Source organism: Lagenorhynchus albirostris, chromosome 4, assembly GCF_949774975.1.
Source record: "Lagenorhynchus albirostris chromosome 4, mLagAlb1.1, whole genome shotgun sequence".
NCBI lineage: Eukaryota > Metazoa > Chordata > Mammalia > Artiodactyla > Delphinidae > Lagenorhynchus > Lagenorhynchus albirostris.
Window position 1 is genome coordinate 48,889,405 of NC_083098.1, and position 72,089 is coordinate 48,961,493.

Here is a 72,089-nt window from a genome sequence, read left to right on the forward strand (position 1 = left end):
TGTTTTCTTTTTAATTAATTAATTAAGTTTCGGCTGCACTGGGTATTCCTTGCTGTGAACAGGCTTTCTCTAGTTGTGGTGAACAGGGGCTACTCTTTGCTGCGGTGCGCAGGCCTCTCATTACGGTGGCATCTCTTTTTTCAGAGCACGGGCTCTAGGCACTCAGACTTCAGTAGTTGTGGCACGTGGGCTCAGTAGTTGTGGCTCACGGGCTCTAGAGCACAGGCTCAGTAGTTGTGGTGCATGGGCTTAGTTACTCCATGGCATGTGGGATCTTCCCGGACCAGGACTCGAACCCATGTCCCCTGCATTGGCGGGCGGATTCTTAGCAACCAGGGAAGTCCCAGGGCTTTTGAAATTGTTTAATCACATCTTCTGAAGCTAGCTATGATTTGCTTCAGCATAGGTCATGAGTTTGACAATATAATTACATAGCGATTTTTGCTATCTTTAATGATACATTAGCTAATTGTTTTTATAAGCACAAATAGAATGGAGCCAATCAGAAAGCCACTGCCATGATTCTTCAGCCCGTCACTGTCAATTTGCACTTTGTGCTTCTTCAGTTCAAAATATCCCCGACTTCTAGTCCCAGCTAAAATATCATATTAACTATGAGGTCAAGAAAAGTTTTATTAATAGTAATTAGTCCTTTGGGTCACAGCTACAATTTGACATTTAGTCAGTCACTCAACAAATATTAATTAAATCCCTTCCATGTTCTAGCCAAAATTCTAAGAACTGGATGTACCCAGGTAAACAAACAAACAAACAAAAAAGCCCACAACCTAAACAGTTCATGTTGTAGTTGGGGAATACAGGCAATGTAAATAAATAAGATCCTTTCAGATACTGATGTGTACCTAGATGAAAATAATGTGATAATGACTGGCTGAGACTTGCTTAGGGAAAGCCTCTGAGAGGAGAGACCCAGGGACTGAGATCCGCATGATGGGAAACAGGCAGCTACGTGAAGGTCTGAGGTAAGGTGCTCCAAGTAGGAGGAGCAGCAAGTTCAAATCCCTGAGGCAGGAATGAGCTTAGGGAGTGACTGAAAACCAGAAAGAAGGCCAATGTATTGATAGATGAAATGTAATCAATGAGGGAAATAATGAAGGGCATGAATACTGAACAGATTGACAGGATCTTGGGGGTCATCATGAGGAGGTTATATTTTATTCTAGTTCATTCTTGGAAGTCTTTGCAATGTTTTAATCATGAAATGACAAGATCTAATTTGCTCTTTGAAATTATCATCCTGGATACCATGTGGAGAATGGAATATGGGTCATGATGTGGGTGCAGGGAAACCAGTCAGGAGGCTGATGCAATAATCCAAGAGAAAGATGGTGGTGGGTTGGCCCAGAGTGGTAGCAGTGGAAACAGAAGCTTTGGAGTTACCTACTGGAGGTACCAATAGGACTTACTTTCAGATTGGAATCTAGTTATGATGAAAGAGGAGAAAATAAGACTGAGTTTCAGTTTTGGTGCCCAGTTGGGTAGACTGGAAAGAATTGTGGAGGAGGAAATTCTGGAGCATGGGAGAAAGTCAGTGATTGTGGTTTGGCCATGTTGACACTGAGATGCCTGATAGACATCCAAGTAGAGATAAAGTAGGTAGTGACATGAGTCTGGAGCTCAGCAGAGAGGCTGGGATGGAACTGGATTAGATTAACTGGAAGAAAGTATAGTTAGAGAAAAGAGGATGGCTGAGGACAGACTATTAGAACTAGCCAGCATTTTATATAAAGGAAGAAGCAGTGGAGAAGGCTAAAAAGTTGAGACCTGTGAGAGCAAGGAAATAAAGTAAGGTTGTGTGATTGCTGTTTTGTCTCAAAAGTCTCCAAAAAAAGTGTATCAGAAGGAGGGGACAACCAACTCTGTCAATTGCTGCTAAGAGGCAGAGAAAATGAGGAGAGAAAATGAACCACTTGGCAAGATATAGGGTGCTGGAATGTGGAAGGAGAGGTACAGGAGAAATAAAAGTATAGAAGTAAAGAATAGATGGGAAGTAATTTGGATCCAGGAGGGAGAAGGTTATGTTTGGGTAGCAAGGTGACCACCCTGTGGGGGGGGGGTGGACCTCACTAGGGAGCATCAGTAACTCTTTTTGAGGATGATTAGAATGACAAAGTCTAGGGGCAAAACTCAGGTTTTAGAAGCAAGAGCAAAGGCTACATAACCAAACAGCCCAGACCAAATCTTGTGACTGAGTAATTGGGATTTGTTGGGCTCTTGGAGTTTGCTGTGTCTCTGTCCCAAGGGAGCCTAAAATGCCCTTGTAGCTTCTGACCTATACAGTTAATTTGCCTGGTTGGCTAAGCTTCTGTCTCTTCTGTCATGAGTCCTCCACAAAGCCCCCTTCCAATGATGTGCTATCAAAGAGGATGGCATTCCCAACTAGAGAAGCACCACTCTTTGAGCAAGAGGATATGAGTAGAAAATTAGATAAGGTATAAATCAATCATAACAATACCAACGGACAGCAGAAAGCGGCATCACAGCAGTGTAGAACAGGTCATGGGGAGATTGATACGATCCCACTTGAGCAGATACTAGAACCTGCAATGATGAGGGAAAGGGAAATAGTGAGAAGAGACTTGATGACACGTAATTCCACTAGACTAGAAGGCCTGGTATTAAAGAAAGCTTCAATTTTGAGTTGGGAAATGTAGGTTTGGGTGAAACTGCAGAAAGCCTGAACGTCAGGTTAAGACACTTGGGCTATATTTGCTAAGAACGAGATCCCAAGGTTTGTGAACAAGATGATGTGATGATCAAAATGGTAAAAGCATAAAGGGAAACTAGTCAAGCATTCAGCTTGACTATTACAGCTTGAATATTACATTATGCCTGTTGAGATGTGCTCAGAGCTCACTATAAGGAAAAACTATGCATCAGGATTTCGTGAGGATAGCTTTTATCTTTTTTCTTTCTTTCTTTTTTTTTTTTTTTGCTGGTATTCTCCTGAAGAAAGGAAACATAGAATGTCTTTCACACAGCTTACCCCAACCAAAATCAAAATGACCTGCTTCAGAAGGAAAAGGAGGAAATTCCTCCCCTTCTTTTTTAAAATAAAAAAATTGAGTTATTTGTAGTGAGGTGGATGGACTTAGAGTCTGTCATACAGAGTGAAGTAAGTCAGAAAGAGAAAAACAAATACTGTATGCTAACACATATATATGGAATCTAAGAAAAAAAAAGGTCATGAAGAACCTAGGGGCAAGACGGGAATAAAGACACAGACCTACTAGAGAATGGACTTGAGGATATGGGGAGGGGGGAGGGTAAGCTGTGACAAAGTGAGAGGGTGGCATGGACATATATACACTACTAAACATAAGGTAGATAGCTAGTGGGAAGCAGCCGCATAGCACAGGGAGATCAGCTCGGTGCTTTGTGACCACCTAGAGGGGTGGGATAGGGAGGGTGGGAGGGAGGGAGATTCAAGAGGGAAGAGATATGGGGACATATGTATATATATAACTGATTCATTTTGTTATAAAGCAGAAACTAACACACCATTGTAAGGCAATTATACTCCAATAAAGGTGTTAAAAAAAATGGAACTTTTCTCTAGCCTACTTTTTATCCTGGCTATAGCTCCTATGATTCTATAGGCTTGAAGCAATGATAATTAAATATTCTATTTCTGCAAAATGGAATGACTAGAAAATATTATATAAAATCTCTGGTCACACCCTAATGCCATTTATATGAAGACATAAAGGAGGTTATTACTCATGTCTGACCACAGTTTCCAGAGCCTGAAGGAGACTGGAAGGATGTTACATCACACTTAATCAACCCTGCAAGTCAGAGCTTGATTTTGGCTGCCTGGTAACTTCAGGCTGTGTTTGTGAGATGGGACAGGGTTCAGTCAGTTTGAATTCAATTGCTGGAAGAGAAGGAATATGTTCCCTTTCACAGAATCATACAGGAGAGAATTTCTTCTAGAAATACTCCAAAAACAGACTTATTAAACTGCCTGATCCTTCCTTGCCTTGGGCCACAGTTTCTCTAGTTTTTCAGTTTACACAGTCCATGTTCCTTTTTTCTGCACACCACCAAACATGGCCCTAGGATTTCTTCTCTACTTTAGCTAGCTTGTATTATCATGTTGCCCCCCAAAATTTCAATGATTGCAACATGCCTCTTTTTGGATCACATAAGCCTTTGGGAATTTAATATCTTTTTAAAGAAAATAACACTGAGCTGTTACATAAACAGAAGTTTAAAACTAAATGAATTTTTTTTAACAAGTCAATTTTATTTTACAAATAAAATTTGGAAATTTTATTTACAAGTATAACAGGAAGACATGTAATTTTTTCTCAAAAATATCTAGAAATTTTACTATAAAATATAAAATCAGGAAGGCTTCAGAAACATTATTTCAACTAGACAGAATTCCTCATGGGCCTTCTCTTTTTTCCTTTTTACACTTCTCAATAAAGCATAAGTTATGCACCAGGAAGCAGCAGCTTCAAACACCCTAAGCCCATCTGTGCATTTATAGAGAGATGGAACAGGAGGATAACTTTTTTTTTTTTTTTTTTTTTTTTTGTGGTACGCGGGCCTCTCACTGTTGTGGCCTCTCCCATTGCGGAGCACAGGCTCCGGACATGCAGGCTCAGCGGCCATGGCTCATGGGCCCAGCCACTCCGCGGCATGTGGGATCCTCCCAGACTGGGGCACGAACCCGTGTCCCCTGCATCGGCAGGCGGACTTTCAACCACTGCGCCACCAGGGAAGCCAGAGGATAACTTTTAAATCACTAAAACCTGGTAGTATCGGAACTGTGGATAAATGGAAAAATGAAGAAAATTCTTAGCATGTATTCCAAATCAAATACTAAAAATTTAGAAATAGGACTCCTTATAAAGGGAGTTATGCCAAATTCAGACATACTGGATCCCTGCATCACTGGGAGCATGGCTAGTACAGCCGTGAACTGGGAAGTGATTATCAGCACATCTCTGGTCCAGGATTTCACTTATAAATTTGCAAATCAGTAGCATTTATCATGGGCCAACATTGCAGTTTGTTTTGTCCTTTGTTAGAAATCTTGCTCCATCCCTGTCTGCCTTTCTCTCTCCCCTTCTCTATCACACAGTTGTCAGTCTCTTGAATTGATTACCAAGGGGAAAACCATATGTCAAGCTATGTATTTCTGGCTCATCTAGTACTTCTTCATATGCCCTCTTTATCATCTTTCTTTAGATGGTCAAAATTAAATTATATGTTCCTCTTCCTTTACTACTATTTTCCATAAATTATATGAAGAATATAATTTTCAGTTTAAAATGGGAAACTGATATCAAAAGAGAATAAAATAGATTTTTCTCAAAAGCATGTATTGAGTAATAAGAATGGAGTAAAACACCTAAACATCTTAAAGCTATATGGAGGTGGGGGAGGAGGTGGGAGGGGATGGGAAAAACAACACAGTATTACTTGTTCCCAAAACAAATTATCCTGTGAATAAACATGAAAAGCAGGTTTAGAGGATGCCATTTAGAAACCCACTCAAAGTGAGTTGTAGTTAGAACTCTGAACTTATCCTCAAAATTAATTCCCTTTGGCATAGGAAAAAAATCTTTTAAAAGAATCTTAGAACAGACAAATTTATAGAAACTCAAACTCTTTTCAAGCTGCAAAAACAATGCTGGAAAGAAAAATAAGAGGAAACCCTAAAGACATTCAGACCTTGCTTCAAATTATTTGTTCCACTACTTACTAAGTGAAATGGAAATAACACCCCTACTTTGCTGGCATGGTCTGAGGAGTAAATGAGATAACATCCATCAAATGGCCGACATTCAGAGTGTAGGATCCAGAGCAGGCACATGGTAAAAAAAAAAACTCTCTTTCCTCCCGGCCCCTCCAACCCAACCCTCATGCCCATACAAAAAACACTACTTAAAAATTCTCCCCAAAATATTTTTATACAATAGGGACACAACAAATAATTTCAGTTTAAGGCAGAAACTGATTTATGAATGCATCACAGGAGCATATCATTAATATTATTCTAATGTTTTAGGGTAGCCTCAGATGATCTCAGAAAGGGGGAGAAAATGACTATGATGGCTCACCAGTCCTCTTCTTGGATCTTCATCAATGAGAGGACATTCATTACCAGGTAACTGTACACCTGTATTATATGTTATTCTAGTTATCAGTTGTTTGTGGATTACACCTTTTGTGTATTACACATTTTGTCATTCTAAGCTTCAATTTTTTTTTTTTTTTTTTTTGCGGTACGGGGGCCTCTCACTGTTGTGGCCTCTCCCGTTGCGGAGCACAGGCTCCGGACGCGCAGGCTCAGCAGCCATGGCTCACGGGCCCAGCCGCTCTGCGGCATGTGGGATCTTCCCGGACTGGGGCACGAACCCGTGTCCCCTGCATCGGCAGGTGGACTCTCAACCACTGCGCCACCAGGGAAGCCCCCTAAGCTTCATTTTGAAAGCTTTAACTGTATTGGAAAAACTTGGAAAATGGCATCATTACATTTTCTAATTTTTCTCATCTGCTATGAAGAGACCCCAGTGAATTAAAAGTTATAAAAAATTATGAGGGCTTTGTAAAATATTTCAGAAAATATGATATAAAGAGTGCCTAAATTTGGGTCTTCCATAGGTGTTATAATAAAGTCTAAATGTGTATCAATAAAAAAAGCATGATGTATGACCCACAAGATCAATGATATGAATCATCAGTTGAGACACTGAATTAGAAATTGAATAAATACGTTCCTGAAGACTGAAAAGCCATAGCCTATCATGGAACAATCACTCATATTTCATAAATAGTGGTCTAATCTCACCAAAAGCTAAATTTCTATTTTAATAGTTGTCACAGTTCTCAGGAACAGCATTAAGTAAAGGATCCAGGCTCCTCATAAATAATATATCCAAAGAATTAGCCTATGGGCCTAAACCAGGCTTTCCTGGCCTCCCTCCATTGCTCCTCAGGACATACTTCATTTTTACTGTTTCCCTCTTGATGTTAGATTATGCAATAGATGGTCAGCAGCTATGGCTATTTTCTTATACGCAGCAGATAGCATCTTATGCTAGTTTAGGAATAATAGAGCAGGGATTTGAAAACTGTAAGAGTAAAGATAAGAGACGAACCTGGCTGAGCTAGAGCAGAAGCTGAAAAGGGAAAAGACACAAAGGTAAGAAAAAAAACAAGTCGCCCTGGAATGTGATCCATGTCTTTCTTACAGGGAAGAGAAACAAAGCCAAATAAATGACAGAGGAAAGTCATATAAATGATGCAGGATTGCACAATAGGAAAGCAAAAGGAATAAATATGGTCAAAAATGGAATTAAAGCCACAGCTGGAGGATAAGCATGAAATATAAGAGGCGGGAAGAAGGCAGGAAGTAAAAGATAAAGGAGTTACTTATTCATTCCTCAGATACTTATAAACTGCTTCCTAAAAGCAGTTTATACTCCTGTGGACCCTGAGCGTTCAGTAATGAATGAAACAAAACCCTTACCCTCATGGGGTTGCCTCCTAAAAGAGGGATACAGTCAAAATGTAGGATAAATGTAAAACAAGATGCACTATTAGGTGCTGAAAGATATGAAGAATAAAAATAAAGCTGGAAGGGGAGTAATGATTGCGGGGGGTAGAGAGCAGTGAGTTATGATTTCATATAAGATGGCCAAGGAAGGCCTCAGGAAGGAGGTAGCAGTAGGGAAAAGCCTGAAGGAGGGAAGCGAGTGAGCTGTGTGGGTATCTGGCTGGGAGCCTCCCAGGTCCCCTTCCAGGAAAGGGGACACCAAGTTCACAGCCCTGAGGCAGGCACACACCTGTAAGGGTGCAGGAACCTGGTATGGGAAAGTGAAATAGGGAGGACAGTAGGAGAAGGTGAGGTCAGAGACAGAATGGGACCAGAGAATATGTAAGGCCTCATAGGCCACTGAGACTTCGTCTTTCCCACTTACAAGATGAGAAATCATTGAAGATTATTGAGTACACGAGTGACTGAATCTGTCTGGCTGCTGCTTTAAGAACAGACTGAAGAGGACACAAGGATAGAAGCAGAGAAACTATCAAGGAGCGGATAGTCCAGAGTAGAGATGATGGTGGCTTGGACCAAGGTGGCAGGGGTGGAGGTGGGGAAAAATGCTCAGATTCTGGGTATATTTTGAAGGAAGAAACAATAGGATTTCCTGAAAGATTAGATGTGGGTATGAGAGAAAGAGAAAGATTAAGGATGATTCCAAGGATTTGGGTCAGGAAGAATGGAGTGAATACTTTCTGACATTATAAAGACTACAGGAGGAGCAGGTTTGGGGTAGAAGATCGGGAGTTCAGTCCCAGACAAGTTACATTTGAGACTGACTAATGTCACCAAGGGAATAAGTGTGATAGAGAAGATTCAAGATCCAGGGTTAGAAAAGAGTGAAAGGAAAAGTAGGAAACAACAAGGCGAGCAGTAGTACATTGGATGGAAAGTGGGCAGAAGGAATGTGGACACTGAACAGAGAGGAGGGGCAGTGATAGAGTGGGCAAGTATAGAAAACACCGCTTGGGGATGTCAAGGTAGCTAAAGTGTTGCTGGGGATACAAGGAGAAGAGGGAAGTTGAGAAAATGGGAAATTGAAATGAAAGGCAGAAATTAATTTTTAAAATAAGTGCAGATGACTGATAATGAAAGTCAGAGAAAGTAACATCCATATGAAACCAAAGGGAAGAGAGATAGAAAGATCATAGAGAGAAGTAAGAGATGGACATGGTAACAGGATGGACATTGTTGAGAGGACCTGAAAGATGACGGTTTGGGAAGAGAAAATGATGAAAAAAGCATGTGAGTGATCTGCAGGGGAAGCAGGAGGCAAATGAGATTCAGGATAGAGGGATGATGGAGAAGATGGGAGAGACTGTGAAGAAAAGGGAAGACGCTCACGAGAGAGTGACAGAAAGGGCAGAACAGGGTAAGAGCCCAGCACAGCCCCAAGAAGGTCCCCCTACCACAGTGCCTCCCCCCAGAGAAAATTACAGAAACATTGAACAAAGGTGTCTCCAAAGACAGTAGCCCTGGGTCTACACCAGTGTTCCTTTTTGCGTAAATGCCTTCTGTGCAGTGTAAGTTTAACCAGCCAGGAATACAAATTTACCACACTGGGAGGGAAGTTTCGAGAAGAAACCGTACACGGCATAAGAGAAGAATGTACAAACCCTTGTACGTATTTTCCTGTTATTCAACTCTGCTTGACGCAGGTCAGCCCATGGAATCCTGATTCTCACCTCCCACCAGCCCCGCCCTCAGTGCATTGCTAAACTACTCCTGGGGCCACCTCTCAGTCGGAGGTTGCAATCTTTTCTTTTTCATCTACTTCAGCTACACAGCTGCTCTTCACCTCTTGGATTCCTGAGAAAGCAAGGTCCTTTCTCACCAAAACCTTTAGATTTACCCTTATGATCAGATTAAAAGGCACCCTAAGCAGGCACCGCATGATCCAAGTAGCAATTCACAGTCCCCTTCTGCACTCATGGGCATCTCCATGACCTCTCTTCCCCTATAAAACCTCAAGACAAAGGTCAGAGAGAAGTCCCAGTGCCCTCCCTAACTCATGTCTGCTCCAAGGGGTGGTCCTGTCCTTCCCCATCCTGCTATTGGTTCACATGTGTTTCTCTTTATTCTCAGGCCTTGAATCCTCTGTTTCTCTAGAACAGCTTTCTTCCACCTTCATGAAGCTCTTTGTTCTGTTCTTAATTGATTTATGTCGATCTCATTTGTAGCCATGAGCAGCTGATGGTAACTTCTCGTCCTGGACACCACATTCCTTTTATTCATCTGTGTAATCACAGTATGAAAATCAAGAATTTTCACTGAAATAAACATCTATTCCATACACCGGTGATTACCAGGTCAACTTTCGTTTCCTTTGTAATATTTTATAGTTTCCCAATCTCAGTTTCTCACTTTTCCCATGAAATCCTCCCTGAACTGCAGTAAGATTTTAATTAGCCTGTTAATTACTTGTGTATTTGTTCTTTTCAAATATTTACTTCCTAATTATGAAAGTATGATTATTTTATAAATTATTGTATTTTATATATTTATATTATAAAAGCTGAGAAAATATAGAAACATGTAGATTGAAAGAATAAAGTTATCCATAATCTTACTACTCAGAAAATGTACTATTTAATTTTGTCATATTACCCATATTCTAAGGATTTTATTTTATATAGTTGAGATCATTCTATATCTTGTTTTACACACCTGGCATTATATTACAAATATTTCCCCATACTATTAAAATAATCTTCCTAAAGATGATTTTAATGATACTATATCACTCAACAATATAGAAATGTCATAATATAATTTCTTTAATTTTGACCTTCAAGATGGCTCCAACATTTTGAATATACAAGGACTAGTTCACAGAAGTGTAATTACTGAATCAAAGTATACAAGTAAATCTAATGTTATTGTTACAAATTAGCTTTCTAAAATAGTTTGATGAGCTGTCTCTCCCACCAACAGCTTAAGGCTTCTTGCCTTGTCTTTACTGCCTCATAACAGATGCCTGGTTTCCCAAGGTAGAATGTAAGCCCCTTGAAGGTAAGACCTAAGTATCTTTTGCATCCTCTTTCCCAAGGTGAGGTACCTGGATGGCCTTGATACATGAGATGATTTTAGGTTAAACATAAATAATTGGTTTTTATTTGAACACTCTTGGAAAGCATTAGAAAAATATAACTAGCACATGAAATCTTTGATTTCACAAACATTATTTCTCAGGACAGATAAAAGCTTGCTTAGTAACCAAGTTACTAAGTAACTTGGTTGGGTTTCTGTCACTCACAGCCATGGGTCCTATAACTAATGAAAACACCCATCCTGAACTACATGCTATCAGAACACTCTCACTTTCTAACGTATTATATTTATTTATTTTATTCCCCAAATAAGACTGAAAATTTAAGGGGAGAGGGTAATGTTTCATATATAATTCCGCAAATATTAATGCAATAAGTAATACATAATTGTTGAATAAATATATAAAAAGAGGAACATCAACTAGAAAAATATTAAGTGATAACAGATTATACTTGGAGTTAGCCAAACTCATAAAAGCAGTACATGAATAATTAGTTTTGAACAGCATATCCATAGCCCTCAGCCAGACTGTATCAATCACTTTCCCACAAAATAGCCTTGAAGCCAGCATTTTGTAATTTTTTAATCGCTGAAAATATTTTTATACATACATTCTAATCATTTAGAATATAAGAAGAGAAAGAAAATGAACAAAATTTGAGAACCTATGTGCATTCCCATTTTATAACTGGCCTACAATGAAATATGTTAAAATGAAACCACATATTCTGGGGGAGGCTATTTCCAAAGTGTCTGCATTTCTAGTGACCCTTATTTTGTGTCATATTTTGAACTGACTGAATTGGGCACTTGCAGTTTATCTTCTATACCACAGATACACTTTCAGACCCTAGTATCCATGTATTATTGGTATTCCAGGTGGTAAAGTAAAATAATATAGCATTTACGCAAACACTGGACTTGAAGATAGCATTCCTCAAAATGTGGTCCAGGGGCCACCTGCCTTCCGATCAAGATGCTTATTAACAGTGCAGATGCTGCGCTCCCCCTCAGAGCTAATCAGGTGATTCTGAAGTATTACTGGAGTCTAGAAACTACTGCTCAGAGGAGGAAAGGCTTAAAGTTTGAGAATTTCTGCCCACCTGAAATAAACAAAATTTCTGGAACTCAGGGAAATCTTTACAAAATAGTCACCAAAAATTATAATGATACCATTGACTACCTATGATATCCAGTTTGTCATTAACCTCTCCATTCTTTTTTTTTTTTTTTTTTTTTTTTGCGGTACGTGGGCCTCTCACTGCTGTGGCCTCTCCTGTTGCGGAGCACAGGCTCCGGACGCACAGGCTCAGCGGCCATGGCTCACGGGCCCAGCCGCTCCGCGGCATGTGGGATCTTCCCGGACCGGGCCACGAACCCGTGTCCCCTGCATCGGCAGGCGGACTCTCAACCACTGCGCCACCAGGGAAGCCCTCTATTCTTCATTTATTCACTTAAGTAGTTTTTCAGCTCCCATTCTGTGACAAGCGTTGTTCTGGCAAGACAAAAATCACCAACTTATTTGCGATATTTATTTTCATGCACAGAAATACATGAAAATGCTGCAAATTAATAGGAAAATAGACCTTCCTTAATGAAAATTTTGCTTTCAGCAAACATATGATCCATGAAATAAGAGATATTGATTTAATATCACAGTAAGCAATATAACATTTATGTCTTACTCCTGGATAAGAATTTTCTGAGTTTAGAAACTTCCCTGACTGAAGGGTGTTGGCATAAGTTAACTCCATGCTCAAATGATTAAGATTCCAGTTGCTCTTTCCTTGCCTGGGGTTGTCACTGCTTTGTTGCTTCACGTGGTAAATATTCTAAGTGAGCTGATTATTAAAAAAAAAAAAAAAGTGGTTCCCTATGGTTGCTTTCAAAGTGCTTTCACTTCAGGTCTTAGGCTAAAATCAGGGCATTTTAGGGGTGAGTAAATGCCAATCCTGAATTTGAAAAAAGAGTTCAAATCCAGTTCTAGAATGTAGATCAGATTTCACTCTCGGAACTTGTTAGATTTTTTTATTCTCCTACTTAGGAACCTAATACAAACCCTTGCAGGCTGCAGCTCTTCCAACAGTGGCCACAAGGCCCATGTGCATTCCTGTCCTTACTAACTAACTCTAATTAGCATGATGTAATAAATTTGAGCAGAAAGTGCATCACTCCAAACAGTTCCTTTTGCCAAGCATGTTGGCCGGTACCCTTTGCTGAAACAAAGAAAGCAGCCACCTGCACCTCTGAGCACAAACTCAGCACAAAGAGCCAGTGTTCCAGGGGCTGCGTACTACCTGGCAGGCAGAACCAGAGGGCAGTGTTTGCCCAGGTCCCATGGCCTGGGTCTTCTCTGGATCAAAGGAACTGGCGCAAACACTGCAAGCCTCAGCATGCCCTGCAGGTAGGTGTATAAAGACAGGGCCACACTCTTCTGAAGACCTTTGGACTGTTGTCTTTAATAAAGGATAAGGGAGTCCTCCCTGACATATTTTGATAGGAGTCAGGATTTTAAAATAAGCCAGGGCAAAAAGTTTGAGACATGTGTAGGACCATCTCCTTTAAAAATGAGGAACCTTGGGCTTCCCTGGTGGCGCAGTGGTTGAGAGTCCGCCTGCCGATGCAGGGGACGCGGGTTCGTGCCCCGGTCCGGGAAGATCCCACATGCCGCGGAGCGGCTGGGCCCGTGAGCCATGGCCGCTGAGCCTGCGCGTCCGGAGCCTGTGCTCCGCAACGGGAGAGGCCACAAGAGTGAGAGGCCCGCGTATCGCTAAAAAAACAAACAAACAAACAAAAAAACCAATGAGGAATCTTTTTCTATGTGGGAGTTTTCCTTTTAAATTTATGTAAACATTCCCATTATTCATGTCTGGTGACCTAGTAAAAATTCATTTTTATTGTGAGAAATTGGATATCACAATTTTACATAAAGGTCAGTAATATCACCCCCAGACTAGTGAAAAGGGTCATTAAGCTTTATGTCAGATATTTTTCAATGAATATATATTGTTAACAGTCATTGAGCATACCAATATGACTGCTATTCACAATAAAATGTATCTACTCCACATTTACCTATTTTATCACTTTAGTCCATTAAAAAACAACAAGATCATCTGTCTGCCCAATACACACTGAAAATGTTTCAATAGAAAGTCTGATGAGGTCAAAATTCAAAGACTCCAGAAATAGATGACACAGAGTTTACTTGAATTTCTGGTCCTGTTAGCTATGCTGGTAAAAGATCTTTCCCCTCTAAATGTTGCTCAGCATTCAGTTTCCTATTTTACTCCCTAAACAATTGCTGAGAGCACACCATTAGTCAGACGCTGACTAGAAGCTGGGGTAGCAATTTTGAGCCAAAACAGACAAGAGCCCTACTCTCATGGAGGCTGGAGTCTGAAGCCACTAATCTCCAACTTGAGCCTTTATCAGAATCTCTGGAGGGCTTGGTAAAATAAAGATTGCTGGGCCCCTTTCCCAGAGTTTCTGATTCAGCAGTTCTGGAGTAGAGTGAGCACTTGCACATGTAAGTTCCCAGGTGGTACAGATGCTACTGCTCTGGAAATCACAGTGAGACCACAGCTCTAAAAGCCTGGTAACAAAATGAGGTCAGTGTTCAGAAGGAAAAGAACCAAGTTCTACAAGAAAATAAGGATCTAGCCTAAGCAGGGAAGTCCAGAGATCTGAAGGTGACGCAAGCTAACAAGGTTAAGAGAGTCAGCAGGAGAGCACTCCTGACACAGGGAGCCAGCCTGACATCTTCACGGCCAGAGGGAGCACAGAGTTCCAGCCAGTGAAAGTTCCCAGAATTGTTGAGGTGCAGGACACAGGAAAAAGCATCTCTGGGGCTTCTCTGGTGGTGCAGTGGTTGAGAATCTGTCTGCTAATCCAGGGGACACGGGTTTGAGCCCTGGTCTGGGAGGATCCCACATGCCGCAGAGCAACTAGGCCCGTGAGCCATGGCCGCTGAGCCTGCGTGTCTGGGGCCTGTGCTCCGCAACAAGAGAGGCCGCGATGGTGAGAGGCCCGTGCACCGCGATGAAGAGTGGCCCCCACTTGCCACAGCTAGAGAAAGCCCTCGCACAGAAACGAAGACCCAACACAGCAAAAATAAATAAATAAATTACTAAACTCCTACCCCCAACATCTTCTTAAAAAAAAAAAAAAAAAGCATCTCTGTAAAAGAGGCTAAAGAGGAAGAGAGACCAAGCAGGACTTTACCTGCTGTGATAAGGATTTGGGGTTTTTATACCAAGAGCAGTAGAGAGACATTTAAGGATGTTAACCAAAGCAGATGATATGCTTATGTATGTTCTACATACTCTGGATAGAGTGTGAAGAGTAGATGGAGGATGCCCAGAATAGAAACAAGGAGGCCGCTTAATATATTTTTTCCAATGTAAAGAGAATCGGTGGTCAAAGTCATGGCGACATTACAGAAGAGCACCATAAAAGCCCTGTAAGGAAAGCCCTGGCTGTAGTTCACGCTCACATAGATGACTCCGAGGATCACTGACCACCTGCTGTGTTTCAGACACTCTAGTAACAATCCGGATGGTCCAAGTGGCTGAAAGCCATATCAGTCTGAAAGGCTTAACAGAATAGTTTCCCCATCTCAAGGGAACAAGGGGCATCAGACTGTGATGTCAAGGTAATCATCCTCAACCAGCACAAAATTTCCCAGCTGTTCATACACAAAGCGTGTTCTTTTACCATCAGCCTGCATCTGCTCCAATCATGACGCGTGTTGTGTGACACATCTGTGTTTACTTTTTAACTGGCTTTAAAAAAAAAAAATCTATAGGGCACGTATTAGAGAGACCTAAAAGTTTAAATCATGGAAAAATGAGAAGCAAGATCCTAAGGGAAGCTAGAAACCAACGTAATTGTTTCATTTCCTCATTTCTACACCCAGCCCCACAGCAAGTCCCATCAACTCCACCTCCAATATACAACCACTTCTCACCATCTAGTCCAAGCCACCACTATCTCTTGCCTGGACAACTATTACTGCCTCCTAATTGGGCTGCCAGCTTCCATTCCCTGTCCCCGTAATCCATCCTCCCCGAGCAGCCAGAACGTCTCTTTACAATGTCGTCACGGCGTCCTGCTTAAACCCTCCAAAGCTTCCTATTGCAGACTCCTTACCATAAGAAGTCTCTCTAAGGTCCAATGCGATCTGGCCTGGAGAACTTTTAGAACCTCATCTTGAGCCATTCTTCCCTTGTTTTTCTCCTTTAAACATGTCAAGCTTAGTGCCGCACACAAGATGTGGCACCGGCATCTCTTGCTCAGGACACTTTCTTCGACTCTGCACAGGGCTATAGCTCCTTCCCATTATTCAGGTGTCGGTTTAATATTTCAGGCCTCCTGATCACATTCTCTAAAATGCCCTCTTTCATCTGCTGCATCACAGGATGATGTTTCATTGTTATTATGGCACTTACCCCTATGTAAAATCAACATATTTCTTTATTTGCTCTTTTGTTTTGTTTTTTTTTTCTATCTTCTTCCTCCAGAAAGCAACTCCCATCACTGCACGGGCCCCATTGGTTTTAAATATTGCAGTCTCCCCAGCATCTATTACATTGTCTATTACACAGTAATCCCTCAATAAACTTTTGTTGATGATGAGTGAGTATGGGAGTATTAGCATCAAGGAACTAAATCAGGACTTTAGTATTTTGGCTTGACATATGTTACCCTTAAATACTGTTTCATACCTAGTGGCAAGGTGATTATATCAGGGCTTCTCTCCATTTTAACATACATGCAAATTTCCTGGGGATCTCGGTTAAAATACAGATTCTGATTTCTAACAAGATGCCTCCCAAGTACTCAGACAATATTTGGATAGGAGTCACCCTTGAATCCCGTGATAGAACAATGACCTCCTAAAGATGTCTACTTCCTAATCCCCTGAACCTGTAAATATTTTACATTACGTCACAAAAGGGAATTAAGGTTGCAGATGGAATTAAGGATGCTAATCCATTAGCATCCCTTAAATTTGGGAGATTATCCAGATGGGCCCAATGTTATCATAAGGGTCCTTATGTGGGAGGGTAGGAGAACTATGTGAAAAGATTCCATGTCAGAGTGATGGAGTGGGAAGGATTGTATAGCCAATGATGGCTTTGAAGATGGAAAAGGGAGCCGGAGGCCAAAGAATGTGGGTAGACTGTGGAAAGTGGAGAAAGCAAGGAAATGTATTCTCCCCTAGAGCCTTCAGAAGAAGTACAGCCTTGCTGATACCTTGGTTATAGCCAGTGAGACCTGTAGAACTGTAAGATAAATGTTTATGTTGTTTAAAGCCACTAGGTTTGTAGTAATTTGTTACAGCAGCAATAGGAAACTAGAACAAACCTCCTCCCAAAGAATGTCTGCAAGGACAGTGTTCTCTGGCCTCTTACTTCAGTAACAGAGGAGGAAAGGGCAGAAGTGTTAGCAGGCTGGTTATATGTAACTATTTTAGTTTCAGTTGGAATGTCCGCCTGTTTCAACCTGCAACCTGCCAGTTGATAGACTTCCCTTCCCCTAAAAGAAGAATATCACCATGATTCTCAGCATCCTGAAATCTAAAAGATCTCAAAAGTGTGGTCTCTGGGACTTCCCTGGTGGCGCAGTGGTTGAGAGTCCGCCTGCCAGTGCGGGGGACGCGGGTTCGTGCCCCAGTCCGGGAAGATCCCACATGTCGCGGAGCGGCTGGGCCCATGAGCCTAGGCCGCTGAGCCTGCGCGTCCGGAGCCTGTGCTCTGCAACGGGAGAGGCCACGGCAGTGAGAGGCCCGCGTACCACAGAGAATTAAAAAAAAAAAAAAAATGTGGTCTCTGGACTAGCAGCACCAGAATCATCTGGGAACATGTTAAAAATGCAAATTCTCAGGACCCACACCAGACATAACTCAATAAGAAACTTTGGAGGTGCCCCTCATGATCTGTTTCAACAAGCCCTTCAGGTCGGGTTTTAGAACCATTTATCTAACATAGCACATCTACCACTGTGTTTCATATTGTCCACACATTCAGGGCACATAATTATTCTGTAGTTTTCAAACAGCTTTTTCTTGGGCACTAAATATTTCTTTGTTCTCTCCAAAACCATCAGCTACAACAAGAAACAGACTATTCCATCAAAGTGGAGGTAGTTTCAAGTCGCTACTTTGGATTAGAATAGAATACAAAAATCAGTACTAATTTGCAAATAGTGTCAGGGCTGCGAGCCAGAGACCATACTTCTCTGTGTTTCAGGCCAGAAAAGGAGATTGTAGAGCATAGACTTCCCTCATTCTTTCTTCCCTGTCCGCAAACTCCTTGGGCTGCCCTTAGGAAGTCAGCTGCACGTGATAATAGAAACCAAGTCTGATGCGGAAGCTGCTCATTGCAGCCGCCAACTGGAATAATAGACTGTGAATTTTTTAAAAATCTTTTTCATAAAAACCTTCAGAAACCAAACCATAGAGGGAAAGAGAGTAGATAAGTGTCTTCCTTTATCTGAGGTTGTTAGAAAACAAGCTAGTGTGTTAAAATATAAAATCTGATAGTTACGCTTATAAAGGAATTCTCTTCAAAATCAGATACCAGTTCTAAAGCACATTCCTGTCTTCTTCAGAAGCACGAGCATTTTAATAAACGATACAATCCTTCTTTGCCTCTCCCTTTTTAGACCCTCTTCCATGTCTTACCAACATCTAGTGACATTGTTCTGAGTAGCTACAGCTCCTCTCTTAAACAGTGGAGTTTTCATAATCAAGAAAACATTTGGGGGGGGGGGTTGTTTTCTATCAACCAACTAGCCAACAGTCACTTCAAATTTCTTTTTAATATTGTGAAATTATACCTTAATTTTTAATCCTTTTGCTTTTATCTGAGTTCTAGGTGTTAAGGACCTGAGAGAAGTTGATAGATGTATTCATTAATAGCTCCAGGGCCATTGTTTACAGGGGTAATCTTAAAAAGATGTATACCTCAGAAAATACAAAAGTCACAAAATGGCCAAAAGCAGCCAGAGGGTGGGAGGTGAGACAAGTCTAGTTATATTACCTTATTGATTAATTACTAATGGATTTCAGGAAACTCCCAGGGCCTTTTTATTATCAATTGTCAGCACTGACAGAGACTTAGGGTCTAGAATAGAACTGCTTGGAAGAAAAAGGTAAACCAATCACAGGCACCATCCTCCTAACCACCAGCAATAATTAATGATACTTGAGCAGAGTTGCTAAAGCTGTTGAAAACCCTTCCTTTTCAAAAAGGGCAGCCCTTTGAAGGAAGTCGGGAGAGTTCAACAAGTTCAGGGCTCCCTGATCATTTTAGGTTTTGCATTTTTGCTTCCATCGAGATAGCCCTTCCCTTCCCAGCTTCTCAGTATTCAAACTGTGGAACCCAATCCCTTCATTTGCAATGGAAATGAATAACCTACTTTGCTAACTGAAGAAAGTCTCTAAGCAAAGGTTGAAAAGCAGTCTTGTTTCCTCATCGTTTGAGCCAGGAGATGAGGCCAAAGACAAAAAGAAATGGAGCCGTAGCCACTTATGAAAGAGGGGCGGCAGGAGTTTGCAATTGTATTCCAGGATTCAAGTTGACAGTAACGAAGGATAACGTGGGTTAAGAGAATTCTGCTGCTGCTTGCAGACATCAGTAATATGGAATGATGGTTTATCTTGGCAAAGAGCTTAATGATAAGGCTTTACTCGTTCTTTTGTCCGCATATTTCCTGGTTCCCCTTTCCAAAAACATACAGAAGTTCATATTACATGTTTATGGAAGAAAAATTATGAAAACATTATGACTGTATTATGCACTTACTATATAGAGTTTGAAAAGTATACAGAACTACAACACATAAAATAAAACATCACAACCGTAATTCCCAGAAAATGATCAATTTGCTATCTTTACATGTTAATATATTTTTTGTAAAAATAACTCTGAGTTAAGTTTTAAATTCAGTTTTTTGAACCTGACATTAAATAGTTAATCTCATTGCTAAAATGTAACATTATGAACAAAATTGGGAGGGGTGACTGTATAAAAGAGCAAGCTAGCATTTTTATCCTGCCTCAATTTCTCATCTCTTTGAAAAGACTCTTTCGAAAAAAAAAAAAAAAAAAGACTCTTTCGAATGTTTTAGGTTCCTGCTCTTAAACATGGTAATACAAACAGCAGGATGCTGTCTCTAGTGCTGCTGTCACTATCTGCTTCCGTGGCTGCCTGGCTGGGAGCCTGAACATTTTTCAGCAAGTCTCCAAGAGGCAGAAATAACACAAACTCAGGAAGCACAGCCATGGCCAAATTTGCCTTTGGTGACTACATTGGGCTGTATTTTCCACTGAAGTTTATTTTGTGTCATGTGGCAATCTCTGAAGCTTGCGTTGGGCTACAGCATACAACAGTATTTCCGGTTTGCCTTTGTCCAAATTTTAAGAATCACTTAGTAAAGAATGAGACAGGGTTTTCTGGTTTCCAGGAAAAGGATTAGATAGCCACTGAATTATGCTGTAAATCGTTACTAAAATGAGGGAGAACTCTTATTACAACTAAAATTTGCCACTCATTCTGTCTATGGGTGCAGGGCATAACTCATTTCCACTCATCATGCTGTCCAATATGTCAATGCATAATACAGTTTATAAAATTAAACACAAAATGTTTCTTCCAGCCAAATAGCGTGATAAGATTGAGGAACTCCTCTCTTGCTCAGCCCATTATTCATGACAAACGTCAGAATGTGGGTAATTCCCATCTGCTGAGCAGATGCAATTCAGACCACAAAGTGCAAAGTACACCTAAGCATTTTACAGTCAACTCTGGATCCACTTTTACTCATTAAAACTGAGCTGGGAGCCTTACAGGAACAGGGAACCTTTAAAGGAGCAGGAACCCTGGCATCATTCCCCTACACCTGTCGCCCCCTCCCATGTTAAGTCTTTCCCTGGTTAGCACTCACCCAGGAGCTGTAATGACTAATTCTGGGTGTCCATCTGCATCTATCAGGGTCCCCTCTCTGTACTGTCAGTGCACAGTGCCAACTTCTGTCCTGGCGAAGCTTAAGATTCTATGTGTTCGTTTAGTTAGAAGTCCAGTTTACATGGAAGTTTGCTATTCCTTAGTTTTATAAAAACACTATTCATGTTATATATTATGTGATAATGTTTTTTAAAAATCCTTAGGATATATTATGATACAGTATTTCATGTTCGAGAAAACCAAGCTCTTCTTAAAAAATCAATTTATGTATCACACGTAAAGTATTGATATACAGGCTTTTTGTACCATGCCGACTTCTTGGGTGTCGCTGTGGCTTCTAGAAAAATTTGTAAACTGAGAAGACTGGATATGGAATTCATTTCTTATCACCCACTTTATAGCTTTGTTAGGGCAGCTGAACAGCTGTCTGGTCTAGGCTGGCGGGGGACTCTTTGGAGCTGAGAGGGAAAAGTACACAGATGATTTTTTTCCTTTTTATGAGATAGGGAGGTCCATAGGTAACATTTAAGTTAAATCCTAAAAAATACATTATAATTAGCACTGACAAGTCACCATGTATATTAAATCAGTCTTCCCTTTCCTGACTAGGGACTGCCTAGATAACACTTTAGTGGTGGCCTTTGGATCTCCTAAACCAAATAATCCCTATACTTATTTTAGGTCTCTTCTAGACTTTAGATTCTTCTGTACATGAGGGACATTTGATCACCTTCCCACAGAACATAGCCTTGGCTCTCTACCCCAATACCATTGCAATTGTTCCACTCATCTTGCTGCCTCCGTGTTGCTTTGTCCTGAAATCTGTCTTCCATAAGCTCCCTAGTGGCCCTTAGAAGCATCATACCTTACACTTGCCTGCAACCTCCAGTAAGTGCCCATTGCCTGCAGGGTGAATTTTAAGCTTCTTCAAATGGTTCACAGGGTTCCTGCCTTCTTCTTCATCACTCACCATTCCCCATTTTACATGTTCTACTCTTAGAGTCCCAACTCTTTGAGCTTTTGCCACAAAAACTACAGAAATATCTAGAATGTCCTTGTTGATATTTTCTTTGCCTGGTAAGCTTCTCACACCCTTCTTGCTTAATCCTTCCCCTCCAGAGTGCACAAGAGGCAGAATCTATTCCCTCAAGCTCTCACCCACCTCAGTGTACGGATGAGGCTTCTTTATTGTGATCACACAGCAAACCATTAGGACAGGTCTTCTGTTAGAGGACAAAATTTGAATCAGTCAGCGGATAAGAGATAATCAACTTGACGATAACTTCTTCAGCTCTTTGTGCCCTTAATGCCAACAAGTCGAGTTAGAATGTTGCAGGCTACACTTTATCCTCCTGTTGTATTAACCCATTGCTTCAACAGGTGCATAGACTAATCATCTCCAAAATTTCCTCTGGTAAAGTGCATACGATTAAAATGTGATGAAGTTTTAATATTTGGAATGCATACACCATTACTGTAGTTGTTCACCTGACTTCCGGATTTTCTTTTCTAGTTCCTCACTTTATTACACCATTAACTTACCTAATTTTATCCCAACACTATTTTACTGAACTATTTTCTTCTTCCACGTGCCAAAATCCTTCAGAGTTTCACTGATAGTCAGAAAGATCCTGCCTGTGGTGAGAAAAATATGGAAGATTTCTGTGGTATTTAGTTACCCTGTGTTACACATGGTTTATAGGTTGGCCAACTACCTCTGTAAAGGGTCAGATAATAAATATTTTAGGCTTTGTAGGCCATTTGGTTTGTATCACAACTACTCAACTCTGCAGTTATAGAAATAAAGCAGCTATAGACAATAGGCAAACAAAGTAGTGTGGCTGTATTCCAATAAAACTTTATCTGCAAAAGCAGGTGGCCTGGGACCACAGTTCGCTGACTCCCTGGGTCATTTGGAGACTTATTTCTGTGCAGAAAGATTTAGTCAGGTTTTTTCAGATACAGAAACATTTTCCAAGTAGCTTGTTCCCAGAGAATAATCTTTCTAATCAAACATGGTACTGAGGTAAATACTTTGAAGGATACTTGTACCATACCTTAACATGCAGTTTTATCAGAAACAGAAGCTGAGGGAATAAGGTTATGTAAAGATTCATTTACTTTAATAACAACTCTCACAGCTCAGCGTATCAGGAGTTGCATCCCAAGTGAACCGGAAATGTCCGTATGCTGCCCTGGCTCCCAATAATGAGAGCTATAAAAGTGTTCATGCTCTTTACCAGTATGTTAATTTTAAGGAACTATTCCACAGCAATGACTCCAATGAAACAAAATCCCTTGTGTGCCCAGTGATGTTTAGAACAGAAATATTCATCAACACTAAAATTCTAAAGTAAGCCAGCTGGGAAACGGAAAAATAGCATGGAGGAATTCTGTAGAATTTTTTTATGTGGTGTTTGTGTGGAGTGTACTGATCCTTGGAAATGTGCGCATTAAAAATTACAAGTGAGAAAAGTCAAGTGGAAAGTATGTTTACCTGATCTCAAACATAAAAATCAATACACATGAACTCTGTCATTCATTACTCATTAAATGCTTATTGAATAAGTACCCACTATGAGCAAAGCTCTGCTCTAAGCACTGGGAAGACAGCAATGAATAAAATAGACCAAAATTCCTGCCCTCACGGAGCCAAGTATTCCTATGGGAGGGAGACAGGTATTGAAGATCAAAGGGATTTTAGCAATTACTATATCTGGAAGTTTAATATCATGAGATGCCTCCCCCATAAAGCAACTTATATAAAAAAGCTTTCCACCTGTTGATATGTTTGGTTTTATTTTAGGAATAAGACTTCTTCTGATCATTTCATTCAACCAGTGTTTGTTGAGTTCTTACTATGTGCCGTGCTCTCTTCCAGGCACATGAAATATAGTGTGAACGAAACATGGAAGCAAGCCTAGTCTCTTGGAGCTACAGTCTAGTGAAGGAGACAGAATATAAGATAAATAAATAAAATATATTCAAGGTTAGATGGTGACCAAGGGGCAGAGGTAAGGAGGAAAGCAGGATACGAATGTTGGGAGAAGGCAAACTTTCAGATTTGGTTGTCAAGAAGGACTCCTTGAGCAGGTGACTTTGGAGTAAATACCTAAAAAAAATGAATGCACTAACAGTGTGATGGCGTGGGAGAGGTCATTCTGGGCAGAGGGAACAACATGTATAGAGGCCCTGGGGTGAGAATGTGCCTGGAGTACTCAAGGAACATCAAGGAGGCCAGCGGCTAGAGTTCAGTGAGTGAAGGAAAGAGAAGTAGAAATGAGATGGAAGGTGTAAAAGGGATCAGATCACAACTGGCCTTTGAAGTCATTGGAAGGATATTGGCTTTTATTCTAATGATGAGAAGATATTGAAGAGCTTTGAGCAAAGGAGAGAGGTGATCAGGTTTGTTTTAAAATAACTCCTGCTGTTGAGAATAGACAACAAACACAGGGAGGCTTTTAGGAGACTGTTGCCATAACGCAGGTGAGAGAAGATAGCTTGGACCAGCAGGGTGAGTGACAGCAGCATCTTGAGCTGTGGTAGCACAAGGGGAGGATGGAGGTGTGGCAGGAACCAGCATTCCCATTGCCAGAGCCCACCTGCCACAGAGGGTGAGATGCCTAGGAGCAACAACTATTCCTGAACTGTTGCTGTATCTCCAGTGGAAAGCATAAAGTCAGGCACATACTAGGTGCTTAAATTAGGTTGATTAAATGTTGTAAAACAAAAGAGGAATGTGAAACGAAATCTGTTTTACAGCTGTCTCCTGCTACAGAACACTCTCCTCACCACTTTGTCTGCAGTCATTTTCCATTCTTTGGTTATTTATTTATTCTCTTATGAAAATATTTTAATTGTTAACAGTCAAAATAAAACTAACTCAAAATTTTATAAAACAACAACCCCGGGAAGAACTTGACAACAGAGAGGACAGTAGAAAAAAATTTTAAATCATCTCAAATCCTACCACCCACTAGAAATATTTTGATGTATATACTCCAGAATTTTTTTTTTTTTTGGCTGCACTACAGAGCTTGTGGGTCTTAGTTCCCTGAACAGCGATCAAACCTGGGGCCTTGGCCATGAAAGCCTGGAGTCCTAACCACTGGACAGCCAGGGAGTTTCCTTTTACTCCAGAATTTTAAACAAAGAATATTTTTAAATGTCAGTTTGTTACTGTCAGATAAAAAGAACCTATACTTACACCATGTGGAAAATAACTCCTTCCTTGTTTATCAGGAAAGTCTTTCAAAATAGCACATAAATTAGCTATTACACATTGTATATGCAAAACTATGTGTTTATATATAGGATTAACCCACTCCACCCCCCGCAGGGAAGGCAAAGCTTTCATCAGGGTTTCAAAATATACTGTGACTTAAATGGGTTGAGAACCACTGCTTTAGATTATAAATTCAATTCAAACAGCTCTTTGCAGCCAGTCATTTCTTCATTATGGAAAATTTTGACGGACTTTTTAAAAATCAAATTCAACTTTGAAATTATTAACACACATCTTCACTAAGGGAAAGTAACCACCTAAGACCAGATTTTATTTGTTTTACTTTGATGATTTATTTATGAATTAACACCTTCAACATTTGTTGATGTCCTAAGAAGGCTTCAGTTTTCAATGACCTATATTAAAATGACAGAATAGTAAAGATTCCATTGAACCATTTTTTCCTATCTCATATCTTTTTGAACTGAAGGCACCATTATTGCCTTCTACCATTAAAAAGCCTAAGACTGATTGTAACTGAATGTAATATTGTTTTTTTAGGGAACAACTTAATTCTTTATTGAAGACCTATAACATCTTTTATAGGAACCAGAAAAACCTGCATATTTTATATGGACAGGTAAGCCCGTCAAAGAAATGCAGTACAGTTTAATTCACAGGAGAAAAAAATCCATAAAAGTACAGAGAAGTCAGGATAAGTTGGAGTCCGTAAGGCAAAACATCTGGGAGAAGCAGGTGAATCTTTAACTTGATCAGGATTTTTCGGTTTTAGACTATATTGCAAAATCCTAGTCCTGAAACATGTGACTTTCCAAGTATTTTTTTAGAATGGGAAAACGTTTAAAACAACTTTAATGACATATTTGCTTTCTACTTTAAAAACAGAGTATGAACATCTTTTGAACAGCAATTCCATTAAAAATCTATCCTAGAAACAATTCAGCAAGCATTTTTAAGGTTGCAACTGGCAGGCTACTGTACAAAGTGGCCTTAGATTGGTTTTTTAATGCCTCATCCTCCACAGGTCTTCCTACTCAGTCTTGTATTCTAATGAGACTCACTTCACATCTTTACACTATCTTCCTGGTTCTAGGGAACATTAGAACTTTCTACCTACGTTTCAGATCTTCAAATGTGTACAGCATTGACTTTAGGCCACCATTGGCTTAAATCTGCAATTGGAACAGAAGGAAATTTATAAACCTCTCTGGCCTTCACTAGTGAGCTTAAATGATTTAGTTTGATTGGACATTTCAGTTACCTTCCCAAATGTAATTTCCTACAGAAGTAGGAAATAACTAATCCCTTTATAAAGAAATGGGCCTAAATTTTTTAAATGGCCTAATTTTAAATTATTTCAATATTATCCTGTATCTTAGATCTCTCATATAGGTAACTGTAAAAATATAAGATTTAAGAAAAGATCAAAACTTTAAGAAAATGATTTCATATTTTAATTCGGTTGTTTCCATAGAATTCATGATGTTAAGAAGTTCATTTCCTTTAGGAAAATGTTTGAATTTTGATGTGACAAGCATATAAGTTGAGGCGTGTCATTTCCTATTCTGTGAATCAGTGCTCAATCTGCAAGTCGTTTGACTTTTTAGAATAAAGTGCCCTGTCTTACATAATTTTTTAAAACTGTATGAAGTAAAGTATACAGTGAGAATATCAGATTGCTTAATCTTTCTATCTTTACTCACCGTCAATAAAGTTAGAATCCCGGGCTTCCCTGGTGGCGCAGTGGTTGGGAGTCCGCCTGCCAATGCAGGGGACACGGGTTCAAGCCCTGGTCTGGGAGGATCCCACATGCTGCGGAGCAGCTAAGCCCATGCACCACAACTACTGAGCCTGTGCTCTAGAGCCCGTGTGCCACAGCTGCTGAAGCCCACGTGCCTAGAGCCCGTGCTCCGCAACAAGAGAAGCCATCGCAATGAGAGGACCGTGCACTGCAACGAAGAGTGGCCCCTGCTCACCGCAACTAGAGAAAGCCCGTGCACAGCAACAAAAGACCCAACACAGCCTAAATAAATAAATAAATAATAAAATAAATAAATTTAAAAATAAATAAATAAATAAAGTTAGAATCCGGAATTTTGCAAGTCTCTGACTTAGTTACAATGATGGGCACTGTTAAAAGGGGCAGTCCATGGAGAATAGCATGTAGCTTTCTAAATCTCTGATTAATTAACTTAATGAATATTTATTGTATACAACACTGCAGACATTGTTCTAAAAGCTAGAGACATAGCAATGAAGAAACTAGACAATGTCCTGCCTTCATGCTTGCTTACATTTTAGTAGTCAGAAAAGAAACAAAAAAGTAAACTGTGTATCCAATGGCGATAAAGACTGGAGAGGGACTTCGCTTGTGGCACAGTGGTTAAGAATCTGCCTGTCAATGCAGGGGACACGGGCTCGAGCCCTGGTCTGGGAAGATCCCACATGCTGCGGAGCAACTAAGCCTGTGCGACACAACTACTGAGTTGCCTACTGCAGCTACGTGCTGCAGCTACTGAAGCCTGCGCATCTAGAGCCCGTGCTCTGCAACAAGAGAAGCCACCGCAATGAGAAGCCCGCACACCGCAACAGAGAGTAGCCCCTGCTCGCCGCAACTAGAGAAAACCCACGTGCAGCAATGAAGACCCAATGCAGCCAAAAAAAGAAAGGCTGTGGAGAATAACAAAGCAGGGAAGAGGGCTCAGGAATCTAAGTGGATGAGGAAAGAGGAACATTTGACCAAAGACTGAAAGATGTCAGAGAGCAAACCTTGTAGAAGTCTGTGGGACACACATTCCAGGCACAGATATATCCAGCAGCCCAATAAAGGTCGTGAGCCTGGCTGGTGTAACTGAGGTACGGTGGGGAAGCCAGTGCACCAGGAACCTTGTGGGAATGGGATAGTAGAGAACAAGGAAGCTATAGAGAGAACTGAGAAGGGGAGGGCACCAGAGCATGTAGGGTCTTATAGATCATTGTGAAGACTTCAGCTTGTACTTGGAATGAGATGGAAAGCCACTGAGGAGTTGTGATATTATCTAAAGATTCATTTTAAAAGGATCTCTCTAACGAACTTATGGTTACCGGGGGGAAGGTGGGGGAGGGATAGTTAGGGAGTTTGGGATTGACAGGTACACACTGCTGTATTTAAAGTGGATAACCAACAAGGACCTACTGTACAGCACAGGGAACCTGCTCAATATTATGTAACAATCTAAATGGGAAAAGAATTTGAAAAAGAATAGATAGATATATATATATGTATAGCTGAATCACTTTGCTGTACACCCGAAACTAACACAACATTGTTAATCAACTATACTCCAATATAAAATAAAAAGTTAAAAAAGTAAAAAATAAAACGATCTCTCTAGCTACTAAGAATACATAGAGGGGCAAGAGAAGAATGAGGTAGACCCCAAAGAAACTATTGTGATAACCAGGCAAACAATGACAGTGGCATAAACTAGAATTGTGGTAGTACCAATGGTGAGTATAGCCATATTGGGGATATATTTTTAAGGTAAAGCTAATGGGATTTGCTAACGTATTGGATTTTGAGAGGTTAAGTATGAAAGAAAGTTTAATGGTGACTTTAAAAATGTTGACCTGAACAACTGGAAGGATGGGGGTTCTATTTACCAAGATGGGGAAGACTGGGAAAGGAAAATAGTTACAGGAAGAAAGATCAAAAGTTAATTAGGAACGTATTAAATTCGATGTCAAGTTTGACAACTGAAGTTTAGGGGAAGGTTTGAGCTGTATATCTAAAGTTGGGAGCTATTAGTTTAGAGATGGCACATAAGGATCATTGAGATCACCAAGGGTATTGGTGTAGATCTAGAAGAGAAAAGGCCTGAAGATTGAGACAATGAGATTAGATAAGTATAAACAAGGCTTCAGGGATAATTTATTTAGTAAATTTCAAAAGGGATGATTTCTTTTTTTAAATTAAATTAATTTATTTATTTATGGCTGCACTGGGTCTTCGTTGCTGCACACGGGCTTTCTCTAGTTGCAGTGAATGAGGGCTACTCTTTGTTGCGGTGTGCAGGCTTCTCACTGTAGTGGCTTCTCTTGTGGAGCACGGGCTCTAAGTGCACAGGCTTCAGTAGTTGTGGTGCACAGGCTCAGTAGTTGTGGCTTACGGGCTCTAGAGCACAGGCTCAGTAATTGCGGCACACAGGCCTCGTTGCTCCATGGCATGTGGAGTCCTCCCGGACCAGGGCTTGAACCCGTGTCCCCTGCATTGGCAGGCGGATTCTCAACCTCTGCGCCACCAGGGAAGTCCTAGAGATGGTTTCTGAAATTAAAAAATATTCTGATATTCCTTACATGAGAAAACCTCATTTTCTGATAATAGTTGGAGTATTTCTTCTTGAAAGCAAAAGTTAGATAACCTCAGAAGAGCAGTTATTCTATGAGTTTTTTGTTTTGTTTTGTTTTGTTTTTTGCGGTATGCAGGGCCTCTCACTGTTGTGGCCTCTCCCGTTGCGGAGCACAGGCTCCGGACGCGCAGGCTCAGCGGCCATGGCTCATGGACCCAGCCGCTCCGCGGCATGTGGGATCTTCCCAGACCGGGGCACGAACTCGTGTCCCCTGCATTTGTAGGCGGACTCTCAACCACTGCGCCACCAGGGAAGCCCCCCTATGAGTTTTTGATATAAGGGATTCATTGTAGTATAATTAAGCCACGGAAAGATGTTATACATCAATAACTAAAATGTAGGCTCTGCATCATGTACTGCCCTTTCAGAGGGCAAATTATGTTTGGCTGTTAAGGACAACTGATTGGTACCTGACCTCACAGTGATCTGAAATATGAACTCAAAAGGAGGAGAAAGAGCAAAACTTTGTTTCAGGAGTGACTCCAAAGTAGGTTTGTCAGCCAAAGAAATAATAAGCAATATCATTTATTGAGCACTTTAAATACGAGGTCCTATGAATCAAGGATTGTTATGATTTCATTCTTCAGAAGCAGCCGCCCAGTTTTATAGGTGTTTGACATCTTGTCCAAGAGAACACAGCTAGAAAATGGCAGAGTCAGAGTTCAAACACAGGTCTGTCTGATTCCAGAGTCTGGAGTTTTCATTACACTCTCAAATAAGAATTGAGTCATTTATGTTTATATTTATTATGTTTTCTAATTATTGATTTTTCATAATAACAAGTAGTTATTGCATGTTAGAGTAGTTATTGGATAGTTGGAATATTCTTTCTATATTTCCCAAATTTACTATAATAATAACACTACTTTAATAACAGACTTTTACATTCTATGGGAATGTGCTTTGGTATTAATATCTACATCCACAGGATAAGTAAGTGTTCAATCCTGTTTACTAATTTTTCTTTGCATAGAATTCCCTTCTTTTGTTATAATAGTTCCAACTTAAAAGAGATTACTCAAGTGCTATTGATTTTTTTCAAAAATATAATTTGTTGTGTATTTTACACTGTATTTTTACATACATTATTTCACTTGTTTTGCATAAGTTTGTGAGCTAAATTTTTCCTGTTCAGAAATGAGAAAATAGCCACTAAACTGAACAATAGCTGTTCTTCTGAATTCTACTTTAGCACAGTTTTTAATTCTGCTTTAATTTTACGCTAAATAGAATTAGAGAATTAAAATTCCACTTAATTGAAGAAGCAGAGTTCAGAAAATATTTTAGCATACTGTGCCCTCTGGTGGGCATGTCATTACCATTATGACTTTGCTGGTTATAGCTGTTTTCAAAAATAAAAGAATGTTTCAAAAGTAGAAATGTTTTGTAGATAAATTTAAAAGCCAAACAGTCCCACCTGGGAATTTATTTTTTATCTATTAAGATGTCTTACAGACCTCATTTCTAAATCTTCAGTTAAAACATTTGCCTTCTATAAATAATACAAAAACAGTGTTTGTGATGATTGGTTTCTCCCCTAGACTGACGATGGTAAACTAATTGTTGAAGGAATGCTAGACATTTTCTGGGGAGTAAAGCAGCCTATACAACTGAAAATACAAGATGAGAAGCAAATCCCTTCTTTCACTGTGCTGAAGTCACCAGATGTCTTTTCCAAAAGGTGAGCTACCTTTATGATTTTAATTCCTTAGAAAATGATCTTCATATTTACCTTTTTTGTGTGCCTCAAGGATGAAAGCTCTAAAGTTTATACACAACCTCATTTAATCCCCCATCAACTCCAGGACGTTTGTGTCCAGGGCTCTGAGAGGTTAGGTAGTTTGTGCAAGATCCCCAATTACCATGTAGCAGAACTGGACTGGACCTCAGGTCTGTGAGCGCCAGAGTCTGGCTCTTGACTTCTCTGCTGTATTCCTTCTCTTCTGGGAGACTGCATTCTTTCACTAGAAAAAACAAAAAGTAAAGGCAAGATTTCATTAGCCCTGGTCTTATCACCAAAAAGAGGGGGATAAAATTTAAATTTCTCCTCTTCTTAGAACAAAGGGCTTTTCCCGCTTTCTGGAAAGGAGACTTAATTATGCTCCATCTGATTGCTGTGTCCTGTTAGGATCAGGACAAAGTGCATGTGAAGTACAGTAAATGCACAAAACAGTACTCTGTGTGGGTTTATGCAACTGTACCTTGAATACGTAAGTTGGGCTGAGATATATCTTTTCATTATCCTTTACAATTTTTAGAAAAATTAATAAATATTCCCAAAGAAATCACAGATATAAATATTGTTTTCTTCCTCCCTCCCTTCTCCCCTTCCTTTTTAATCCTTGACTTTCTAACACATCTCCTTTTTGCGTGTACATGGAGGTATCAAGCGTTCTCTTCATCCATCCTTCTATCCATAACTAGATGAGCTGGAGTTCTAGCAGGAGAGAGGTTGGAGAGAGAGCAGCCAGGACCTTTTCCTCAATCTGACCTTTGGTCATAACCAAGGAAAATCGGGTATCACCTTGAGGGAAGCCCCACTTTTCCTTTGGGGAAAACACTGAAGTCCCACTATGATTTGCACCTTGCCAATCTTTCTCAAATGTGAGGTTCCAGCAATTCCAGCAATTTTATAATTCCCTACACATGTCATGCAGTTTCTTACTTTCCTGACTCTCTGCCTGGAAGCCAATCTGCTTCTCGACATCCATTTGCTAGACTCTTCCACCAATCCTTTAAGATTCAGGTCGGTAACACATTCTCCAGAGAGCCTTTTCTGACCCTGTAGTAGGTACCCTGACAACTTTTCTATATCCCTTTCAGAGCACGCCGTTAACTGTATTTTCATACCCCTGCCCCCACCCAGCCCGTGAGCTCCTCAAGGGTAAGGAGCATGCTTTATTCATTTTTATCCTGCTGCTCAGCAGTGTGTCGGCACAAAGAGAGAACTCAGAATTTAGTATCAAATGAAGCCCACGGAATCCTGGTGGTTAAATTACCTCTGCTCTGTTGGGTAAACTGTCTCTCCATCTACCATTTCTGATTAGTCTCCCATCCAAGCTAATGAAGGGCAAAGGGTCCAGTACTTATGAATAGCAGAAGAGAAACCACAGACAGGCAGCTTGATGAAGCCCTGCATCCCTCACCTTCAGGTACTAGAAGATTGATGGGGCTGATGATTCTAAATGACAAGGAGCATCATTTAAAAGTAAAAACTACCCCTGGGCCCTGCTTTTAGGAAACTGTACAAGATATGAATTTGGCAAAATTAGCTATCATTCTTCATATTGCCTAAGAACTCATTGCAAAGTTCTCTGAGCAGCCAGCTCTTTTTGATGCATTTAAATTATTTGAATCATGAATGCTTGATTAATATGGAACACTATGGGAAGATGTCAAAGAGTTGCAGTAAGCTACCTGTATTAGCACATTAAGCTATCACGATTTTGAATGGATATCCCAAGATATTTTCTTTAATTTCTCAAATTAAAATTCAAACCCTTGGGCTTCCCTGGTGGCGCAGTGGTTGAGAGTCCGCCTGCCGATGCAGGGGACACGGGTTCGTGCCCCGGTCCGGGAAGATCCCACATGCCGCGGAGCGGCTAGGCCCGTGAGCCATGGCCGCTGAGCCTGCGCGTCCAGAGCCTGTGCTCCGCAACGGGAGAGGCCACAACAGTGAGAGGCCCGCGTACCGCAAAAAAAAAAAAAAAAAAAAATTCAAACCCTTGTTCCTAGAAACACTGAATTTGAGGATGAGTTTCAGAAGCCCAGGTAAACAAGGTATATTGATGCCTTTCCATGTTCTGTGGCAGATTATAAATTAATCTCCTTATGATGTGACTTCCATAGAATCCATTTGCCTTTTCTTATTGTTTATCAGAACAGTGCTGTGAAACAAACATAAATTATCTCCTTTAGTCTAAAGCTGAGAAAAAAAATAATAAAGTTGAGAAAGACTACCCTAGAAAACTTTGCTTGCCCTTTACCACAGTAATGAGACTTACTGGGAGAATATTTGAAGTGCAGTGTATCCGATTTTTCTGGTGGGTAAGAATTGTCAGAAAAAGATCCTTAGTCTCTGATTCCCTAGTGGGGTGCAGAGCCACTTTGTTTCAATCCAGTCCTAGACACCCTCACTCTGGTTGCTACCCTCACTGTGGTATTCGTTTAAACTCTGAGCCTTGAATGAAATTGTGTAAGGAAATGGACTATTCCCTCACTCCCTAACAATTCTTATTGTTCTCTTTCCCACACTGGGTTTCTGTGGGCAGAACTTATACCTCTACTCTCTCAGGATCACAGATTTAATATCTCCAGTGGATGGATATGGAATGTGGAATGAAAGACGTGGAAGTTGTGTACTCAGCTGCAGGAAGGGCTGCAATCTTTTCTTTCAGTTCACCGTTGGGGAGAATCATCAGTTTGTCAAGCTAGTTTGTTTTAATTATCTTTGAAATGAGTCCCACTGAATCAGCTTAATGGGAGTGGTATAAGTTTAAAAGTAAATCAGTTTGAGCTGTGACCACTTGTGATCTTTTATGGAAACAATTCTACGGACAGTACTTTGATCTCTCATATCTGGTCCAAGTATTTTGTCTTGGAAATTTTTCGTAAAAACAGCTTTATTGAGGTTATGTTTGCTTGCACCAGTTTTCATTTCTGCTTTTAATTTCTTTCCAAAGTCTGCTTTGACATGCGTTGGACAAGTCATGGCAGAATGGCATAAAGAGCAAAAACTGGACAGGTGTACATTTGAATGGCATCAATAGTGTTTTTTCTTTTACAAGGTGGGTAGAGAAGTGGCCACCTTCTATGTGTCTATCAAATTTCTATCTCCTTTTTATTTTGCAGCTCATTAGAAAAACCTCCTCACAGTTTAAATTTGCTAATGGTATATATCCTGAAGCTTGATCAGGGCAACGCTAACAGTTCTGTGCTTGGGCAAGTTAAACTATTTGATACTACATGAAGTCCCAACGAGGTTTCTTTGGAAAACTTTGGGTAACTGCCTTCAAGCTTAGTCACTTGCACAGCTGTATGTGGAGACGCTTCAAATTACACAATCCAGAGCTGAAAACGGGTGGGTTTGGGGGTGATGGGGGTGTTGTTTATTTTTGCTAAGATGGTAGGAAGGAAAATGGGCCAAACACTGACCATATTGAGGCATGTTTGTTTCTCTGTATTTGTGTGACACCACTAAGCTGAGAGAAGGTGAGGACAGGGGTGAAGTTGGGCAGGATTACCAAGAATTTATAGCACATCACTGGTCTGGTATGCTTGGGCTCTCTCATCTTCCCCCATGGGAGATACCATTGGGGGACTTTGCCTTTTTAGTTTCCATTTTTCGTTGGTATTCTGTCTTTTCCATTGCCAACACTCTTTCTATGATAATCACATCTGCCTTTTTCAATTAATCTTCTATAGATTGGGGAAAATTGATAATTTTATCTCTCATAAGAATAACTAGAAAAGGGAGCCCTCCTACACTCTTGGTGGCAATGTAAATTGGTACAGCCACTATGGAGAACATTATGGAGGTTCCTTAAAAAAATAAAAATAGAGTTATCATATTATACTGCAATCCCACTCCTGGGCATATATCCATAAAAGATTAAAACTCTAATTTGAAAAGATACATGAACCCCAATGTTCATAGCAGCACTATTTACAGTCGCCAAGACTTGGAAGCAACCTAAATGTCCATTGAAAGATGAATGGATAAAGATGATGTTGTGTGTGTATATATATATATATATATATATATATATATATATATAATGGAACATTACTCAGCCATAAAAAAGAATTAAATAATTCCATTTGCAGCAAGATGGATGGACCTGGAGAACATCATACTGAGTGAAGTAAGTCAGACAAAGACAAATAGCACAAATATCACTTATATGTGGAATCTAAAATAAATGATACAGGCGGAGATCACCTTCCTCTCCACAGATACACCAGAAATACATCTACGCGTGGAACAACTCCTACGGAGCACCTACTGAACGCTGGCAGAAGACCTCAGACCTCCCAAAAGGCAAGGAACCCCCCACGTACCTGGTTAGGGCAAAAGAAAACACTAAACAGAGACAAAAGGATAGGGACGGGTCCTGCACCAGCGGGAGAGAGCTGTGAAGGAGGAAAAGTGTCCACACACTAGGAAGCCCCTTCGCGGGTGGAGACTTCGGGAGGCGGAGTGGGGGAGCTTGGGAGCCGCGGAGGAGAGCACAGCAACAGGGGTGTGGAGGGCAAAGCGGACAGATTCCAGCGCAGAGGATCGGGCCGACCGGCACTCACCAGCCGAGAGGCTTGTCTGCTCGCCCGCCGGGGCGGGCGGGACTGGGAGCTGAGGCTCCGGCTTTTGTCGGAGCGCCGGGAGAGGACTGAGGTTGGCGACGTGAACACAGCCTGCAGGGCGTTGGTGCGCCGCAGCTGGCCGGGAGAGAGTCCGGGGAGGGGTCTGGACCTGCCGAAGAGGCAAGAGACTTTTACGTCCCTCTTTGTTTCTTGGTGCACGAGGAGAGGGGATTAAGAACGCTGCTTGAGAGAGCTCCAGGGACGGGCGCGAGCCGCGGCTAAGAGTGCGGAGCCCAGAGACGGACATGGGACGCTAAGGCCGCTGCTGCCGCAGCCAGGAGGCCTGTGTGCGAACACAGGTCACTAGCCACACGCCCTTCCGGGGAGCCTGTGCAGCCTGCCACTGCCAGAGTCCCGGGATCCAGGGACGGCTTCCCCGGGAGAGCGCTCGGCGCGCCTCAGGCTGCAGCGTCACGCCGGCCTCTGCCGCTGCAGGCCCGCCCCGCACTCCGTGACCCTCCCTACCCCCCGGCCTGGGTGAGCCAGAGCCTCCGAATCAGCGTCTCCTTTAACCCCGTCCTGTCTGAGCAAAGAACAGACGCCCTCCGGCGACCTACACGCACAGGCGGGGCCAAATCCAAAGCTGAGCCCCTGGGAACTGTGAGAACAAAGAAGAGAAAGGGAAATCTCTCCCAGCAGCCTCAGAAGCAGCGGATTAAAGCTCCACAATCAACTTGATATACCCTGCATCTGTGGAATACCTGAATAGACAACGAATCATCCCAAATTAAGGAGCCCTGTGGATGAAAGGCTCTTGGTGCTGCAGCCAGGAGTCAGTGCTGTGCCTCTGAGGTGGGAGAGCCAACTTCAGGACACTGGTCCACAAGAGGCCTCCCAGCTGCACATAATATCAAACAGCAAAAATCTCCGAGAGATCTCCATCTCAACGCCAGCACCCAGCTTCACTCAACGACCAGCAAGCTACAGTGCTGGACATCCTATGCCAAACAACTAGCAAGACAGGAACACAACCCCACCCATTAGCAGAGAGGCTGCCCAAAATCATAATAACTCTACAGACACCCCAAAACACACCACCAGACGTGGACCTGCCCACCAGAAAGACAAGATCCAGCCTCATCCACCAGAACACAGGCACTAGTACCCTCCACCAGGAAGCCTACACAACCCACTGAACCAACCTTAGCCACTGGGGACAGACACAAAAAACAACAGGAACTACAAACCTTCAGCCTGCAAAAAAGGAGACCCCAAAAACAGTAAGATAAGCAAAATGAAAAGACAGAAAAACACACAGCAGATGAAGGAGCAAGATAAAAACCCACCAGACCTAACAAATGAAGAGGAAATAGGCAGTCTACCTGAAAAAGAATTCAGAATAATGATAGTAAGGTTGATCCGAAATCTTGGAGATAGAATGGACAATAGAATGGACAAATTGCAAGAATCAGTTAACAAGGACCTAGAAGAACTAAAGATGAAACAAGCAACGATGAACAACACAATAAATGAAATTAAAAGTACTCTAGATGGGATCAATAGCAGAATAACTGAGGCAGAAGAACGGATAAGTGACCTGGAAGATAAAATAGTGGAAATAACTACTGCAGAGCAGAATAAAGAAAAAAGAATGAAAAGAACTGAGGACAGTCTCAGAGACCTCTGGGACAACATTAAACGCACCAACATTCGAATTATAGGGGTTCCAGAAGAAGAAGAGAAAAAGAAAGGGACTGAGAAAATATTTGAAGAGATTATAGTTGAAAACTTCCCTAATATGGGAAAGGAAATAGTTAATCAAGTCCAGGAAGCACAGAGAGTCCCATACAGGATAAATCCAAGGAGAAATACGCCAAGACACATATTAATCAAACTGTCAAAAATTAAATACAAAGAAAACATATTAAAAGCAGCAAGGGAAAAACAACAAATAACACACAAGGGAATCCCCATAAGGTTAACAGCTGATCTTTCAGCAGAAACTCTGCAAGCCAGAAGGGAGTGGCAGGACATATTGAAAGTGTTGAAGGAGAAAAACCTGCAACCAAGATTACTCTACCCAGCAAGGATCTCATTCAGATTTGATGGAGAAATTAAAACCTTTACAGACAAGCAAAAGCTGAGAGAGTTCAGCACCACCAAACCAGCTCTACAACAACTGCTAAAGGAACTTCTCTAGGCAAGAAACACAAAGGAAGGAAAGGACCTACAATAACGAACCCAAAACAATTAAGAAAATGGGAATAGGAACACACATATCGATAATTACCTTAAATGTAAATGGACTAAATGCTCCCACCAAAAGACACAGATTGGCTGAATGGATACAAAAACAAGACCCATATATTTGCTGTCTACAAGAGACCCACTTCAGACCTAGAGACACATATAGACTGAAAGTAAGGGGATGGAAAAAGGTATTTCATGCAAATGGAAACCAAAAGAAAGCTGGAGTAGCAATTCTCATATCAGACAAAATAGACTTTAAAACAAAGACTATTAGAAGAGACAAAGAAGGACACTACCTAATAAGCAGAAACTTAAGGTGATACTTCACAGAGCAATGGTCCAAAGGGTTAGGGGACAAAACAATTGTGATGTTTTTATTCCTAATTTTGCTTCCAAATTCACTCACAAGTTACTTATAAAAACTTACTTTGGTTCCTTATATAAGCACTGGTACAAAGAAAAATTGCATGCTCATATAATCCTATGTACTTTCCGAGGAAGGGTCTGAGTTTTTAATATTCAGTTCCCAAGAAAGACGTTCTTATATTTAAATGACTAGATAGACACAAACACATCTTACCTATAGTAGATGTTGATTATAAAATAATTTAAACAAGATTATTAAATGAATTAATAATGTAAAAAAAAAATAATGATTAATAATGTGAAATATTACTATGGCTACTAGTAAACATCTCCCTATTACACACACACAAAAAATCAGCAAATTATTTCATATAATAACTGGAAATAATATAACAGGTACATATCAGACATGTTTGCATTTAATAATATAGTTCTGATTTTTCTTTTAAAGTAACACACAATTGAAGTCGTCTTTCTAACTCCTGCAATTGCCATTTTTGTCTCATCCTCTCCATAAATAACATGCTTCTGAAATTGGTATTATCATTTCTATGTGTCTTTAATAATTTTACTCCAAATACAAATTTTCACAATAAAAAAAATAAAATAAAATAAAATAAATGATACAAATGAACTTATTTACAAAACAGAAATAGACTCACAGACACAGAAAACAAACTTATGGTTACCAAAGGGGAAAAGTGGGGGAGGGATAAATTAGGAGTTTGGGATTAACAGATACACACTACTATATATAAAATAGGTAAACAACAAGGACCTCCCGTATAGCACAAGAACTATGTTCAATATCTTGTAATAACCTATAATGGAAAAGAATCCGAAAAAGGAAATATATACATATATATATATATATCTTAATCACTTTGCTATACACCTAAAACATTGTAAATTAACTATACTTCAATTGAAAATAAAAAAGGAAGAATAACTAGAGTCTGAGTCAGGACCAAAACAGTTCTCCTTTGAGTTAAAGTTATTGCCTAAAGTTCTTGGACTTTTAAGACATTTATTTTGACTGGCTGTATTCTGTATAGTACAGTTTACTAGAAAATTAATATACAAATATATTAGGATTATCTTATCTATGTCATAAGGCTTTTATTATGAGGCTAAAATGATATCAAAGTTGTAAAAAGACATCACAGGAATTCAGAGATCAAGGAAGAAAAGGACCATGTTTATTCATATTTGCCACCACTAGTATGAATAAGCATTTTTTGTTGCTATTGCCACCAGTGACATTTGGGAAGAATTAATGCCACAGATTCCCTATGGGTGAATATTTTTTGTTCATAAGGAAAACAGACATTATGGAAGAGACTCTTAGTAGGACTAAGACTGGTCCCAGCTACGATAGTGTCTATTAACCTAGAGACGTCTAGGAATACCTTGGATCCCTAATGGCTCCTGACCCATCATGAAATGGATGGGGATTATGATGAGGATAACAATGAAGATGAGGATGATCACGATAGTTTTTAACACATATTGAGTGCTTACTATGTGTTGGGCACTTTTTCAAGGATTTTACACAAATTAACTCATTTAATCTTCTCAATAACCTTATCCTACCTCATACTATAATCATCCCCATTTCATAGGTGAGAACACTAATGCACAGAGAAGATAAGTAGCTTATCTAAAGCCAGAAAGAAAATAACAATAAGTGTTGGCCCAACTGGTAAAAATAAGCAGTTGCCCAGTTTTATGTATTCTGGGCATCAGAATGCATTGAAAATTGTTAGTACCCTATATAAATCATGATTGTCAGAAAAGAAGTTTCTTATACACTTTCGTCCTTTATAAATCGCATTCTTTATAGTGCTCAAGGGTCTTAAAGATAGGCTTTATATCATTATATTGGAGTCACTTTACCTAAAAATGCTTTGAATATAACAGGAACTTAATGCAAGTTGGCAGAATAAACACTTTGTATCTAAACTCTCCTAAAAGCATTGTGAGATATCTGTATAAGAATGGATTCTGTATGGTGTTAGGGAGTGTGCTAATTTCTTTCTTTTACATGTAGCTGTCCAGTTTTCCCAGCACCACTTATTGAAAAGGCTGTCTTTTCTCCATTGTATATTCTTGCCTCTCTTATCAAAAATAAGGTGAACATATGTGTCTATCGAAAGATGAATGGATAAAGATGTGACACATATATACAATGGAATATTACTCAGCCATAAAAAGAAACGAAATTGAGTTATTTGTAGAGAGGTGGATGGACCTAGAGTTTGTCATACAGAGTGAGGTAAGTCAGAAAGAGAAAAACAAATACTGTATGCTAACACATATATATGGAATCTTAAAAAAGGGTGGGGAGGGGTTCTGAAGAACATAGGGGCAGGACAGGAATAAAGACACAGATGTAGAGAATGGACTTGAGGACAAGGGGAGGGGGAAGGGTAAGCTGGGACGAAGTGAGAGTGGCATGGACATATATACACTACCAAATGTAAAATAAATAGCTAGTGGGAAGCAGCTGCATAGCACAGGGAGGTCAGCTCAGTGCTTTGTGACCACCTAGAGGGGTGGGATAGGGAGGGTGGGAGGGAGTTGCAAGAGGGAGGAGATATTGTATACGTATAGCTGATTCACTTTGTTATAAAGCAGAAACTAACACACCATTGTAAATCAATTATACCCCAATAAAGATGTTAAAAAAAATGGATTATATTGGTTTCTACTAATTCCATTGGCACATATGTTTTACAGAATCTATATAATCTTGTGGTTCAGTGTGTAACTGAATTATTGTGTCAAAACATGCTCAAAATCAGTACAAGAATTATTTAAAATGCAAGCTGACTACTCTGGTATAAATATAATTTTAATAATATAAAAATTTGTTATAACTTAGGATGATGTGTCTACCTACAGAGGCCCACAGCATTATATTAATACTGTAAATCTGAAAACCATCCTACGCCTTTTTATGAATAGAATAATATCACAAGATTTATTACTTTTCAGGGGAATGACACGCTGGGGAGAATTTGATGATCTTTACCGTATTAGTGATTTGGACAGGACTCAGATTCCAGTGTCTGGAGCAACAGATTCCCAGGAAGGTCAGTATCAAAATCTTATTAATGAGGAGACTTTTTAAAACTAATACAAAGCATGAATCCTAAATGTTTTTCTGAAATTCAACATTTTATATACCGTTACTTTTTTTTTTTTTTTTTTTTTTTTTTTTGCGGTACGCGGGCCTCTCACCGTTGTGGCCTCTCCCATTGCGGAGCATAGGCTCTGGACGCGCAGGCTCAGCGGCCATGGCTCACGGGCCCAGCCGCTCCGCGGCATGTGGGATCTTCCCAGACCGGGGCACGAACCCGTGTCCCCTGCATCGGCAGGTGGACTCTCAACCGCTGCGCCACCAGGGAAGCCCTACCGTTACTTATTAAACCCTTATTTTATATTAAAAAAATATATCTTAGGAACATACTAACTTAAGTCACTACAGTGCTCATATGATGTTTAAGAACCTTACTTTGCTATATAAAAACATTATTTTTTTAATTACATGAGGTCCCTTAGATTTACTAGATTAGGGAGAACTGATGGTTTGAATAAAGTTTGTGTACATAAAATTGTTTTATATTTTCCCCAAGGATTAGGATCATTTATTATACTCAGAAGATTTCTATGCTAGACCAAGCCCTTCAGATTGAATTTTACATCTTTTGAGAAGTTGAACATTTCGGTTAATAGATATTTATATAACATTGCTTCTCAGAGGCAGATATACTGCATTCACTATATCTGATAGGGTTGTTTCAAGCATTTATTTAAAAAAGAGAAATCTACTTGAACATCAAGTGAGTTCATATCAAATTTGACAAACGAATGGAAAATGCCAGCCCCTATGACATGTGACAACAGTAATCATAATAATGATGATGTGTTAGTAATAATATTAGTATCTGTCATTTACTGAGACTCGGGCATGATATCTTACATTTTACATGGATTTCATTTGCATGTAATATGTAGAGACCCAAGGAGAAGATGATGACTGAGGCTGGGGTGGGGTTCACATTCCCGGGTTGGTGATATTACCAAACTGACTTCAGACTGAACAAGGGTATGGTGCTGGCATTATCTTCATGAATCTACCAACAACTTCCAATGTTTAGCTTAATTTTTTTCAAAGCATTCTCAGTTCAGTCCTCTCTGCTGTCTCTATAACAACTCAGATTCTGTAACAAACATGATGCTCCTTCCCGGATTCCCTTATTTTTGTCTTATGGTCTTTTGGCATCTTTTATATAAGGGTCCTTATAATTAGCCCTTTGACAACACTCATCTAAACACAAGGGAATCCCAATCTCTTGGCACCAAAGATACAATAAAAATCTATTTTTATTTAAGCACCAGTGCTAGAGAAAGATGAAGTATCACATGCTTATACTCTAATTACAATATAATTAAAATTCCAAGGTAAAATGGAAAACAAGTGTCACCAGATGGCCCTATTCTTAAAGAAGATCATTGCTATTTTCTGTTTAAAAGCATTATAGTCCATTGCATAGCTATATAATTACTAAGTATGTAATCAAATCCACCCACGATGCAAAGAGGTGAGCAGCTAAATTATATGGGCTTATAACCTTTTTTCTCCCCAGATTATTTATCTTATCACAGTAGCACTCTGAAGCTTCATGCAGATGAAGAACCTGAATCCCCATTGCTCTATAGAACCATGAGTGAAGCAGCCCTGGTGAGAAAAAGGATGAAGCCTCCGACGATGGACAGAAAGGACAGACAGAAGCATAGGGCCTCTATTAACGGACACTTTTATAACCATGAAGTGAGTTCCAGTTTCATTAATGTCATTTAAAAGAATGTTGTCTATTGTGCTAACAATATCACTCAATTCAATTTTTGTGTGTGTGTGTGGTACGCGGGCCTCTCACTGTTGTGGCCTCTCCCATTGCGGAGCACAGGCTCCGGACGCGCAGGCCCAGCGGCCATGGCTCACGGGCCCAGCCGCTCCGCAGCATGTGGGATCTTCCTGGACCGGGGCACGAACCCGTGTCCCCTGCATCGGCAGGCGGACCCTCAACCACTGCGCCACCAGGGAAGCCCTCAATTCAATTTATAATTAAAAATAATAATAATGCCTTTAGATATACTACTACTATTATTATTGGGTACTCTCTATGTGTTAAGCATTAAACTGTTTTGATGGATTATCTCATTAATCACTAAAACAATCCTATGAAGCAGATACCATTATGTTCCCTACTTTACGTATGAGTTAACTGAGGTTCACAGAGGTTACACAATCCATCACCGGTCACACTGCTTTTAAGTAGCAGCTCTGAGCCCGAACCCAGCTTCTGTCTGATGCCAGAACCCAAGTTCTTAACCAACATGATCAGTGAACCCTAAGTGGCAGGCCCTGTGATACACACTGGAAATATAAAGATGACTCAATTGATGCCTTTGCCAGCATGGAGCTCAGGGCTTGGGCAAAGAAACCAATACATCCACAAATGATATTAAAATATGTAAGTGCTACAAAAGAGATTGGTTCAAAGTACATTCAAACATTAATATTTAAATAAAAAGAAAAAATCAGCTATAGGCTTGTTTATTCTGATCAATTAAATTTTCCAGGTCTTATACATAAACTCATATACATAAACCCATATCACCCACAAGTGCAATTGTAGTTTATACTATTTGCATTTTGATTTTTTTCACTTAATATGTGTTAAATATATATGTGCCTTTCTATAGTATTTATAAGACATTTAACTTGGTCGAAGGTAGGAAATACATCATGTTTTTGTAGAACTCAAATTTTTCATGTCATATACTAGGGATCATTCATCCATTCATTCAATAAATACTTAAAAAGCACTCACTCTGTGCAAGGCACCACTCTAAGCCCTTTCATACAAAATATTGACTCATTCATCATAAGCTTTTTTTCTTTAGGGCTTTCTACCTTTTTTCCTTCTTTTTCATCCCTTGGGAGAGTATCCATATGTTCCTTTGGAGACTGGTATGGAGAAATCTCCCTTGTGAATTCTCTGTTCAAATTAGACATTTTTCTGGCTCAAGAACTTCCTCCTGGCCAAAAAGTAACATTGACAGTCCCCCACAGATATGCAACTACCAATTGTCCTGGTTTCTTCTTCTCCTCAGAATTATGCTGTATGTCATCAGCACTTGTGAGGTGATTTCTGTTAAAGTAGGCTCTGAAAGCCACATTATTCCAAATGAGCAGCTTCCAGATGAGATATGCGGAGCTAAGAATGAAATGGGCACTAAAGTTGGCAGCACAGCATCATAGCTGAATGCTTGGGCATTGCAGCCTGATGACCTGATTGCAAATTCTTGCTGAGCAAATAAAAAAGTACTCAACTTCTTAGCCTTCATTCCTTCATCCTTCCTTCTTTACAAGGCTGTTGATGGGATTAAGTGGAATGAGGTGAGTTCAGTACTTAGCATAAGTATCTGCACGAAGGAAGAACTCCGTTTACAGTTAGCTTTATTGATATTGATTGAAAGAGATCAAGTGGAACTAAAGATATTTCACACAAATATCATTCACTGCAGTATAACAACTAGCAGAAAACAAAACCCTGAAACCCAAAGCACTCTATCAAGGTGTATGCAATGATGGGCATCTAGGAATTTAAGTTGATATAGTCATAAGATATGTTTTTATATCATGAAACCTCTTGATAATGCCTCTAGTACTAGAGGCTTAGATTGTGATGCAGTAGTCCCAAGGGAATGCATTCCAAGACTCCCAGTGGATACCTGAAACTAAGGATAGTACTGAATTCTATATATACTATGTTTTTTCCTATACATACATACCTATGATAAAGTTTAATGTATAAATTAGGCAAAATAAGATGTTAACAACAATATCTAATAATAAGGTAGAATATTTATAAAAATATACTGTAAAAAGTGTTATGTGAATGTGGTCTCTCTCTCCCTCCATCTCTCTCAAAATATCTTATTGCACTGTATTCACCTTTGTAAGGGTGTGAGATGATAAAATACCTGTGGTGTGATGAGATGAAGTGAGGTGAATAAGGAGGCATGGTGATGCAGCATTAGGCTACTCTTGACCTTCTGACAGTATGTCAGAAGGGGGATCATCTGCTTCAGATGATCCTGGACCATCAAGCCATGATGACGTCGATAGTTGGCTGTCAGGAGCAAACATTGTCAATGGTTGGGGATCTTGGGCCGGATGGAGTAGGATGGTGCAAGATTTTATCATGCAACTCAGAATGGCACACAATTTAAAACGTATGAACTGTCTATTTCTGGAATTTTCCATTTAATTTTTTTCATCTCTCTCAGGATTCTATTTACTTTAAAATAGGAATAATGATCAAATAATGAGAAAAAATTTTATGGTTATATGTTTCTTATGTTTTTTTATGGTGCATTACTAATCCCCAAGAGAGATGTGTCAGACTTATCTGACCATAGAAATCTTTTACCAGGTATTATCTAAAAGGCAGACTCTTGATTAGAGAAACTTGCAGGAAATATTGTTCTAGATATTCAATTAGCAGCACTTTCACCTCAATCCTCAGTTGAGATATAGGCTGAACCATATGAAATTACCAACACTGGACCATTTCTGACCAACCAAAAAGGAGTGATTTTATACAGTTCAAATTAAAACAATTTAGAACAATTATTCCCAACCAGGAGGGAATTTTGAAACTTAAACTACACTGAAGAATGGTGTGACTATCTAGTGAAACTGTTTTGAACATTCTCAAATGATGTTTTACCTAACTTACTCTAGAAAAAATATAAAGCTGCTTAAAGGCATACATAGTACAGTATTCAACAACAACAAAGAAAGTAAAAATAAGAAAGCAAATTTTTAAACTGATGATCTTGGATTTTTTGTCCAAAGGAAGGCCAGGTTCAAAATATTGACTCTCGTTAGTTTGTCACATTAAGTCCTTAAAATTATATCAATCTTTTTTTTTCTCTTCTAGACATCAATTTTCACTCCAGCCTTTGGATCAGAAACTAAGGTCAGAATAAACAGTAATATGAGAACTGAAGAAGTAATAAAGCAAATTCTTCAAAAATTTAAGGTAATCTTTATCAGTGAACTGAGCTATAAATATCTTGTATATAATTTAACTGTAGGCACATAAATGGATTTTTCTGAAATTAAATGTTCAGTTCCAAAGAATTCTTTCCTATGTATGGTTGACCCTTGAACAAAATGGGTTTGAACTGCATGGGTCCATTTATAATATAAATGGACTGTGCCTGAGAAATTACATTATCCCCAGGGAGCAGAAAAGGTTTTATATCTGAAAGTGAAAAATGAAAGTGAAGAAACATATATAATTTGGGTCTGGTTGGCTTAGAAAACATTGACAACAAAGAATTCACGTCTGTTCTTTCTTTTCCATTGACAGATTGAAAATAGTGCCCAGGATTTTGCACTTTACATTATTTTTGCAACAGGAGGTAAGAAAGCTTGGTGGTTGTTCTAATATGACTCCAGTGTGTTATCGTTTTCTGCCCACAAGAAAGGCAGAAAAGCAGTTTACCTCCTTCTGTGGAAGAATGGGAGGGAGGGAAGGAAGAAGGAAGAGAGGGGGAGTGTTTTACATTATTCATATTTCACAATTTCAGAGGAAGACACCCTAAGAATAAGGTATCCTAGAAGAGTTTATAATACAAAAGACTTTGCTTGTTGGCCAGTCATTAAATTATCTGAATGGCGATTAAAGAGCAGGGGAGCATAGGTGGAAGGTTCCCAGGAATTGTTAGGCATTTAAGTTGACCTCTGTACTTCTTTCTTTTTCACTTTCCCTTATCATTCTAGCTCTTACTAGAGTCATCATTACATATCATTTCTTCCTCATCTTTCTTAGCGCAGTGTCTGACACATCGTGGGAGTGTTCTCTCTTCCTCAGTAGAGAAAAATGTGCAGAACTTTGTGGTGGAGGTAAAAGTTTAGTAGCAGGACATTGGAAAGAGTGTATATGTAGGGTGCTAGGAGCAGGGAGTGAAAGATTAGAGAAACCCTAAAGCAATACTAAAATGAAATTTTTGAAAGCCTTAAAACTGAAAAATTTTAAATGTTAAATTATAAAAATAGCTCAGGTTATAATTTAAGTATCAGAATGTTTGAGCCAGAAATTGAATAGAATAAAATAATACATTTTGATCTGGAACAATTACAAGAAAATGAAAGCTGGATTTCCAAACACATACAAAATTAAAGTCCTTATAAATCAAAAGCTTAAATATAAGAAATATATTAAATGTTTGAAAATTCTAAGAGTGTGTGTGTGTGTGTGTGTGTGTATTCATTCTAGTTGTTTTAGAAAAGAACTAAAATGTAGAAACATTGAACTGTATAAAAATGTATTGATAGAAGATACAAACATTATGAAGAAGGCTCACAATGAAAGCAACTGTAGACACATAAACAAAGTTTTAAAATTGATTCAACTATCAACTGCTATGGAAGAAAATCACAGAGATAGGCACCACTGAAGAGGACTTGGAGCAGAAGCAGAAGGCCTAGAAGCAGACCCTGTGGTGTCTTTCTACACTGCTGCCTCTGAAAAAAGCCCAGCAAATAGTTAAGGACCCAGAGTGAGGGCAGAGAGCAGAAGCAAGAAGAACTACAATCCTGCAGCCTGTGGAACAAAAACTACATTCACAGAAAGATAGACAAGATGAAAAGGCAGAGGGTTACATACCAGATGAAGGAACAAGATAAAACCCCAGAAAAACAACTAAATGAAGTGGAGATAGGCAACCTTCCAGAAAAAGAATTCAGAATAATGATAGTGAAGATAATCCAGGACCTCAGAAAAAGAATGGAAGCAAAGATTAAGAAGGTGCAAGAAATGTTTAACAAAGATCTAGAAGAATTAAAGAACAAACAAACAGAGATGAACAATACAATAACTGAAATGAAAACTACACTAGAAGGAATCAATAGCAGAATAACTGAGGCAGAAAAACAGATAAGTGACCTGGAAGACACAATGGTGGAATTCACTGCTGTGGAACAGAATAAAGAAAAAAGAATGAAAAGAAATGAAGAAGGCCTAAGAGACCCTTGGGACAACATTAAACCCAACAACATTCACATGATAGGGGTCCCAGAAGGAGAAGAGAGAGAAAGGACCCAAGAAAATATTTGAAGAGATTATAGTCAAAAACTTCACTAACATGGGAAAGGAAATAGCCACCCAAGTCCAGGAAATGCAGAGAGTCCCATACAGGACAAACCCAAGGAGAAACACGTTCAGACACAGTAATCAAATTGGCAAAAAGACAAAGAAAAATTACTGAAAGCTGCAAGGGAATAACAACAAATAACATGCAAGGGAACTCCCATAAGGTTAACAGCTGATTTCTCGGCAGAAACTCTACAAGCCAGAAGGGAGTGTTATGATATACTTAAAGTGATGAAAGGGAAGAACCTACAACCAAGATTACTCTACCCAGCAAGGATCTCATTCAGGTTTGATGAAGAAATCAAAAGCTTTACAGACAAGCAGAACCTAAGAGAATTCAGCACCACCAAACCAGCTCTAACAAATGCTAAAGGAACTTCTCTAAGTGGGAAACACAAGAGAAGAAAAGAACCTACAAAAACAAACCCAAAACAATTAAGAAAACAGTAATAAGAACATACATATTGATAATTACCTTAAATGTGAAAGGATTAAATGCTCCAACCAAAAGACACAGGCTTGTTGAATGGATACAAAAACAAGACCCATATATATGCTGTCTACAAGAGACCCACTTCAGACCTAGGGACACATACTGGCTGAAAGTGAGGGGATGGAAAAAAAATATTCCATGCAAATGGAAATCAAAAGAAAGCTGGAGTAGCAATACTCATATCAGATGAAATAGACTTTAAAATAAAGAATGTTGCAAGAGACAAGGAAGGACACTACATAATGACCAAGGGATCAATCCAAGAAGGAGATATAACAATTATAAATATATATGCACCCAACATAGGCGCACCTCAATACATAAGGCAACTGATAACAGCTCTAAAAGAGGAAATCGACAGTAACACAGTAATACTGGGGGACTTTAACACCTCACACCAATGGACAGATCATCCAAACAGAAAATTAATAAGGAAACACAAGCTTTAAATGACACAATAGACCACATAGATTTAATTGATATTTATAGAACATTCCACCCAAAAACAGCAGATTACACTTTCTTTTCCAGTGTGCATGGAACATTCTCCAGGATACATCACATCTTGGGTCACAAATCAAGCCTCAGTAAATTTAAGAAACTGAAATCATACCAAGCATCTTTTCTGACCACAATACTATGAAATTAGAAATCAATTACAGGGAAAAAATGTAAAAAACACAAACACATGGAGGGTAAACAATATGTTACTAAATAACCAAGAGATCACTAAAGAAATCAAACAGGAAATCAAAAAATACCTAGAGACAAATGACAATGAAAACATGACAATCCAAAACCTATGGGATGCAGCAAAAGCAGTTCTAAGAGGGAAGTTTATAGCTATACAAGCCTACCTCAAGAAACAAGAAAAATCTCAAATAAACAATCTAACGTTACACCTAAAGGAACTAGGGAAGGAAGAACAAACAAAACCCAAAGTTAGCAGAAGGAAAGAAATAAAGATCAGAGCAGAAATAAATGAAATAGAAACAAAGAAAACAGTAGCAAAGATCAATAAAACTAAAAGCTAGTTCTTTGAGAAGATAAACAAAATTGATAAACCATTAGCCAGACTCATCAAGAAAAAGAGGGAGAGGACTCAAATCAATAAAATTAGAAATGGAAACGGAGAAGTTACAACTGACACTGCAGAAATACAAAGCATCCTAAGAGACTACTACAAGCAACTCTATGCCAATAAAATGGACAACCTGGAAGAAATAGACAAATTCTTAGAAAGGTATAACCTTCCAAGACTGAACCAGGAAGAAATAGAAAATATGAACAGACCAATCACAAGTAATGAAATTGAAACTGTGATTAAAAATCTTCCAACAAACAAAAGTCCAGGACCAGATGGTTTCACAGGCGAATTCTATCAAACATTTAGAGAAGAGCTAACACCCATCCTTCTCAAACTCTTCCAAACAATTGCAGAAGAAGGAAAACTCCTAAACTCATTCTATGAGGCCACCATCACCCTGATACCAAAACTAGACAAAGATACTATAAGAAAAAAAAATTACAGACCAATATCACTGATGAATATAGATGCAAAAATCCTCAACAAAATACTAGCAAACAGTATCTAACAAACATTAAAAGGATCATACACTGTGATAAAGTGGGATTTATCCCAGAGATGCAAGGATTCTTCAATATACGCAAATCAATCAATGTGGTACACCATATTAACAAATTGAAGAATAAAAACCATATGATCGTCTCAATAGATGCAGAAAAGCTTTTGACAAAATTCAACACCTATTTATGATAAAATCTCTCCAGAAAGTGGGCATAGAGGGAACCTACTTCAGCATAATAAAGGCCATATATGACAAACCCACAGCAAACATCATTCTCAATGGTGAAAAACTGAAAGCATTTCCTCTAGGATCAGGAACAAGACAAGGATGTCCACTCTCACCACTGTTATACAACATAGTTTTGGAAGTCCTAGCCACGGCAATCAGTGGAGAAAAAGAAATAAAAGGAATCCAAATTGGAAAACAAGAAGTAAAACTGTCACTGTTTGCAAATGACATGATACTATACATAGATAATCCTAAAGATGCCACCAGAAAACTACTAGAGCTAATCAATGAATTTGGTAAAGTAGCAGGATACAAAATTAATGCACAGAAATCTCTTGCATTCCAATACACTAATGATGAAAAATCTGAAAGAGAATTAAGGAAACACTCCCATTTACCATTGCAACAAAAAGAATAAAATACCTACGAATAAAATTACTTAGGGAGAGAAAAGACCTGTATGCAGGAAACTATAATACACTGATGAAAGAAATTAAAGATGACACCAACAGATGGAGAGATATACCATGTTCTTGGATTGGAAGAATCAACATTGTGAAAATGACTATACTACCCAAGGCAATCTACAGATTCATTGCAATCCCTAACAAACTACCAATGGCATTTTTTACAGACCTAGAACAAAAGAATGTTAAAATTTGTATGGAGACACAAAAGACCCCGAATAGCCAAAGCAGTCTTGAGGGAAAAAAGTGGAGCTGGAGGAATCAGACTCCCTGACTTCAGACTATACTACAAAGCTACAGTAATCAAGACAATATGGTACTGGCACAAAAACAGAAATATAGATCAATGGAACAGGATAGAAATCCGAGAGATAAACCAACACACCTATGGTCAACTAATCTATGACAAAGGTGGCAAGGATATACAACGGAGAAAAGACAGCCTCTTCAATAAGTGATGCTGGGAAAACTGGACAGCTACAAGTAAAAGAATGAAATTAGAGCACTCCCTAACACCATACACAAAAATAAACCCAAAATGCATTAAAGACCTAAATGTAAGACCAGGCACTATAAAACGCTTTGAGGAAAATACAGGCAGAACACTCTTTGACATAAATCACACCAAGATTTCTTTTTTTTTTTTTTTTCTGTACGTGGGCCTCTCACTGTTCTGGCCTCTCCCGTTGTGGAGCACAGGCTCCGGACACGCAGGCTCAGCAGCCATGGCTCACAGGCCCAGCCGTTCTGCGGCATGTGGGATCTTCCCGGACCGGGCCACGAACCCGTGTTCCCTGCATCGGCAGGCGGACTCTCAACCACTGCGCCACCAGGGAAGCCCCCAAGATATTTTTTGATCCACCTCCTAGAGTAATGGAAATAAAAACAAAAATAAACAAGTGGGACCTAATGAAACTTCAAACGTTTTGCACAGCAAAGGAAACCATAAACAAGACGAAAAGACAACAATCAGAATGGGAGAAAATATTTGCAAATGAATCATTGGACAAAGGATTAACCTGCAAAATATATAAACAACTCATGCAGCTCAATAGTAAAAAAACAAACAACCCAATCCAAAAATGGGCAGAAGACCTAAATAGACATTTCTCCATAGAAGACATACAGGTGGCCAAGAAGCACATGAAATGCTGCTCAACATCACTAATTATTAGAGAAATGCAAATCAAAACTACAATGAGGTATCACCTCACACCAGTTAGAATGAGTATCCTCAGAAAATCTACAAACAACAAATGCTGGAGGGGGTGTGGAGAAAAGGGAACATTTTTGCACTGTTGGTGGGAATGTAAATTGATATGGCCACTATGGAGAACAGTATGGAGGTTCCTTAAAGAACTAAGAATAGAATTACCATATGACCCAGCAATCCCACTACTGGGCATATACCCAGAGAAAACCATAATTCAAAAAGACACATGCGGGGCTTCCCTGGTGGCACAGTGGTTGAGAGTCCGCCTGCCGATGCAGGGGACGCAGGTTCGTGCCCCGGTCCGGGAAGATCCCACATGCCGCGGAGCGGCTGGGCCCGTGAGCCATGGCCGCTGAGCCTGCACGTCTGGAGCCTGTGCTCTGCAACGGGAGAGGCCACAACAGTGAGAGGCCAGCGTACGGTACAAAAAATAATAATAATAATTTAAAAAAAAGTTGTTGCAAAATGATAGTGAAAAGACAATCCAATAAAAATAAAGTATGATAAAGCAATTCAAAGAATAACAAAGTAACCAGTAAATATTTTTAGGAAAGTCTTAAACTCAAGGAAATACAAATATTAAAGGAAATGCAGAAGTTAAGGAAACGTAAATTCAATCCTTAAATTCAATGTAATATTATCACCTATGTCTGGTGTGGATAAGGGTAAAAGCGTATGTTCTTGCAATTCTGGTGAAGATCTGTCTGTCTACTTTCTTAAAATTCATTCTAGCAACATTTGTTAAAATCCACAGTATACATATCCTTTAGCCCAGCAATTCCACTGGTAAGAATGTGTTTCACAAAAATAAAAGGACTACTGCCTACAGATTTATGTGGAAGGCTATTTATAATGACAAAAAGCTAAAGGCAAAGTTACCCATCATAGAGGAATGATTTAATAAGTGATTATTATGCAACCATTAAATGAAATGAGTTAGATCTATACCAGTTGAATGGAAGGAATTCTATAATATACATTTAATTACAAATGCAAGATGCCTATAAATGTATATAGTATGATCCTATTTTTAAAAAAGAATTATAAATCCCTATTTATATATGTGGTTTATATGATCGCATGATCAGGGAGAAAGGTATGGAAAGATAAATACCAAGCCATTAACATTGATTACTTGGTTAGGGGGTTGGGGAGACACAGAAAAGACAATGGGAAGGAGAAAAAGCACAAAAGGAAAAAACAAAAAACAAATTATGATTTTTAAAAATATATGTGTACAATAAAAATATCCAGTGTGATACGACCACCTTTATGTATTTTGTGTGTGTGTGCATAAAGAGATATGTGAAGGGATGGCCACAAAAAGTGAAAAGCTGCTTATCCTAGAGTTCTGGGATTCCAGGTGATTTTTACTTTCTGCCTTATTCTTTTCCTCATAATTACAGTAGTATGTATGTTGTTGAGGAATAATTCAGAATAACTGACAAATATAATTGTATATATTTAAAGTGTACAATGTGATGATTGGACATACATGTACACTGTGCAGTGATTACCAAGATCAAGATAATCAACACATCCATCAGCTTACATAGTTAACTCTTTTTTTTCTTAGGCTAAGAATGCTTAAGATCTACTCTCAGCAACTTTCAAGTGTACATTAGATCCTCAGAAATTATTCTTCTAATAACTGAAAATTTGTACTCTTTGACCTATATAACCTCCTTTCCCCTCCCCAATACGTATGTTATTTTTAAAATCGGGGGAAATGCTTATTTTTACTGTAAAATGTAGTTATTTCAATTTTACCTGTGAAAATTATGTTTTCTTTTAAATTGTGTCAAAATTTCTTATACATGAAATCCAGAAGTGAAGATAATCATAACTAGGACCTTTTCAGGGACCAGGAATAGAGAAAAGAATGGAGCATATAGCACTGTTTGGGTAGTAATGTGGAAAACAGATAGCTGTGTTTTTTAATACCTTTTATCTACTAAGCACATGATCTATAACAGTGTTTCTCGAATTGTAGCACCCTTCAGAATCACCTGGAGAGTTCATTTAAAACACAAATTCTCAAGCCCCTCCAGATCTGAGGACAGTCTGGGAATGCATATTTCTAATAATTATCCCAGGTGACCATGAAGCAAGGAACATTGCCCTGTGATATCAAGAATGAAGCAAATCGAGGATGCAAAACCAAGTTAATACAAGATGTAAAGGTCAGAAGAGGATTCTGGTGGGTTAATGACAGGAGCTAAATTATGGGGTTCCCCATTGCTTCAGAAAAAGAAGAGGAATTAAAGCAACGAACACTGACTCTGTGGACATAGGAATGGATGTCACTTTAATTGTGGGGAAGCTGGACTTCTGTGTTCTAGATCCTCTCTTGCCCTTTTTCCTGGGGTAGGTCCAGTCCAGGGGATGAGAACAGTTCTGACACTTGGAACTTTTAAAAGCCCAAGGAAACACATGATACTGTAGAAAGGACTCACTGGTCCACCTTTTTCCCTTCAGTCTACTTCAACAGAGCAGACAGATTATTCGTTAACCATGGAAGTCAGACCATGTCACACCTCTTCTTAGATCCTCCGATGGTCTCTCTTCTGACAGTAAAGTCACAGTCTTTGTGCTGGTCCCATTACCTCTTCTCTTCATCATTTAACAACCCTCCCCTCATCTCCGTGCCAGCCACCCTGTTCCCTTGCTGCTCTTTGACGGCATTAGGCATGCACTGACCTCAGAGGTGCTCTATTTATTTACTTACCCTTTCGGCACACACTTCCCCTAAATAGCTTCATGGTTCCTCTCTCATCTCCTTCAGGTCTTTGCTCAAATGTTACATCTTCAGTGAGGCCTTCCTCCACCACCCTACAATAATTGCAAACTTCTCCCCTGCACACATGTATTTACACATGTGCATGCTTTCTATCCCCTCCCTTGCTTTATTTTTTCCCCTTAATACTTCTCACTATATGTGACATGTCTTATTGATGTATCTTCCTTATCATCTTCTTCTCCACTAGAGTGTAAGGTTCATGAGGGAAGTGATTTTTGTCTGCTTTTTCCGTAGTGTACCCAGTACAGAGAACAAGGCCTGGTACATAGTTGTAACTCAAAAAATATTTGAGGAAGGAAGGAGGAAAGAAAATGAATGTAAAGGCACTGTGTCCTAAAATGAAATCACAGATGTGAAACTACTTCAGCAGAAAGCTAGAAGTATTTTGTGGTGGGAGTATTTGTGACTTTTGGAAATTTGAAGTTCTGGGACTATACCAAATAGGAAGTTATTTTTTTTCTCATCTCATTATTATGGTTGAATGGATGAAGTCCATAGTTTAATGAAATAATAAAAAATACCCCTGATGTGAATAACAATTCTGAATATATTTTTAAGAAAAGCCAAGGATTGGATGTGGGGTGAGAGAGAAATGAAGAACTGAAGATAATTACAAAGTTTTGGATCTGAACTACTAGAAAGATAGAATTACATTAATGGAACTAGGAAAGATCAATAAATATTTGTTGAATGAATGAAAAATTGTAAAAAAAATTTTTAGGAGTGTTGCATGATACAAGGCATAAATGGGACTGAAGATTTGTCTGAACATCCAAACCAAAGGCAAAGTTGGCATTCTGAGATAGAAAGTCAAACCCTGAAGGATAGCAAAAGAAGTCCATTTTTAGTTCATTTAAATGTTTTAATTTCAATTTACTTTTTTGAGTGAGTTCCTCCTGTTGTATGTTCTTTTTAGGTCTTTCAAAGTGAGCTGAAGAAGCAAAATGAATGGACAAATTATGTTTCTTTTTTTCCTCTGACTGTAGTTGATTCTTATTTTCATTTGCAGAGCAGAGACGGCTAAAGAAAACAGACATTCCGCTACTGCATAGACTCCTACAGGGACCATCCGAAAAGAATGCTCGCATTTTCCTCATGGATAAAGATGCAGAAGAAATTAACAGTGATGTATGGATGCCATTGCCCTGAATCTGTCTTTGCCCTCTCCTCACTCAGCATCTCTCACACAAATGCTCTGCTTTTGTTGTTTTTCTTTCAGGTGGCTCAGTATATTAACTTTCATTTTTCTCTCCTGGAATCCATCCTTCAAAGATTAAATGAAGAAGAGAAAAGAGAGATTCAAAGAACAATAACAAAGTAAGTTAAGAGCTTGCACACTGGGTGCTTCGTTCTTTAATAGGTTCAAGGCACAAAATGTGTCCAGTTGTTAATACTCTATTTCTCCTTATTTCAGATTCAGTACAGAAAAGGCTATCATACTGAAATGTCTTCGAAGTAAACAGGTAATAAAAACAGAGACAACAGTTTAGCAATACAGGTCACTATTGCTAAAACACTTCAACAAACTTAGAAGGGTGTTACAACTATTTGAGTGCATAAATTCTATACTTGCATTTATACAAATATATGTGAACTTGAATCTGTAGAAATTGAATGTGGTAAAAGCTTGTCTCTCTTTAAACTGAAGAGGTTAAGTAGGGTTCACAGTTGGACTGAAGGAACTTGAATTTAGTTTCAGTAACTGGAATAAGCTCGGATACTATGTATTTCAAATAGTTTTTATAGTAAAACGCTCAATGAACTTGAATTTAAATGGCATCTTCAGACGCCATGCAGCTTAAACTTATTTTAGCTTCAACTGTCAAGAGAACTCTCATCAACTGACTCTCAGAAATGATTCAGAAGTAAAAGCTGCCAGCTCTTAAAATAAAAAATCAGCACATTACTACCCCACCAAGGAATCTGATGGTGGTGGTGTTTCACAGCTCCTTAAACTCTAGCCTTTTCATAAAATCTAGGACTATCTTTCTATGGATACGTGGCTTTGGGCTATCTATAACATCAGAGCTATCTGTCCTTTGGGATGGAAAAGATTATGGACTCTGTTAAGAAATCCAAATTGTAATTTTCTCAACCTGAGCCCTTCTTTTTTTTCCCCCCTCTGTTCTACAGATGACTTTCAAAAGTGTTCTTAAGCTTTTCTTTTGTCAATTGAACTAGTTTTCTTTATTTTTCCAAACAAACATATCACAGAGATTTAGTGTATTTTGTTGGCTAGGCTAAGACTTGACCCATGATAACCATTTGTTGCTGAATAAATATAGAAGATAATGCAAAGCTGTGGTAGGTCGAAGTTGGGCAGGAAATCTGGAGCTCTGCCCTTTTTCTCCAAGACAACTCATTCTACAAAACAACACTCAGGGTCCATCAAGTACACTTAACCAATCTGAAAAAGCACTGAGAATGCCACAAGTATCATCTATGATTTTATTTATGAACTCTATATTAAAAGGGAGTTTTATGCAGCTCTTTTCCATTCCACTACTACTTCTATCTGCATTCCTCATAAGCATTGGATTAAACTGATTATATTACACACACTATGGGATAAGGTTGAATGTAATAAACCCAGTTGGAAGATCAATTATCAAAATATGAAACATGTTTAAGACAAAGATATTACTTCTCAGTGTAACCAAATCCTAAACCAGACGAAAGTAAAAGTGTGCTGTGAGCTTTTCAGTCCTAGGAAATCTCCTTTATTGAATAAGACATGGGCTTGCATCTTCATCCTATTATCTATCAGTTATTAAGAAAATCTCATCTCACAAAAGTAAAGCGAATGTAATGGTTAAAATTCAGTATACTTATTTAAAGTAGTGTCAAGTATCTGCCATAAACGTGACAAAAGATTCATTTTAATATATTGAAAGTCTACAAAATGCATTAAAAAATACCATGCCTGGATAGAATAAATAAGACATATGGCTTGAAAAGTAAAATTGCAGAAGAGGAAATGCAAATGGCTAATAAGTACGTGAAAAAAGTTGTATCTTAATAGTGATCAGTTGTATTATTTGTCTGTGTCTAATCAGGAGACAGAAACCACACAGTCATTTAAACGGGGGAAATTTAATATAAAGAACTTAGCTGTGATGATAGAGTAACTATAAAAATGTGAAGAGAACTCCAAAGGGTACCCTAAGGCTGAGGAAGAATACCCCACAAAGGAAAAGCTTGGAGAGAGGAGCTGAGAATTCACTGGAGAAGGTGTGGTTGCAGGCCAGTGGATAGGGGAGACGTCCTCTGGTTGCCCAGGACACAGCAGGGCCACAGTCATAGGCCAATCAGGAACAACTCTCTGGAGTGTGGATCAGGTGGACAGGTGAGCAGAGGGCCTTGGGGCTTCTCTGCAGGCACAAAGCCAGATCACAGAGTGTCGGTGTCTGGAGGTCTGCAGGAAACAAAGTCTGGGGGTAAGCTGAGGCTGAAGGGTAGGCACACAAAAAAATCAGGGGCGCTGCTGCCAGTGCTGCTAGGACTGCGGGGGCTGCAGGGGCCATCTCTGCAGGAACCTAGTACAACTCTGTGTATGCCTTGGACTGTGGCATCTTTGAGGCTGCATGGGACAAAGGTGGGGCAAGTGGCTTACCAGATGATCAGCCCCACAAGGCACTCTCTGGGAGCATGCACCAAGTTGAGAAGGTATGGAGAGTAATGATCTGAGCTAGGACACAGGCCTCTACTGGGCCTCCAGACTGTGCCACCACAAACCAAATCAAAAGCTACAAAAGGGGTTGGAGGAACACAAGATAAAGAAAGCTGCACCCTACAGGCCACTAGCACTGAAGAAACCACTCTGGGTAGAGCAGTGAAGGAAGAAAGTCAGCTTCCCAGAATCCGGAAAGACCAACTTCCTCCTACAGTGTTTCTCCAGTGCCCCCTACTGACAAAGCATGACATCATGTAAGCTGCAAAGGAAACATATAGAAAGGCTCCCATGTACATTTTCACAGACAACAGCAAAGAGTGAATTTGGAGCAGAGACGCAATAAAATAACTGGCGTGTCAACAAAATGCAAAGCAAAGAAAAGTGAAATTCATCTATTAAAGAAGATTAAGAAATGATAATATTAAATACTCAACAAATTACAATGAGATGGGCACTTAAACTACTGGTAGAATTACAAATGAATATAACTTTCCTTGAAAGCAATTTAGTAATAAGTTCATCCTATAATTCTACTTGTAGGATCTTATATGAAAATAATCATATATACAAAGATACTATGTAAAGATGATTATTATTTATTGTGATAAAAGGAAGTAAATAGCCTAATGTTCAAAAATAGGAAAAAACGATTAAGGAAGGAAAGAAACATTTACCTATAGAATGTTATGCAGCTCTTAAATTGTTTTCTAATAAATTTTAATTATAAGAGTAAATTCTCCTTATGTATCTGGATAAGAATATAGATACAATATCCAAAAGTTTATTATCCATAAGATATATAGATATATGTTTACATATGTATGTATATTATTTGTACATAAACACTACAAACCAAAAACATGTTAAATGTGGTTATGTCTGGTTTGTAGAATTATGTATGGGTGATTCATGTTTTTCATATTTTTCTACACTTGTTAAATAATCTGTAATGAACATATATTGCTTTTTCTATTTAGGAAATAGAAAATTTATGATTAAAAAGTTGCCAACAAAAGAGTAGCAAGTACATGCAAGCACAGAGTTCTACTAGATGCAAAAAAATTCAAATAAATTATGCAAGTGAGATGTTAACATCACTACCGTGGTAGTTTTAAAATATATGTATGAAGTCTTTGATACTCCTCCTCTCAAGATATGGAGCCTAATCTTCCTCACCTTGCCAATGGGCTGGACTTAGTAACTCACTTCTAAGGAACAGAGGAAAGCAGAAGTGCCAGGGTGTGGCTTTGGAGACTAGGTCATAAAAGGCACTGTGGTGTCCTCCTTGCTTGTTCTCTTGGATTACTGGCTCTTGGGGGGAGCCAACTGCCACATCCAGAGTAGCCCTAGGGAAAGGCCTATATAACAGGAACTGAGACCTTCTTCCAAAAGCCCAAAAGCCAACAAGGAACTGAGGCACCCTGTCCACAGCCCACAGCGTGGGAGTGCGCCATCGGCCAGCCCCAGTTAAGCCTTCAACGACTGCAGCCCTGGCAAAGAGCTTGACTACAACCTCATGAGAGACCTGAGCCAAAAATCCCAGCTAAACCACTCCTGGATTCCTGATCCTCAGAAAATGTGTGAGGTACGAAATGTTTGTTGTAGTATGCTGCTATGATTTAGGATAATTTGTTACATCACAATAGATAACATATAATTTCTGAGACAAAAATCTGTTCACTTCAGAGTCATCTTGACATAATACAAGAATATAAACTTTTGTCACAAAACCGTTCATCCTTGTTTTAGGTGGTCCAAATATTTCACTACCAGTTACATATTAGTTCAAATTCAGTTCTAGATAATGTTATACTTATTAATGGTAGAGGACCTGTCACATTCATCTTTGTATACTTTATTGTAATTAATATGGTGTCCTGTGTATTGGATGTGCTCAATAAAAATCAATTGAATAAAGGACTGAATGAATTAATGAATGAATAAAAGAATGAGTGAATAAATTGTCTAAAATATTTTTTTAAATCCCCTGTATATATGCCTCCTTTTTCACAAATCTGATCTAGTAGCTAAAAACATATCGAAACTTTTCTATATAATTTTCCCTAATATCGTGGTGTATTTTATCATCTCTTGGCAGTATGAAATATACAGTTAGGCAGTGTTACTATGGAATTTTGTTTAGGGTTGTTCAGCTTGGCTTCAAGAACTGAAGAAATCCATTTGCAAGGCAGTGGATGAGGTGGAAAAGATGGCAGATGTATTTATTATATTGAGATATCTACATGTGAAAGGAAAGGAATAGGATGCAATTCAAGAGGGCAAAACCCTCAACAGCATCCAATTTTCTTCTAAATAACAGCTGAACTATTAGACTGAGACATTTGAAATTGTCCATATTTGGCCTACAAAAGCAGCAATTTTATATTGTTGAAACTAACCACACTTAGCATTTGCCTTACATAGATCAACTCATTTAACATCCATTACACTCCTGTGAGGAAATTAATCTTTCAACCTGATTTTAAAGATGAAGAAAGTAAGCCATGGAGAGGTTGGGAGATTTGCTAAGCTCTTTAGTAGAAGACTGAGGTAGGATTTGAACTTATGGCTCCAGGACCCACACTCTTAACCACTGGAATATATGGCCTCACCCTAATTACACACCCTCAAGTGGCATCTCTCTGTCTTCATTTGTGATATAGAAATAATAGTACCTACTTCATTATACGGTTGTAGGAGTTATAGGAATAATATATTTAAAGGCTGACACGTTGCACATAAGAAGTGTGTGATAAATATTAGCTATTGTTATAGCTAAACTATAATATGTCCTCACCCAACACTGTAGCCTAGGCTTTCACTAAGTCTTACTGCCCACAACTACTTTATTCTTGTCTCAAAACCCACCCATCTGAATCACTCACCATTCGCGCTCACACTCTCCACATCTATCTGTTAAAACATGCCTGTTTTCTAGTCGTTGGCCAGGGTCACTCCTTCCATGAACTTTCCTGGTCTCTGTGGCTCTGTGTGATCTCAAACTCCTGGGTTCCACATTAGTTAGCTCTGCTCTTGTGACACTGGAAACATGAAATCTGCCCATTATTATAATTCCTTATGTGTTTATATCTTGTTTAAATTCATTAGTGATCTGGCCATATCATATTCATATTATTCCCTGCAACACCTAGCACAGTGTATTGCATACAATAGATACTTAAATGTTTATTGGATTTAATTTGCTAGTATATATGAACATGCTGAAATTACTGGGGTAAGGAAAAACTGAAATCAAGAGCACTATAATGAGAATTAAACATTTTCTCTAACCAAAATCACTTATTTAGTAAGCACTAAAATATCACCGCTTATTTTTACTTCATTACACACGCAAAACTAAGTCGAAATGATAAGTTCTTTATGTCTTTTATGCCGGGATTTCCAGGGAAAAGACTACTATTACAAATCATCACTGAAAGCTCAAGTGAATATAAATATGTTAGGACCCCTTGGTGACAATGTCAACATCACATATCTTGGGTAAAGATGAAAGGGAATACAGTCATGTAAGTACCTTTATTGTAAAACACATTTCATTCAGTTCATCAATAATCATTTTCAGTAGTGGTACAGAAATGGCACTTGGGGTCTTTTTCACTCCAGAAACCCAGCAGCCAGGTCCCAGTTCAATGTGGAAGCTCATTACATCCACCTGAGGTTTTGAAAGGCCCCTTGGTTTCATATTTCTGTTGCTGCTTCTGAGAAATAGAAAGCTTATGGGGAGAGAGAAGGGATGGAAGTGGGTTGTAGGAGAGTTACAATAAGTAGATTTCTCTGCTGAGTAGGAAAGGAGAGATGTAGTGTAGACTAGTTAATGTTCCTGAGTAACATTGCTAGTAGCTGAAAAATGATGTTGATTCTTCTTTTGAATATTAGACATGCATTTCATTATTCATGAAAAACAAAAAGCAGTTCTCAGCAAAGATTGTACATTGACATATGCTGGAATCATTTAGCCTCCCAAAAGAGACTGGCACTTTTTGATCAGTTTGGACCCCTAAAAAAAAGCAAATAAGCACATCTGTGAGAAAGAGAAAACAGCTAAGCAGCTCTGATCCCCAGACAGAAAATCTTTAAGACTTCCCTTTTGCATGCCTGAGATGGGTTCTAATAAGCCTGCCTCTCAAGGTCTCAGAATTTCTCACAGGCCTAGTCCCTTAGCTTAAGGACCTAATTAACTGCAATGCCTCATCCACTTTCAGGACCCCAGATTTAGAATAAATAAAAATTTGCTTCCTCCTCACAAAAATATGGCACTCTTTTGCAGGGTAAGAATGAACAATCAACGTCAGCTTCTCGCTGCATTTTAAAACAGCTCTAGGGTAATCCCATGCTAAATCACTGCATATCCAGGTATAGAAATTCAAGAGGAACAAAACCACTAAAATTGATCAGATTATCTCTACTCCCTTCATATGTACTGGTGTAGACCTTGATATTAAGTCCAAAAGTTTTCCCCAATTTGTACCTGTATAGTCCTTATTCAAATAAAAATCATTTGTGGAAGCCCAAGTAGATAAAAGTGAAATCTTTAGCTTAGTGGAAATGGGACACCTAGAACTCCACTGCTAAGGTATGAACACACACACATCTGAGGGATAGATGACTCACACTCCGAAGAGTCTCTAGGACCCTGTAGAAAATGGTTAGAAGTCTAGTAATTCAGTTCTTCTTCCCACCTTCAAACAGTACCACACCTAAATTGTCTAGAAAGATTAAAATCTATTTAGGCTTGTTTATAAAAATACCTCTGGAATTTATGTATCCTTACTGCCACAGTGACCCATGACTATTTTTGTTTTGTTTTGTTTGAATGTTAATTTATTTCCTTTTTTTAATTCATGTTTTAAAATTGAATAGTTAATTTACAATGTTGTATTAGATTCAGGTGTACAGCAAAGTGATTCGAGTATATACATCTATTCTTTTTCAGATTCTTTTCCATTATAGGTTATTACAAGGCATTGAATATAGTTCCCTGTGCTATATGGTAGATCCTCGTTGTTTATTTCATACACAGTAGTGTGTATATGTTAATCTCAAACTCCTAATTTATCGCCCCCCCACCCACTGCCATCCCCTCTGGTAACCATTAAGTTTGTTTTCTATGTCTGTGAGTCTATTTCTGTTTTGGAAATAAGTTCATTTATATCATTTTTTAGATTCCACATAGAAGTTGTATCATATGGTATTTGTCTTTCTGTCTGACTTACTTCACTTAGTATGATTATCTCTAGGTCCATCCATGTTGCTGCAAATGGCATTACTTCACTCTTTTTTATGGCTGAGTAATATTCCATTGTGTATGTATATCACATCATCTTTATCCATTCATCTGCCGATGGACATTTAGGTTGCTTCCATGTCTTGACTATTGTAAATAGTGCTGCTATGAACATTGGAGTGCATGTATCTTTTTGAATTAGAGTTTTCGTCTTTTCTGGATATATGCTCAGAAGCAGGATTGCTGGATCATATTAGTAGCTCTATTTTTAGTTTTTTAAGGAACCTCCATACAGTTCTCCATGGTGGCTGCACCAATTTACATTCCCACCAACAGTGTAGGAGGGTTCCCTTTTCTCCATACCCCCTCCAGCATTTATTATTTGTAGACCTTTTAATGACGGCCATTCTGACTGGTATGAGGTGATACCTCATTGTAGTTTTCATTTGCATTTCTCTAATGATTAGTGACATTGAGCATCTTTTCATGTGCCTGTTGGCCATCTGTATGTCCTCTTTGGAGAAATGTCTATTTAGGTCTTCTGCCCATTTTTTGATTGGATTGTTTGGTTTCTTGGTATTAAGCTGTATGAGCTGTTTGTATGTTTTGGAAATTAATCCCTTGTCAGTAGCATTGTTTGCAAATATTTTCTTCCAGCCTGTACGTTGTCTGTATGGGAGACTGCTAACCTGTCATCCATCTGAAGACTTTGGAATAATCATCACTAGTCTATTTCTCCAAATCCTGTGACATGCTTTTCAAACCTTTTTACATTCTAGATACTGCTGGACATAACAGCTTGCCAAGATCCTTTTAAAATGGGTCACCTCTCATCTCTTTTGAAATCCCAATTCAATAAGAGTAACAATATACTGGAAAGAATAAAGCCTACTGATGCTAAAAAGAAACAAAAAAAAACACCATCAATGTAAGAGCTATAATGAACTTCTGAAAAATAGTCATTGGTGTGATATTAATCAACATATAAAAATGCAGAGATAGAAGCTCAGAATAGTAACATTAAAGAAGTACCAGCAGTAAAAGACCAGAAAGTCATTGATTTCTGAGGTGCTTTGGTTCTTATCTCCTGCTCAGCCCATTTTTTTAAACTTCCTAAAGATTCCTGAAGTCACTACTATCCTTTCAATATACTAATTTTTACTTAGGTTAGCCAGAATTTGATCCTATTATTTACAACTAAAGAACCCCAACTAACATACCAGCTTAAAATATAACTGTGTAAATATATGGGTGAAATAATATTTAAATATGCAAGGGTCCCTAAAGTTTATCACCCGGGTGCCCATTCTGAAAAAATACATACATACATACCTAACTTAAGAATGTAGCCCAAAAAAACTTAAAAGAATCCACGAAAAAAACACAAAATGGGATGTTAGAAATAGTCAATTTTACCCAGAGTTACACTTAAAAAGAAACTCTTAGTGGACAGCCATAAATCAGTCCCAGAAATAACTAAATCCAAACTGAAAGATTAAGTCAGAGGACTTTTCAAATGTTATCAAACTTTAAGTTTCAAATCTTATCAAACTTTAAGATGACAGAATATTCTATTACAAAAACTGTATGATTAAGAACCTGATATAATTTAGCAGTGTGACATATTTTAGTGGTGTGATGAAAGTAGATGCTTTATTTGTCAACATGGAAAAAGAATGGTAATTAGAAACTCTCAAAAAAGAAGGATGTACTAGGAAATCATAGTCCAGATATGTAAAGCTAAATAAATGTGGCATATTTTCTGCAGTTGATAGTAAGAAAAAAGACTTCATTTAATCTTGACACTTTTTAAGTGATCCAGGATAAGTCATTGAACTATTGGTGAATCCATTCATTGTACGGCTGTAAATAATATTACAGTTAAACACACTATTGAACACTATTTAATAGCTTCCAGTTTTTGGATCAACCTATTGACAAAGCATATAAACCTTACATTTACAAAGCAGGATGAATAAACCTAGACAGTGTGGAAGTAATGGTATAGCTTTAAAAAGGAAAGCTGGCAAAGAAATCAAAAGAAGTTTAGACATGTTAATTATGTTTTGGAAAATCACTAGATGCTGATTGAAGTCAAAGGACCAAGAAATAGAGTATAACCGATAAAAGAGCTAAAACTACAAAAATACTTTACCTAAAATAAAAAATTGAGAGTCTACTGGTAGTATTGTCGAAGTTAGTGTAAGTATACTATATTCTTTAAGTGACAGCAGTATTTTAAAAAACTATTAAAGTAATAATGGTAATCACTAGGAATACTAAAAGTGAAAACTTAAATTGCTTACCTTTTGGGAATGGGAAATGTACCCTGCTCTTCTGTCTGAACTCTTGCCATGTTCGTGTATTACTTATGTAATTTTCAAAACTTGTGTAATGTATCATAAGAAACTAAATACAGTATCCCAGAGTGACCTGATCCATGTGGTTACGATATCACATTGCTTAATCTGATCCTTGTTTTTTCTCCAGAAATGCATCCCAGGATTGCAGTAGCTTTGATAGTAGACCCATCAAGTTGTAAGCATAGGCCACTTAAACCAGCAAGTCTTTCCGCATGAACTTGTGTTGAGTTACAACTAAAAGCAGAACTTTGCTTTTTTTATTGTTAAATTTCATGTATTATTTTCAAACCATCATTGCAACCTGCCCAAATTCCTATTTCTCATTAACTTTCTTCTATGTTATATTCTGTTGGGTGACAGATAAGTATCTCAGGCTACAATTATCATTCCCCACTGACCTGGAGGAGAGAATTTCTGAGTAGTTTTCTCCTTAAAACTGCTGAAGTCTACAATTCACATAATTATTTCATGAAATATGAAATTCCTTTTCTTTGGACGATCCAAATTCACCTTGTATGGCTGAGTTTCTTATTTTATTCCTTCTTTTTGTTTCATTCTTATTCTACCAACATTCCAACATTAATCTTGGTTCCCTTTTTTCTCCTTAGAATTTTCCTGCATTCTGGTTTACTTCTCAAAATATGTCTTCCATCTTGTCTAAAAATGTTTTACCCTCCCACTAGCCACAGCTAGAAAGGCAGTCTTCAAACCTGCCCACTTTCTCTTTTAACAGGCAGAACAGATTCACATAATTGACTATTCTAATCTCAGAAAAGAAAACAAAGAAAATGCATGTAGGTCCCTGGAGCAGTTAGTCTAACTTGGAACATCTACAGACTGCTTAATTGGCTAAGCCTCTTCACTTCTGGGATTTTGGTTCCATGGAGACTCCCAAAGCCACTAGGTATTATTCCTTTGCATTACAGTCAAACCTAGATCTCTTCCACAAACATAGAGGCACAAAGACTCACCGAAATTCTTGATGATAAGATTCCAAAATATTTCGATCATATATTCCTGTATTTTTTGCTAAGCCTATTCATATAGGGTTATTGCTTTTATATTCCAGTCTTACCTTTGTATTTAATGTCCCCAAAATCTTTCACTTCCTTTCATAAATAGGTTAGTTTTCAATTGTTTTATTATTTTTGTTACTGTCCTTGGTTCCAACTTCTCACTAAGTTAGATATATAAAAATATTGGGAAGGGAGGGAGGAAACAGTTTATGATTATCTACTTTCACCTTAGGAAAGTGGTTCTTAAAGTGGTCACCAAACCAGCAGCATCAGTAGCACCTGGGAACTTGTTAGAAATGCAAATAATCAGACCCCACCCTAGCGCTATTAAATCAGGAATGCTGGGGATGGAAAATATTGATTTTGTTTTAACAAGCCCTCCAAGTAACTCTGATGCACACGAATATTTCAGAATCACCTCCTTAAAATAATCATACGGAGATATACTTGGTCAAACTTTATAGATGGTGCAGAATTACATATAATAATCATTTCTATCTGAAGAAGTTCATCTAGCAAATTTTAATTAACATGATATATTCTTCAGATAGCCCCTATTTTCTCCTTTAATTTGTGGAGAAATCCTAAAAGAAAGTAGAGAGGGAAGGGGAGGGAAGGGGAAAAGTTTGGGCTTTTCAACGATTAAGTTGAAGAGCACTGTCAGACAAAAAGTGTGGGGAAAAAAAGCACACAGAAATCTTCCTATCATGCTGTTGATGAAATAGTTCAAGCAAGAAGCATTCACGCTCAAGAGCAAGAACACTTCAAGAAAATTCCTTTGGGAATTTTTAGGCACAGGCCCTTCTGCAAAAGTGTTTATCTGTGTGGATATGGGGTTGTTACTCAGGTAGAGATCTGTTTTCTGAATGTTTTACAAAAAAGTGAAAGGGCTTTAAAGTAAATAAATGGGCACTTGTGACTATTTTCATTTTGTGTATCAGCTGGTCTGGGAGTCAGCAACATTTTTTTGTGAACAGCCAGATAATATTTAGAGCTTTGCAGTTCATTCAGTCTTGTCACAACTACTCAGTCTTACAACTACTCAATTCTGCTGTTGTAGAAAGTGGCCATAGACACCACGTAAATAAATGGGCAAGGCTGTGTGCCAACGCAACCTTGTTTACATAAACAGGGAGTGGAGCTGAGTTAGCCAGAGGGCTGTAGTTGGCCTACCTTTGACTACACCATAGATATATGACTTTTAACATAAGCACATGTACAGTTTAGGTGAAAAAGTAGAAAAGAGCCACTGAAGGTAATTGAGGCATTCATGAAAATTGTTACCTGTGAAAACGTTTCCCTGGGCCACTGCTAAACCTAGTCCTAACTAGGACTAATTAGCCACAGCCTGTTTTGACTGTAAAGCCTGCTATATTATATTTTATTTTTTGAATCACACGTTTGCATTCTTCTACTCGGATACTATTACCTACTATATCCTAGTTTCTGTTTCTCAAGTCATGTCCCCAGGAGAACGGTCCATCCCAGGTCCCCTCCATGAATTCACATGAATTTTCTATGCCACACAGGGATGGTAGGATTACCATGATATTCTTAGAAATTTAAGTCATACAATGTTACCATCTTATGAAAAGTCATTTGCTTGTTAACTGTATGCAATTAAATTAGTTACACAAAACAGTCTCCTGGTACTCAGTTTGGTGTGTATGCACAAAGAGACACTTTTTTCTGGTCACTGTTCTTTTCTCTCTCTATTCTTCAACCCCCTGTTCTAATGATCTGCCACTGAGAAAATGCAATCCTTTCCACCTAAACCGGTTTCCTAGTTAAGCCCCAAACTACATTTGGTGACTCTTCCTGATTATGCCCCCAGAAATTTCTAGAACGAAGCTACAGTTTGCTCTATATTTCCAAGGACACCATTTCTCTATAATGACAAAGTCTTCAACTCATCCTTCTTCCTCCCACCCTCAGTCCTAAACATCTCAGTTCATCTGGTGTCATAACTTTGTATTTATCTTTATTCACGTCTAACATGCCTAGTTCCCTCAAATGAACACAAATATTAACATATCTTAAACCCAAATATAGTCAATTACACCGATCCACTTAAATTGTGATTTTCTCCTAATCCATTCATGATTGGCATGGAGAAAGGATTTTTTTTTTTAAACTGTACCCTAAGAGTGCTAAGAGAATAGACAAGGAAACAGAGATACCTCTTCTTGGAGACACATTTCACTTTTCTCTGCTTGACAGCACATCTCCACCAGGTGAGCAAAATCCACAATAACTGATTGGAACTGCATCTCTGCTGCATATGGTTCCTGCTTCACAAGGTTGCTGAGAAGTCTGAATAAGAAATGAGTGGCAAAAATAAAATCACTCCCTGAGTTCTAGAAGGCCAGCTTGCAAACCTGCCTTACTTATTTAAAGCTGCACACCACCCATGCCTTTGCATAGCTCTCACTCTTAAGTTTACAGGCCCTGAAAATGCCCTGATGTCTTCATAGTTTTCACAGTATACATCTCCATCATTTATTCAACATATTTTTCTTCAAGCACATCTCATCGATATAACTATTATATTAAATTTAATTACCTTTATGTAATTATTACTAGGGTAAATATTATTTTCTATTTTTATTACATTGGGTGGTAAATAGGTTATACAATAAATTAGCTTTCCTATAATATTTTGTTATGAACAACATTTATTCTAAACAACTAACTTCCCAATAAATATTACAAGTATAACACACCTGAAAGTTGAGGCCCCCTTATATGTTACTAATAATAAAACCAATACACTAATTTGAAACTTCAGTAGTTTGACAATCATCTCAGATTTCCCTCACAGAATGAGTTTCCCCACAACTATATAAACATCGGTGTTTCAACCACTTAGAATATTTAAAATTATAACCTGGTTTCTGTCTCTCTGTTTAATAAAGTAGTATCGGGCTTCTCTGGTGGTGCAGTGGTTGAGAGTCCGCCTGCCGATGCAGGGGACACGGGTTCGTGCCCCGGTCCGGGAAGATCCCACATGCCGCGGAGCGGCTGGGCCCGTGAGCTATGGCTGCTGAGCCTGCGCGTCCGGAGCCTGTGCTCCGCAACGGGAGAGGCCACAACAGTGAGAGGCCCGCGTACCGCAAAAAAATAAAAATAAAAAAATAAAGTGTATCCCAAATCTTCCAATGTTGTCCTTTTTTTTTTTTCTTTATTGGTCAAGAGAGATTTAACTACAAAGAAAACAAGCATGAAGGGTAGGGGAAATGTACATTAATTCATATTTTATTGCTTACTCAAAAACCTTCATTTACTCTTCATTTTCAAATTCACATTGATAATACCTAGTGGCCTTATTTGTACTTGAATAGGTATAAAAGAAAATATCTCAAAGCTTTAAGTAGCTATTCCTATGACACTCTAACCCAAGGGTCCGGCAAATATTTTAGCCTTTTTCAGCCAAGAGGCAAAATTGAGGATATTATATAAGTACTTATATCACAAGACAGAGAACTCCAGGCCCGCCCCACCCCTGGGGTGGGCTGCCCCAAGTGGCTGGCGGGCACAGTTTGTGCCAGTTGCCATCAGCTGGAAATGATGGTGAAGAGGGACCAGCGGTGGAGAAGGGGGCGCGCGCCGCTTGTCTCACTCTGTGCCCCAGTAACACGCCCTTTTCTTCTCCCTGCACCCCGCTCTCAGCGCGGGCAGCCGGCCCAAGGCAAGGTGACTCTCTGAGTCGCTTGACTCCTGGACTGAGATGCCACCCACCCCTCTGCTGTCCGGCAGTCGTCAACAGTGAAGTCCCCACCATGCACGTGGCACCAGCGCAGGCACTGGGCAGAGCGAGCTCGGTCCCAGGCGGGGAAGGCAGGAGCGAAGCCGGGGACAGAGGCGAAGCAGACGCGGCACTCTGCAGCTCCCAGGCTTAGCTTGCTCAGGCGGTGCCCGCAGGACCTACAGAAACAGTCCTGGCCAGATGGCCGTAGCGTGCTGACCCCATCTAAGCAATCAGATATTTAGCTTCACTTGGTAGCGCCCTGGACATGCCTCTGAACTTCCCATTTCAGCTCAACCCTCTCCTACCCTCCCCCCAGCCCCCAGCCTTGAGGATAGACAGAGCTGAAACAGCAGCATGACTGAAGATAAGGAAGCACAAGCCAATTTTCTTTTTGGGAAGGTGGGTTTGAGAGGTGGGTTTGAGAAGCATGTAATCACTGCATCCTCTAAGCACCAGTAAGACACAGTCAATAGAAGCTAGGAGATTTTAATTAACTCCATGTTTGCCCCTAATCCTAAGACCTGGGAATTTAGAAAAAAATCAGAGAGGGGACAAAGACATATGTACAAAAATATTCATTGTCACAATTTATGATACTTAGAAACTGAAAACAATTTTCATGCCCAGAAACAGGGACTGGTTAAGTTCATTATTGTACCCATATACTGGAATATTAAAAAGCCATTAAAATGCTGTTTTGAAGAATAATCAGTGACAAAACTGCACACATTATCATTTTTAAAGCTACATTAAAAATGATGACAACAGCCAACATCTTTTGAGTATCTTGATATTTGTTCTGTTTCAGACAATGCGCCGAAAATTTGTAAATGTTACCTCGTGTAATGCTCTCTGTCACCTC

General features: G+C 39.0%; 1 protein-coding gene across 2 annotated transcripts; it reads left to right on the top strand.

Annotated features, from left to right (window-relative positions):
- The first annotated feature begins 6,053 nt into the window (after positions 1 to 6,053).
- Positions 6,054 to 56,733, top strand: RASSF6 (Ras association domain family member 6). 2 transcript variants are annotated; one of them, XM_060147231.1, is made up of 10 exons: positions 6,054 to 6,145; positions 25,391 to 25,469; positions 30,780 to 30,919; positions 41,152 to 41,249; positions 42,807 to 42,991; positions 46,173 to 46,274; positions 46,608 to 46,659; positions 56,192 to 56,310; positions 56,402 to 56,499; positions 56,597 to 56,733. In XM_060147231.1, exons 1-10 carry the CDS (start codon positions 6,081 to 6,083, stop codon positions 56,670 to 56,672), a joined length of 1,014 nt encoding a protein of 337 aa, XP_060003214.1. In that variant the 5' UTR covers positions 6,054 to 6,080; the 3' UTR covers positions 56,673 to 56,733. The 2 variants fall into 2 exon arrangements, with proteins under 2 accessions (XP_060003214.1, XP_060003213.1); XM_060147230.1 differs by lacking the exon at positions 46,173 to 46,274 and having other exon boundaries at positions 6,081 to 6,145.
- Positions 56,734 to 72,089: the final 15,356 nt, after the last annotated feature.

Excerpts from the sequence above, each read along its gene's own strand:
- RASSF6 (XM_060147231.1), top strand. The coding sequence starts at position 6,081 with ATGACTATGATGGCTCACCAGTCCTCTTCTTGGATCTTCATCAATGAG. Across the intron at positions 41,250-42,806 it reads AGCAACAGATTCCCAGGAAG|ATTATTTATCTTATCACAGT; the intron begins GTCAGTATCAAA and ends TTTTCTCCCCAG. Across the intron at positions 46,660-56,191 it reads CATTATTTTTGCAACAGGAG|AGCAGAGACGGCTAAAGAAA; the intron begins GTAAGAAAGCTT and ends TTTCATTTGCAG.